At 33.5% G+C, this 70,619-nt stretch overlaps 9 protein-coding genes and 2 long non-coding RNA genes across 18 annotated transcripts in view; 6 read left to right on the forward strand and 5 right to left on the reverse strand.

The window, feature by feature from the left end:
* The window catches only part of LOC116113427 (pentatricopeptide repeat-containing protein At3g18110, chloroplastic), a 7,008-nt gene extending 6,991 nt beyond the window's left edge, over positions 1–17 (reverse strand). Inside the window, exon 1 of the mRNA XM_031399586.1 lies at positions 1–17. This exon is cut by the window's left edge and continues 3,617 nt beyond it. The gene's annotated coding sequence lies outside the window, so the exon portion shown is untranslated.
* An 881-nt stretch (positions 18–898) lies between these two features.
* Positions 899–5,974, forward strand: LOC116113391 (pentatricopeptide repeat-containing protein At5g42310, chloroplastic-like). Of its 6 annotated transcripts, none has more exons than XR_004125403.1 (6): positions 899–2,227; positions 3,036–3,188; positions 3,365–3,436; positions 3,595–3,697; positions 3,817–5,139; positions 5,840–5,974. XR_004125403.1 is itself a non-coding variant. In XM_031399544.1 (6 exons), coding segments are annotated over exons 1-5 (1,518 nt in total). In that variant the 5' UTR covers positions 899–1,039; the 3' UTR covers positions 3,819–3,828; positions 3,905–5,788. The 6 variants fall into 6 exon arrangements, 4 of the variants coding, with proteins under 4 accessions (XP_031255404.1, XP_031255403.1, XP_031255402.1 ...); XR_004125404.1 differs by lacking the exon at positions 5,840–5,974 and having other exon boundaries at positions 3,817–4,101; positions 4,222–5,788; XM_031399544.1 differs by lacking the exon at positions 5,840–5,974 and having other exon boundaries at positions 3,817–3,828; positions 3,905–5,788.
* Positions 5,975–12,536: 6,562 nt separating this feature from the next.
* LOC116113435 (18.1 kDa class I heat shock protein-like) lies at positions 12,537–14,133 on the reverse strand (the record flags this gene model as incomplete). The annotated part of the gene is made up of 2 exons (XM_031399593.1): positions 12,537–12,596; positions 13,642–14,133. Coding segments are annotated over 2 exons (552 nt in total), but the record flags the coding sequence as incomplete, so codon positions are not given.
* Positions 14,134–16,267: 2,134 nt separating this feature from the next.
* LOC116113460 (late embryogenesis abundant protein At5g17165) lies at positions 16,268–19,685 on the reverse strand. The gene is made up of 2 exons (XM_031399622.1): positions 19,476–19,685; positions 16,268–16,786 (listed from the first exon to the last, which is right to left on the reverse strand). The coding sequence occupies exons 1-2, from the start codon at positions 19,583–19,585 to the stop codon at positions 16,507–16,509; spliced, it is 390 nt and encodes a 129-aa protein (XP_031255482.1). The 5' UTR covers positions 19,586–19,685; the 3' UTR covers positions 16,268–16,506.
* A 7,333-nt stretch (positions 19,686–27,018) lies between these two features.
* Positions 27,019–28,119, forward strand: LOC116113436 (aspartic proteinase CDR1-like). Its single transcript, XM_031399594.1, has one exon. The coding sequence runs from the start codon at positions 27,019–27,021 to the stop codon at positions 28,117–28,119; it is 1,101 nt and encodes a 366-aa protein (XP_031255454.1).
* Positions 28,120–29,544: 1,425 nt separating this feature from the next.
* On the forward strand, positions 29,545–31,975 carry LOC116113426. The gene is made up of 6 exons (XM_031399585.1): positions 29,545–29,832; positions 30,015–30,227; positions 30,348–30,514; positions 30,788–30,869; positions 30,968–31,036; positions 31,640–31,975. Exons 1-6 carry the CDS (start codon positions 29,707–29,709, stop codon positions 31,808–31,810), a joined length of 828 nt encoding a protein of 275 aa, XP_031255445.1. The 5' UTR covers positions 29,545–29,706; the 3' UTR covers positions 31,811–31,975.
* A 3,525-nt stretch (positions 31,976–35,500) lies between these two features.
* LOC116113395 lies at positions 35,501–40,722 on the forward strand. The gene is made up of 3 exons (XM_031399546.1): positions 35,501–35,688; positions 37,351–37,553; positions 40,102–40,722. Exons 1-3 carry the CDS (start codon positions 35,593–35,595, stop codon positions 40,442–40,444), a joined length of 642 nt encoding a protein of 213 aa, XP_031255406.1. The 5' UTR covers positions 35,501–35,592; the 3' UTR covers positions 40,445–40,722.
* Positions 40,723–41,033: 311 nt separating this feature from the next.
* On the forward strand, positions 41,034–44,610 carry LOC116113417. Its single transcript, XM_031399577.1, has 2 exons — positions 41,034–41,255; positions 43,804–44,610. The coding sequence occupies exons 1-2, from the start codon at positions 41,143–41,145 to the stop codon at positions 44,144–44,146; spliced, it is 456 nt and encodes a 151-aa protein (XP_031255437.1). The 5' UTR covers positions 41,034–41,142; the 3' UTR covers positions 44,147–44,610.
* A 1,686-nt stretch (positions 44,611–46,296) lies between these two features.
* On the forward strand, positions 46,297–48,490 carry LOC116113419 (cell division cycle 20.2, cofactor of APC complex-like). 2 transcript variants are annotated; one of them, XM_031399580.1, is made up of 5 exons: positions 46,378–46,476; positions 46,559–46,834; positions 46,917–47,768; positions 47,868–48,113; positions 48,204–48,490. In XM_031399580.1, exons 1-4 carry the CDS (start codon positions 46,378–46,380, stop codon positions 48,006–48,008), a joined length of 1,368 nt encoding a protein of 455 aa, XP_031255440.1. In that variant the 3' UTR covers positions 48,009–48,113; positions 48,204–48,490. The 2 variants fall into 2 exon arrangements, with proteins under 2 accessions (XP_031255441.1, XP_031255440.1); XM_031399581.1 differs by lacking the exon at positions 48,204–48,490 and having other exon boundaries at positions 46,297–46,476; positions 47,868–48,008.
* Positions 48,491–50,249: 1,759 nt separating this feature from the next.
* Positions 50,250–52,540, reverse strand: LOC116113461. Its single transcript, XR_004125412.1, has 4 exons — positions 52,406–52,540; positions 51,771–51,937; positions 51,224–51,321; positions 50,250–51,131 (listed from the first exon to the last, which is right to left on the reverse strand). It is a non-coding gene; the product is annotated as an uncharacterized LOC116113461 (long non-coding RNA).
* Positions 52,541–52,630: 90 nt separating this feature from the next.
* On the reverse strand, positions 52,631–54,641 carry LOC116113394. Of its 2 annotated transcripts, none has more exons than XR_004125406.1 (4): positions 54,290–54,641; positions 53,815–54,103; positions 53,595–53,728; positions 52,631–52,670 (listed from the first exon to the last, which is right to left on the reverse strand). It is a non-coding gene; the product is annotated as an uncharacterized LOC116113394 (long non-coding RNA). The 2 variants fall into 2 exon arrangements; XR_004125405.1 differs by having other exon boundaries at positions 54,275–54,641.
* Positions 54,642–70,619: the final 15,978 nt, after the last annotated feature.

Below are 70,619 nucleotides of genomic sequence, written 5' to 3' on the forward strand. Positions count from 1 at the left end.
GAAGGTGAAGATGAAGATAGATAATTCTTTTTGTTTTGTTTTTTCTTTGGCGGGGCGCTCTCTTATGTGGATTTTATATGATAAAATTTGACTTCACAGTATGCAATTTCTGAATTGAGGGCAACAGATGTCCTTACACAAGTGGCAATCCATGAGTTGAAGTAGGGATTTGGATATTGATTCTTTACCCCCAAGTACCCTTACCGGGAATTACACAAGTTAATGGTAATCACCCATGAGTTTAAGCAGGGATTTGGATATTTATTCGTTACCCCAAAGTAACCTTACGGGGATTGACACAAGGTAATGTTAACCATTTCATTACTAATCTTGCCCAAACAAGTAGTTAAGATGTAAGATATCTTCATAGTTTGTTTCAATCACACTTGTTAAAGCTATTTAAATACATTAAACGATGTTATTCGAGGACGATAAGTAAGGTGTGTCGGTGTCGTCAACACTACTAAACTTATCACTAAAAGGTTTCTACGATGAGGGGGAAACATGTAATTAATCTCTTTTTTTTTAATCAAAAATAGGAGTTCGTTATTGGAATTTCCTTTGTCAATAATATGTTGTGGTATCTTCACGAAAAGAATGGGAGGTAAGTTAAGGCTTTTTAAAAGTCAGGGAAGGTTGGATGAATTCCCAAACCTTTGGGGTCTATAATATTTTGTCAAAATTTGGGAGCTTATGATAGTTTCCATTCTTACAAAATGCATACAATTTCAATTTGGATAATTTCTACGAGTCCTCATCTTTCATACATACTACAGCTCTCGACAATTGCCACACACCACAGTTTGTTCCCCAGAAAATGGGAGGAGAAGCAAAGAAAATTCGAAACCTCCTCGCATTTTTTCCGCTCCAGTCTCCCTGTCTTACAACAGGTTAATCACTCTTACCAGTTTCATACTTAAATTGAACGACTCAAACAAGCAAAAGATAGTTCAAAACAAAACTTTATGCTTCCAAGTTGTGTTTAACTGTAGCTTAAATCTTTAATTCTTATAGTTTATCATTCTGATGATGAAAACCCATGTTTAATCTCACAACAATGTCGTTTTTATCGCTTCATGGCACATCTCCGCTCTTCTTGTTTTGTCCCAAATATAATGTAACATTCAGGTTGTTAAATTTTTCTTATAATTCTTCAATGAAAAATTGTGTTAAAGAGGTTAGTGTTAGCGTATACAAGAACAAAAGTTTTAGTACAAAGTGCCCAAATGAGGAAATTTCGGGCGAGTCATATAATGAGTTGATTCAGAAATGCTGTAAAGTAGGGGAAATGGATAAGGCTATGGCTGCTCTTGCTGAAATGGAGGCTTTAGGTTTTCGTCCAAACTCTGCTTCGTATGCTGCATTGATTGAAGGCCTTGGTAGTGTTGGTAGGACTTTAGAAGCCGATGCAATTTTCCAAGAGATGATTTGTTTTGGGCTGAAGCCAAAAGTTTGGTTGTTTAATGTTTTGCTAAGAGGGTTTTTGAGGAAAGGCCTTTTAGGACTTGCGGTTAGGGTTTTGGTGGTGATGGATGAATTGGTTGTGTGGAGGAATCGAGAGACATTTGAGATTTTGTTGGATTATTATGTCAATGCTGGGCGGTTGGAAGACACATGGTCAATAATCAATGAGATGAAAAGAAAGGGGTTTCGCCTGAATTCGTTTGTGTATAGTAAGGTTATTGGTCTTTATAGGGACAATGGGATGTGGAAAAAAGCTATAGGTATTGTGGAGGAGATTAGGGAGATGGGGTTGTCACTAGATAGGCAGATTTATAATAGCATTATCGATACATTTGCGAAATATGGTGAGTTAGTTGAAGCATTAGAAGTGTTTGAGAAAATGCAACAAGAAGGTATAAGGCCTGATATAATGACATGGAATTCTTTGATACGGTGGCATTGTAAGGCTGGGGATATTAGTAAGGCTCTTGAGTTGTTTACGGAGATGCAAGAGCAAGGGTTTTATCCTGATCCAAAAATTTTCATGACCATCATTAGCGTTTTGGGAGAGCAGGGGAAGTGGGATGTGATAAAGAGGAATTTTGAGAATATGAAATACAAGGGGCACAAAAAAGTTGGAGCAATTTATGCAATTTTAGTTGACATTTATGGTCAGTATGGGAGATTTCATGATCCAGAAGAGTGCATTTCTGCTCTGAAGTCAGAAGGTCTTCAACCATCAGCCACCATGTTTTGCATCTTAGCAAATGCTTATGCTCAGCAGGTATGGTCTCGTTCTCTCTTAATTGTTTAAAGTCCTCATTTTTTTTATTAGTTTATAGAGTTTACATTTCTTTATTTTATATTTAGCTCCATTTATTTTTGTTTAAATATGGATGACATTATTTTCATATGTAATATGATTGAAGATAACCTTATATATCATGGGACTGACTACTTAGCCTATGCCACACAAATTATGCTTCATATCATGGTGCACTTTGAAGTGTATATATAGCATTGTTAGTATTAGACTATGTTTATGAATTGACTACCCTATACTTTAGCCAATGGCAGCTTAACAGATTTTGCAAGAAAATGTCTTTTTATGTATACTCTCTTGAATGATCAAAATAAGTATTGCTAATGGCAATTTCTGAAAGAGTAACTTGTGAATTTCATATTTTATTTGTCTGGGGAATACTGACCTAGAGATTGAAAAGCAGCCTGGATAAGAGTTCTGCAGAAAATCCATAGAAAAGTAGGCTAAAAAACTTTGAGAGCATTATCATAGAGGATAAACAAAAAGAGGCATTCTCAGACTTTGTTGACAACTAATAGCCTGTTGCTAATACAATTAACAAAACTTCGTGTTAAAATTGATTTGATAATATAATGTACATAATATCTGCTTCACTTTCAACTTCCCTTAGCAGATTTATCTGTTCCTGATAAAATAACCTAAAAACTCTTTAAATTTGATTTGATAATAAGACACAAGTAGTTTTTGCTTCACTTTCAAGTTCACTAGAGGATGTACTTTCAAGTACACTTATTGAATGCATTATTGAGACCATGTTTATTCAATACAGGGGTTTTGTGAACAGACGGTTAAGGTGCTTCAGCTTATGGAACCAGAAGGAATTGAACCAAATCTGATAATGCTAAATGTGTTGATTAATGCATTTGGGATTGCTGGGAGACATATGGAAGCACTATCTATCTATCAACATATAAAAGAAAGTGTAAGCCTTCTTATTCTTTTATCATGTAAGTGGTGATGCCCTTGATATTCTGGTACAGATACTATATAGCAATTAAGTTTGATTAATACTATTTGCTCTTGAATCTTCATGCAATTCATTTTGATTTATGCTCCTTAATACTGTTTCTGATTATGATGTACTTGGTGTAATTGAAGGGTATTAGTCCTGATCTGGTGACATATAGTACGCTTATGAAGGCATTTATACGGGCAAGGAAGTTTGATAAGGTGTTTACTGCCCCTCATTTGCTTCAAATTCGTCCTTCTCACATGACAGAAATATTGGAAATAAGCTGTTGCAATGTTAGGATCTTCATTTGTTGACTAACGTCTGATAAATTGATTAAAATAATTTTGATGGGAGATATCTTGTTTTTGATGGCCAGGTACCTGAAATATACAAAGAAATGGAATCTGCTGGATGCACCCCAGACAGAAAGGCTAGACAGATTTTGCAAACAGCTTTAATGGCCCTTCAACAGAGGCATTGTAAGTTTTAGATCAAGTGTATTTTAGGTTCATTTATTTCTAATTCGCTAATATTTGATATAAGAGTAACCTATATGGTACCTGATATTGATAATTCTCTATATGGTAAATCCTTTCAGGATTCCAGATTGGTATGCTGAAGCTGGATGAGCTCTATCCTCTTCTTGGTTAAGCTTATAATTGGATGCCTTAGATATGCTTTTCTAGCTGATGTTTTGTTTGTTTCCCAGACCACAATGGCTTCACCTGATGGATGCTATGTTTCACATCTGAAAATTGGGCCTACATTATTCTGACTGGGCTATAACTTATAAGACCAAACAAGGGTGCCCACATTTGGGTTTGGAATTTGATGAGATTTGATTTGGAATGAAAATGCTAGGTTGGGTTGCATCATGGAGCAGGTAATTTAAGAGGATTTTTCCTCAAGGATGGTCCTTTTCCTGGTCAAATACAGATATTGACTGTTAAATATTTTAGATGTCCATGATATTTTGAAGTTCTAATCATAGAGTCTGATGTAGGATTGCTGAAGTTATGGTCCTTGGAAAATCAATCCAGGAGTTGAGGCTTATAACTTAGCAAGTAAAGTATGTGTATTATAACAAAAGTTTTGATGAATATCGTCTCTGAATAAAATTTTGGCTTGGCTGGATGAATGATGGTTCTAAAAGAGTAAGAGATATGTATGAATTTGCAAAGAGACAGCCACATGTTTTCTTGGTCATTTGTTGCTGATATGCAGAAATAGATTGTAGAGTATTCTCAACCGTTCTACAATGGCGGATAAGACTTTATATTTCTAGTTACTTACGTCATAGATTCCAACTGGCAAAAGCACTGAGAGGAAGCATTTCAGAAGATAAGACAATTATAAAGTATAAGTGCTTCTAAGATCTGAACTTGAATTTTCGAGGAAGTTGAAGAATGTTTGATTTGAGATTTGAAATATTGAGCATGACTGAGTAATAATGCAGTAATTTTGGTACTTCCCTTGTAGTTGTACCATTTCTGGCTTCATACTGCATTGTAAATCAACTTTTTATGCTTTGTCAATGTCTGCTAAAAATCGGATGCTGGGTATTCTTATAGAGTGACTTGATGAAACAACTTAAAATCGGATGCTGGTTATTCTTATAGACAGTGCCACTGATTTGATAAACTGAAAGTTGGTTTTACCATGTGGCCACTCTTAGGAGAAGAGCAGAGTTCCTGGTTGAAATCTTCATGGCATTGGACAATGGATCTTAAGGACGCTACAAAAGGTGTGGGATAATCTTTTGTGCAGATATCTGTCAGTTTATGAGGCAGTAGATGTAATTACAGAAAATACATGCCGGAAGCTTTCAATTAAGTTCACCTATGACATGAAGTTTTCTATGGTAAATGAAGAAGTTTTTGAGAGACGTTCCTTGAAAGCATCTGGACTGAAATGGGTTTAGGTATGTTTAACCCTTCTTTAATTATCATTATTTTATTTTCTGTAACATGGGCTATATTATACACTTGACTAGAGCAGTAACATTCTCATTGCAGAAAATCCCACGTCTTTTCATCAAATTAAGAGTTATATGTATTTCTTTCTACTAAATCAATAGAGGAACTTTACAAACTGTTAATAGGTTGGTTCAGTCATTCCTCAAGATCATTATTGCCTCTTATCTCGATGCTTCTTCGACAATAAAAGGCTGAAGTACATCAGTGCTATTATGCTTTTAAAGAGAATACAGTGGTCTAAAGTCATGATTTTTTGTCAAGTTATATTATTTATGACCCTTCATCACAAAAACGAATATGACTATGATTGCTTGGCGATCCCTACTTTCTATCTCATATTTTATCGACTGCTTTTGCTTTATAGATTTATATCGGATATCATATAAAAAATGGTTGTGTTTTGCCAGAAAGGAATTAGGAATAAAGTGGAAGAAAAGAAAGCTGAGAAGATCGTAAAATAGGATGTTCTTTTTTAACTTCAGAAGCGCATTATTAGGCTCTCTTTGTTATGGAAACCATGCGAATAACCTATTGAAGACTACTTTGCTTTCCATGTCTGGTCCTCATTTAAGCTTTAGAGAAATGGAATAAATTCTTGTTGAACATCTCTTTCTTTATGCTGAGTTGATTCTTGGGTTTCTGCAGTGCAATGAGATGATGATTCTGATATCCTTTTCTAATGTTTAGTAAGATCACTTGAGGTTCCTGGTTCTGTTTTTGAACTTCTTGAACGCCTTGTATCGTTCTCGAATATTGCTTATCTTTCTTATTTTTGGGAAAAAAAAAAAAAAAATGTATGAATTCCATGTGAACAGATATATTATTGTCTATGAGCGATGTTAAAAGGTTGAAATTCTGTGGTTACTGATATGTCGCATGAGAATATGATAAGTGATGTATTTTTCCATAGGACGACAAAATTGGACACGACACGATTAGATGACACGAATCCACACGTTAAAGCGGGTTTGGGTTTAGTTTTATTGGTTAGGATCATTATCGGGTTAACCTGTTAGGTTGCGTTTATTTGGCTATTTACAAAATACTCTATTCTTATTATGAAAAAAATGCATGTTTGTTTCCCTATTTTCAAAATCATATCTTATAATATTCAACTATTTAAACCTCATAAGTTTGTTAATTTAACTAAACACTTCCAACAAAAAATTGTATAAATTAACAAAAACACCCCCATCTATCCACATTTGTCAAATTTCGGTAACCACTGTCGGAAGGTGACTGGAATCTGGCGTAATGGTGTACTACCGATTGGATCTGGTCGGTAGTACACCGATTTGACCTTTTCAGCCAGATCTTTGGCCACATATAGTCATCGTTGACCATCAAAGACAACCATATCTTTGATCGTCATTGACAACCTAATCCAGGCGTAGATCTGGCCGAAAAAGGCCATAGCAGTGCACCACTGGCCAGATCTGGCTAGTTGTGCGTAATGAAACAAGATTCCAGCCAAATTCCGATGATGATGTTCAGAATCTAGCAACTATAGGAGAGTGGGGGTGTTTTTTTGTCAATTTATAAACTTTTTAATATTGGAAGTGTTTAGCTAAATTAACAAACTTAAATATTTTTTTTGTTAATTTTCAAATCATATTTCATAATAATAACCCAACTCAACTTAACGATAATATTTTAAAAATACTACTCAAAATGATAAAACAAACACAAAGTTTTCCGTTTCATAATGGAGTGTGTTCAAGTTTAGTAACAAAATATTTAAAAAAGTGTAACATATATTATGTGATATTTTGATTATTTATTTCCTATTTTTAAAATTTTAACCTAATTGCTCTAAGATATTTGCTAATTTCTATCATCATCATCGACCGACAAAGAAAAAGGTTTCATTATCTCCAAGATTCTTAGTCATCAATAAATTTAGAATAGGTGAATTTCGATATACTTTTTTTGTATTTTGGGATTATATGATTATAGAATTTTTTATGTATTTCAATAAATTTGTGTTTATATATATAGTTTAGTTCTAATATAAAATTATTTATAAGAGATTAATGATATTATATTTCAATTTTAAATTAGAGAAAAAAAAAAAAAGTAGTGAAGGTTTTTAACAGATCGTGTTAGATAACACGTTAAAAGTAACGTTTGGGTTTGGTTTTTTACATTTGGACTCAATAAGCTAACGGATTGAGTTTAGTTTAATAAAATTTAACACAACACGAAACCGCTTAAACATGACCCATTGTCAGGCCTAATTTTCCGATAATTAATTTGAAACCTTTATATACGTCGCATTATGTCATGTATAATTAAGGTATTAGTCTAAAATTTTGGAATTGTGGTATGAGAACATTGGCATAAGAAGTTGTGTGGTTCATAAATTGAAATAGTTTAAGAGAAATTCTGTATCCAACTTTATGAAACTTTTTAAATTTTTAATCAAAATTTACGTTAAAAAAATTAATATATATATTTTTTTAAGTCTTAAATTTTTTAATAATGTTATTATATAATAATATTTTTTTTTCAAATGTTGAAAAAGTTTTAATCAACATTATATGTCATTTATTATTCTTGAATCCAAAGGATTCAGAACTATTATAAAAATCCTGACTTTAATTTATTTCAATTGGAAAAAAATAAAAAAAGGTGAAATAATTATAATAATAAATCAATAAATAAATGAATAGGAGATTAAGAAAAAGGGACAAAAAAAAAAAAAAGTGAAATGATGTTAGATGCTTGATAAGTATAGAAACATTTTCATTTTGTTGATAATTTGAGGATTTGTAATTTCTAGACGTCCCTTTGAAAATATTTTTTTTAAATAAAAAAAGGGGAAACACTTGAATTTCAAACATGTATTTAAGAATTAATTAATTGTTCACAAAAGGGTCTCACTAAAAAAACATTTTTAAAAAACATTTTCACTAAAACATGTTTAAAAACACTTTCAAAAAACATTTTAAAAACCAAAATTCCCATTGCACCTACCTCTATATATATATATCAAGAACATAATAGAAATAATAACCATTCTATTATGTTCTTGACTCAAACCTTATCCTTGAAGATAGCTCCCATTTCATAGATAGGACCACTATATACATATAGATATATCATGTTATTCGTATGTTAAATTCAATAACTATATCATATACATAATAATATACATATTACGTGTATTATATTGAAAGGGATTATATCTGACTCAAAACTCTAATATAAATATAATTTAATCCAAAACCTTATGATATATATCATGTTTGTAGTAGTAGATAGATGAGGTGTTACATTGCAAGAGACTTGTATGTGACACCCGAAATCTTAATGTGAATGTAATTTACTCTAAAACTTTTGGTATATATTCAAGAATTCTTACTACCGCCATCAATAAAATTTTATCCAATAAAATTATAAAGGAAATGATACTCCACAATGCTCCTTTTTTTCATATAATTTAATTTATCATACCCATTATTATAACATTAATATAAACGATATTGTTACTTATATTCATATCAAAATAAATTTAGGTCCACAAGAGAACAAAAAAAAACAAAAAAAAAGTGATTTCACTATATTTCTAATCAAGCATCGATGGGTTTCACAAAATATATATATATATATTAAATATATTTCACACACTATATATATCCTTTTGTCTTCAATTACACTTGGCAAGAGTTTGGGGAGATTGTTTTGGACATAGAGTGTGTATTGATTTTGACTCTATTTATTTTTCACAATTAATGAAATGGGATTTTATCTTCTTTGTCCATATCTTTATATTATCATTTGACATTATCCAACTTTGATAGAAAATCCAAATAATTTTCATGCATATAGTTTTAAGATAAAGTTTGGGAAAAAAACAAGGCAGATTTTATTTATGCTTCTTTAAGATTAGATCAAATCTTAAATAGATAAAAATAATAATAATAATTAACTTATATATAATAACAAATTTTTCATTGATTATCATCGGAGATAACTTGAATATTTTTTAGAAATAAGAGAATATATATTCTTTTTAAATGATGTGTATATTAAGGTGGCATTATTATATCATTTATCATATTATTCCGTCATAAGCATGCTTCTATTAACTATTGACATTATATAAAGATAAAAATTCTCGCGAATCCTATATTTTAGATTTATTACTACACACTCCATCGCATGTTTAAAATTACTGAAAAAATCTAGATTTTGTTTGTAATTAAAATTAAAAGTCCCGTTAAAATTAAGCTTAGAGAAATGGAATAAATTCTTGTTGAACATGTCTTTCTTTATGCTGAGTTGATTCTTGGGTTTCTGCAGTGCAATGAGATGATGATTCTGATATGCTTTTCTAATGTTTGGTAACATCACTTGAGGTTCCTGGTTCTGTTTTTGAACGCCTTGTGTCGTTCTCGAATATTGCTCATCTTTCTTATTTTTGGAAAAAAAAAAATGTATGAATTCCATGTGAACATATATATTATTGTCTATGAGCGATGTTAAAAGGTTGAGATTCTAAATAATGTGGTTACTGATATGTCGCTTGAGAAAATGAAAAGTGGTGTATTTTTCCATAGGACGACAAAATTGGACACGACATAATTACACAACACGAATCCACACGTTAAAAGCGGGTTTGGGTTTAGTTTTATTGGTTAGAATCATTATCAGGTTAACCTGTTAGGTTGCGTTTGTTTGGCTATTTTCAAAATACTTTATTCCTATTCTGAAAAGAATGCATGTTTGTTTCCCTATTCTAAAAATCATATCCTATAATATTCAATTATTTTAAACCCTCATAGTTTTGTTAATTAATTAACAACCCCAATAAAAAAGTTTTATAAATTGATAAAAACACCTTCACCCATCCACATTTTTCAAATTCCGGCAACCACTACTGGAAGGTAACCGGAATCTGGCGTAATGGCGAACTACCGACTAGATCTGGTCGATCGTATGGAAAAGGTCATAACGACGCATGACCGACCGGATCTAACCAACCATACGCAATGAAACAAGACATATTATTGTCTATGAGGGATGTTAAAAAGTTGAGATTCTAAATAATGTGGTTACTAATATGTCGCATGAGAATATTATAAGTGATGTATTTTTCCATAGGACGACAAAATTGGACATGATACGAATCCACACGTTAAAAGCAGGTTTGGGTTTAGTTTTATTGGTTAGGATCATTATCAGGTTAATCTGTTAGTTTTCCGTTTCATAATGGACTGTATTAAGTTTAGTAACAAAATATTTAAAAAAGTGTAACATATATTATGTGATATTTTGATTATTTATTTCCTATTTTTAAAATTTTAACCTAATTGCTCTAAGATATTTGCTAATTTCTATCATCATTGACCGACAAAGAAAAAGGTTTCATTGTCTCCAAGATTCTTAGTCATCAATAAATTTAAAATAGGTGAATTTTGATATACTTTTTTTGTATTTTGGGATTATATGATTATATATTTTTTTTATGTATTTCAATAAATTTGTGTTTATATACATAGTTTAGTTCTAATATAAAATTATTTATAAGAGTTTAATGATATTATATTTCAATTTTAAATTAGAAAAAAAAAAAGTAGTGAAGGTTTTAACAAATTAGGTTTGGGTAACACGTTAAAACTTAAAAGTAATATTTGGGTTTGGGTTTAGGTTTTTACATTTGGACCCAAAAAGGTAACGAATTACTTCAGTTTAAGAAAATTTAACACGACACAAAACCTTTTAAACATGACCCATTTTCAGGTCTAATTTTCCGATAATTAATTTGAAACATTTATATGCATCGCATTATGTCATGCATAATTAAGGTATTAGTCTAAAATTTTGGAATTGTGGTATGAGAACATTGGCATAAGAAGTTGTGTGGTTCATAAATTGAAATAGTTCAAGAGAAATACTGTATCCAACTTTATGAAACTTGGTAAATTTTGAATTTACGTTAAAAAAGATTTTAATATATGTATTTTTTAAGTCTTAAAATTTTTAATAAAGTTATCATATATAATAATATTTTTTTTCAAATGTTGAAAAATTTTTAATCAACATTATATGTCATTTATTATTCTTGAATCCAAAGGATTCAGAACTATTATAAAAATCCTGCCTTTAATTTATTTCAATGGAAAAAAAAGGTGAAATAATTATAATAATAAATCAATAAATAAATAGCAGATGAAGAAAAAGGGACAAAAAAAAAAAAAAGTGAAATGATGTTAGGTGCTTGATAAGTATAGAAAAAATTTCATTTTGTTGATAAATTGAGGATTTGTAATTTCTTGATGTCCCTTTGAAAATATTTTTTTAAAAAAAAAAAAAAAAGGGAAACACTTGAATTTCAAAAATGTATTTAAGAATTAATTAATTGTTCACAAAAGGGTCTCACTAAAAATCATTTTTAAAAAAACATTTTCACTAAAACATGTTTAAAAACACTTTCAAAAAACATTTTAAAAACCAAAATTCCCATTGCACCTATATATATATATATATATATATAGAGAGAGAGAGAGAGAGAGAGAGAGAGAGAGAGAGAGAGAGAGAGAGAACGTTTTAGAGTTCGTTTGGTTTGTTATTTTGGATAGGATTTTGGAAATAATATTAGATAGTTTAATAGGGTGCTTATTACAAGGTAAAATTTAAAAATTAACAAAAAAAAAACCCTATAGGTTTGCTAATTTAACTAAACACCCTAATATATAAATATTTTATAAAATGACAAAAAAAACCCCACCCACCCACAGTGCTAGATTCCGACCACCATCGCCGGAATCTAGTCGAAATCTGGCGTTACGACGCAACTGAAGAATCTGACCAGAAAAGGCCAAATCGCGAATTACTAGCCAGTTCTAGTCGTTTGTAGGCCATTGTGACAGATTCTTGCTACCACCGATGGTGGTTGTCGGAATCTGGTAACCATGGGTGGGTGGGGGTGTTTTTATTAATTTTTAAACTTTTTTCTGAAGGTATTTAATGAAATTAATAAACTTAAAAAATCTAAAAGTAATTAAAAAATATAATAGTATTTCTTAAATAATTAAACAAACAAATATTTTAAAAATGGGATTAGAAATAGGATATGAAATAATAAACGAAACACACCCTTAATGTTCTATCCTTGTCAATAGTTGTCTCCTCTCTACACTTTATGAAAGACAACTCTATTATGTTCTTGACTCAAACCTTACCCTAGAAGATAACTCCCCTTTCATAGATAGGACCACCAAATACATAACAGATATATCACGTTATTAGTATGTCGAATTTGATAATTATATCATGTACATAATATTATATTGAAAGGGATTAGATCTGACTCACAAAACCTTAGTATGAATATAATTTAATCCAAAACCTTTTGATATATATCATGTTCATAGTAGTAGATAGATGACATGTTACACTGCAAGAGATTTGATGTGACACCCAAAACCTTAATGTGAATGTAATTTACTCTCAAACTTTTGGTATATATTTAAGAGTTCTTACTATCACCATCAATAAAATTTTATCGAATAAAATTATAAAAGAAATGATACTCCATGATGCTCCTTTTTCTCATATAATTTAATTTATCATACCCAATATTATAACATTAATATAAACAATATTGTTACTTATGTTCATATCAAAATAAATTTAAGTCCACAAGAGACAAAAAAAAAAAAAAAAAAAAGGTGATTTCGCTATATTTCTGATCAAGCATTGACAGGTTTCACAAAATATAATTTTTTTTTTTTATATATTTCACACACTGTATATCCTTTTGTCTTCACTTACATTTGGCAAGAGTTTGGGAAGATTGTTTTGGACGTGGAGTGTGTATTGATTTTGACTCTATTTATTTTTCACAATTAATGAAATGGGATTTTATCTTCTTTGTCCATATCCTTATATTATCATTTGACATTATCCAACTTTGATAGAAAATCCAAATAATTTTCATCCATATAGTTTTAGATAAAGTTTGGGGAAAAAACAAGGCAGATTTTATTTATGCTTCTTTAAGATTAGATCAAATCTTAAATAGATAATAATAATAATAATAATAATAATAATAATAATTAACTTATATATAATAACAAATTTATCATATGACTATCATGGGAGATAACTTGAATATTTTTTTAGAAATAAGAGAATATATATTCTTTTTAAATGATGTGTATATTAAGGTAGCATTATTATCCTCCCTCCGTTTTTTTTTAATTGTCGTTTTAAGGGTTTTTAATTTTTTCAAAATAAAAGTCGTTCCTGTCTTGTTGTCTTTTCTCCACTTTTCATCACGTCTACATCTCCTTTGTCTCTCTTTCCATTTTGTCTTGTCATTTCTCTACTTTTCGCCATGCCTAGATCTCCTCTGTCTCTCTTTAATCTTTATCTTATCTTATCTCTTCCCCTCTTCTCCTCTCTTCTTTATTTTCCATCGCCACTTCTTCTTTCTCTACTCTGTCTCTGCTTCTATCTTTTCTCTCTTTTTCGAAACAAAGTTTAAAGACAGGATCGGAGCAAGGGTTCGAAGGCGTAAATGGTGGACTGGGCGAGAGAGAGGTCACCATAGGGGTAAGGTGTGAGGGTTTGAGGGAAGGAAGTTTAGGAACAGTAACAGTGAGAACTCCATTCTCCATGGAAGCCTTAATTTGATCCATCTTCACATTCTTCGGCAACCTGAACCTCCTCGAGAACTTGCCACTGCTACGTTCCACACGGTGCCATGTGTCGTTCTTGTCTTCCTTCTCTATGTTCCTCTCTCCACTTATTTGAAGCACCCTGTCGTCTTCAATCTCCACCTTCACTTCCTCTTTCTTGAGCCCTGGAAGATCAACCTTGAACTCGTGAGCTTCTGGGGTTTCCTTCCAGTCCACACAGGTGTTAACAAAAGCTGAAGTTTCTTGAGGGAGTTGAGAGGAGAGTGATGATACAGATGATGGAAAAGGAAAGGAAAATCAGGGGAAAAAGTTGGTGGGAGAGAGAAATTTTTTTTTATTAAAACCCATGCCCACACCTAAAACGACAATTAAAAAAAAAAACATAGGTAGTATCATTTATTATACTATTTCGTCATAAGTATGCTTCTAGTAAATATTGACATGAGTAAACGACATATTCCCACCCAAGGTTTAACGAAATCCCAAGTTGGTACCACAGGTTCCATTTATTCCAGATTCTCACCCTTAAAATAACACTGTTAACATTTTTTAGGATAGTGAGGGTGCAATTATCATAATACCCTTTAACCCGAAATTAATAAATGATATTTTAACCCCTAAATTACTAAAATTATAAAATTAACCATCTTATTTTGAAATTACATCAATTACACCTTCAGTGACTGTGCACCGTCTCGGTTTTCACCGGATCTGGGCTATTTTCGATGTCGACGAAACCCCTGGTCACCTCCATCACCTTCCCCATCATCCGTCGTCCAAAACCCCTATGTCCTAGCTTAGGTTCCCAACTTATTGGGCCCTCCGATCGTCGGAGCCTCAAGCTTAGGTTTTCGTCGTTCTTCGTCGGATTCTGGTGACGAATATCTAATTCGACGTCACCACTACAACTAGCGTCTCCTAATCTACAAAACTCTTATGTCCCAGCAACCGTTCAGCGGCCATTCGCCGGTGGACACTGACGAAAACCAGTCGCATGTGACGGCTGTCGTGGCTAGAGATCGACGGGCGATGAGGGGTTGTCAAGGGTATGGTTTTGTAGAGGGGAGGATGAAGGTTCGAATGGTGGTGACAAGGGTGATTTTGGGTGGAAGAATTGCCGGAAAAGAGCGAAAAACGACTGCGGTGATGTTGCTAATGTGCGTCGGATTTTTGTTAGGGGCGACGATATGCTAATGTGCGCTTCCTCTGTGAAATGACTGATTCACCCCTAAATCGTTATATCTAACCATTTCCCGTTACTTTAAGGGTGAAAATCTGGAATAAATGGAACCTGTGGTACCAACCTAGGATTTCGTCAAACCTTGGGTGGGAATATGTCGTTTACTCTATTGACATTATATAAAGATAAAAATTCTCGCGAATCCTATATTTTAGATTATTACTACACACCATGTTTAAAATTATTGAAAATCCTCTTGTTTTTAACTTTTTTTTTTTTTTGGTTATTGGGAGATTATCAATGTTTTCAAAAATTAATTTGTAAGAGATAAAGTTATATACCATCTAGAACAGCCTAAACTAATGGTGATTTGCCATTAAATTTAATAGAAAATAAAAAGACTTAAATACCCCTAAATCAAAATAAAGATAAATAAACAGGTAATTTTTTAAAAGTCTTTTACCAACTATTTTTTTATTTATTTTTTTTATGTAATTTACTTCTTAAATTATAAATCTTACAAAACATTACATATTTATCAAAAGACTCTAAACTTGTAAAATTACTCTTTCACCCTTATGCATAGTTAAATCTTTTTTTTTTTTTTTTCAATGTTTTGTAACTTTTTAGTAAGTTTATACCTAAATTAATATTTTCTTTCAAACTAAGCAAGGAATTTTTGTTTTTAGTTACATTTTCCAAATATTTGAAAAGCTTTAAAAGGTCACTAATAATAAATTAATAATAAGTTAATAACCCAACAAATAATAGCTGGCTGGTGGCCCAACAAAAAGGTTAGAAAAGGAAGAAATGCAAACAAATCTGACAAGGCAATCCTATCCTCCGTTCAATTCTAATTATATCCATCACGTCAATTTAATTATGATTTTGACAGCCACACCGCCAACAGTGCTCTATCATTGCTACTGATTTAAAAGTTTTCGAACCATCCATAAAAATCCATTCAAAATATTGTTTGCACAATGCTTCAAAGTATTTTCCTATTGATCCTTGTTTAAAGATATTTACTTAGCACAATATTATACCGTTACCGTCCAACTCCACAAAATTTTATAATAATTTATAATTAATCAATTCATAATAAATTTTATCTGTTTATTATGAAATTTAATCACATCAAAATTATAAAAAAAAATTTATAATATTATATTATGAATATGTCACCAAAGAAATTGGCTCAGTATAACATAAAAAGAATTAAAAAAAAAAAAAAAACACTAGAAATATTAACAACCCAAATATAATCAAAATAACAAAGTAGTTTACATATCTTGAAAACATAATCCACAAACATAGATTCATTCCCTAGATACATTACCAACTTCATCCAAATATTATAGTTTTACATATATTTTGAACATTAACCAGTATTATTCTACTGCAATTCTCTTATTATTACACAAACAACCTATTACTTATCTTAACAGAGGGCTCCTCTCCCCAGGCTCAGAAGTTAGTAGTCCTCAATGGTGGAGGGGCTTCTCCAAGTCCTCAAGACTCGTGGGGCGGAACCAGGCTTTCTCTTCCAGCACAGACTCGCCAGAACCATTTGCAGGCGAGGAATAGTACTCGCGTTCCCCGCCTGCACCAGGACGGTTCTCGACTGCAGGTCCAAATACCCCAGTTTGCGGATGCGGTGCCCAGTATTTATCAGATAGGGGCTGAATCACATCGTCTGGGACTATAGCCGGACGGACCTGATCGTCAATGTTCTTGTCATATGCCGAATTGTGTGCAGCCCTCCTGCATAAATTATAATGTTAAGAGAAGACTTCCATGCCCAGAAAAGAAAAGTTCCAAATGGAAACTTTATAGAAGTACATCTTTAGTAAAAGTATCTCAAAGCGATTACTATAAAAGCATCTAGCGCTTCTGAATAGAAACACTTTACTAGTCTTTTTTATTTTCACCCAATAAGTATTGTTTAAATAACCACTCCTACCATGTTCTTCCTCAAAAGTATCAATGCCAGTCACACAAAACACAACATAGAACACTTTCCATGTCATTAAATCATTTCTACCACCATGTTCTTTCCATGTCATTAAATCATTTCTACCACCCAAAAGATCACATCATACGAATGAAAAATTAAAACACAAAGTTAATTGAATAGTACTACCCTATAACATGTTCAGAATCGGTTAAGATCCGGTCCTGTTAAGGGTCAAGTTGAGGGCTGGTGACCCCCCTAAAAAGATTCTTACTTTAGTTTTCTGTTTTGATCAAGCTATATTTACGTTAGAATATCTCTAAAAAAATCTTTATATGATCTAAATTGTTTATTATAAAGAATTCGTCTATAAAACCAAAAGTTTAATAGACTATTTATTCTTTAAATATAAATTAAAAAGTAAGTTTGACTATCTACATCTAGAAAGTCAAATTTAACTCTCTATTTACAAGTTTCTATACGTTTTATTATTAATTCTCTCTTTTATTTATTAAGTCTATTAGATTTGAATACAAATTTTGTTCTTTATATTTAGAAATTAATAAAAATACTCTTTATTTATGTGAAATATTCTCTTTAAAATAAAGAACACTATTAGAGATATTTTTAATATTTCTAATTTTAACCCACTCGCTTAACTTACTTAGTTTATATTAATTTCAGGGTCCATCCCTAATTAAGATTGATCTGATAACATAACTAGATCAAAGTATCTTATTTGAAACTTAGACATAATATAATGATAATATGCTACTAAATACAATCTTCATCTTATCATATAAATGCCCCACCATATAAACAACACTAAGGAAATATCATATTCCCTTTTAAGTAAACATAAATAAAAGCATTGGAGTAGGTGCAGGAGCATGGGGCAAAGCCACCGCCCACTAAAATGGGGGTGGTAGCTATGGCACGTGATGAGTGAATGACTCAACCAGATAAGTACTCATAATCCAACTTGTTAAATCTATTATTTTAATAAATGGATGCACATTTCCCACACTTCTTCACATTTCTTCTTAATCTTATCACGAAAGAGACTCCACTCACTTACTCTCTCAACATTTATTTATCACCAATTGACCATATGATTTATCCAAGAGAAGGTGGCATCTTGTGCACACCTAACTAGCCCCTTAAAATTCAGTCTACTTTAAAATATCTTTTCTACAAAGAGAAAGTTTCAAATACAAAATATCCTATTGTGTCGGTATGGGAAATAGAATAACGAAATGATTTTGGTGGGTTTGCTGGACAGAATAGACCCAGACCAAGACCATCTAAGAGAGGAGATTTATCATATGTATAATATAAAGTACAAATCAAGAGCCAATCTACATAAACTTGTAAAATATTTCTAGTATAAATTGATGTAGACTTAGATCTAAAATTTAAAAATCTAATATAAATTGATAGCGTTTTATTTATGTTATTTTAGTTGGTTGTTAGACACACAAATCAGAATGGTCAATTCAAATATAGAATACAAGAAACCCTCATAATAGAAACCCTGAAAAGTGAGTCAATTCAAATATACAGTCATAAATTTCACAACCCATTACATTTTCCTTGAAAATAAAAATAGAATTATTATTAATATTTGAATAACTTTTTTCACAAATTTTCTAAAGTTTTTTATCTTTTTTATATTTAAAATAAATAAAAAATTGCATTAAAAACTCATAAATCAAGCCCATCGTTTTGACTAAAATTCAAAATTTAATTTCTTTACCTAAAATGAGACAGAGACCTAATACCACGTAAAGAATATCGTTTGGAAAGAAGACGAAACTTCAATACAAAGATTAAGGAAACCATATTCCGAAAATACCCTTATGTGGACAAGTGTCGTTATATCACTGGTCCACCTTTAATCTGTCCTTATCTAGAATAAAGCACTAAGCACAAAGGGTCAAAATCTGCCGTGTCGTAAATTATCCATTAAAGTAGAATTTCAACTACATTTTCTGCGGGAACAACATTAAATATTCAGATATTTTTCAGAAAATCAATTTTTCTACAAATAAAAAAGGAAATATTTGAGAGTACTATCTAAATAATTAATTAAAATAGTTAATTTTAGTTCATGATCTCTGATTAAGTGAGTCTGAGTTTAGAAAATAGTAGAGATCTCTAGAATATTTCTAAATAATTTAATAAAAAATTTCCAGATTTAAAAAAAAAAAAAAAAAAAAACTAGTTAATAACTTAATATGGCAACAAGCGAATAAAATTCCTTGAATAATCACATAAATATTAACTAATTAATTAATTAATTAAGCTGAACTAAACTAATCTTCACCAAATTTTGCTTCAAGAAGAGAAATAAAACAAAACGCAGGCAAGAATCGTCCATTAATCCTAAATCGCGAAGCAAAACGCGGATAAAAACAAGCAAAACAGCAACTAAGTAAAGCACAAATTGAACAACACAAACGAAATGATGATGACGCAGAAGAAGAAGAAGAAACGAACCTGGAGGCGCGAGTTACGGCAGAGTGAGCTGGATCGCGCGTGAAGAAGTGGTTGACGACGCGCTTCCCCAAGTTGGCGATCTCTCGAGTGCTCTTCGAATTGGCGGCCATACAATAAACACAGCAAAGAGAAATTTTCAGAAGAGATTGAGGATTTGATAGCTCTAGCTTTTGGCTTCAGCTTCAGCTTTGCTCTGAGTAAGGAAAATCTTGTACCAGTCATCTTTTTTATATACACAACTTTCAGATTTTTTTATTTTTTTATTTTAAAGGAAAAATTAATAATTGGTGTGACGTTTTTGTTTCTGTGCCTACCGGTTGACAAATTACAAATTCGTTCCTGAAGTTTTACGTCATTTCCCTTTAGTCTTGTAAATTTTTTTTTTAACGTTTTGTTTCCTATTAGTAGCATACCTTATGGACCAAAACCAGAGGTGTGTAAACCGAACCGAACAGTCTGGTTCGTGTTTCAAAATACTAAAACGTAAAATCAAACCTAATGAACTGAATAAAAATGTAAATGGATTGGTATGGGTTTACTTTTCAACTCGAAAACCCGAACTGTACCGAACCGTATTATTACAAATACTATAAATCCAAATCAACCAAATCCAAATGGATTGGTAATAGCATTTTGAATAAATTTATCACGAATTGAGCTATTATATGTTTTTATTATGTAATTGTTGATGTCAATAAATTATATTGCCAAGATTCTTAATATATTCTTAATCAAAATTCAATGAATTTTGAAGTTGAACAATTGATTGTATTGAAAAATAAAATTCTTAAATGATATGTGATACAAGTTTGACAAAGAAAAAAATAATTATATATATGACTTAAACTGATTAATCTTAATCGAACTAATGGAATTAAATTGATTTGGTTTGTGTTTTTAATAAATAAGGATTAATTTGGGGTTTTTTTTTGTAAGAACCCAAAAACGTTTGGTTGATTTGGATTTGGCAAAGAATAACACTATACTTACAACTTTTTCATACTATTTTGATATAATAACTCGTGATTAATCAGTTCGTAGTGGGTCTCGTTTGTTAAAATACAAACTAACTAATTGCGAGTTGTTAATTCAAGATTATGTGAAAAAGTTGTATAAAAAAGTTGTAACTTTAGTTTTATTGTTTGGCAAAACCCGACCGAACCAGATTAACACATTGCAAATAGGGATCAAAACGTTACTTTAAAATTTTTATAAGACTTTGGGATGCAATTGTTATTTTCGCCTGCAATTCCTTTTTCTTTCTTCCTTTCTTGTTTTCTCCGCATTCGTACCTATCCGTACCGTACGCCGTGTCATACTAGATCATTTTTACGCTCTCCGTTTACTCACGCCGTTAGTTAACTGGATCTGTCCTAGACTGCACGGATATCAAGATGGATCTTGGGAAAGATTTGGATGGTGGACTTAACGGCCGTCCAAAATCGCGTATTATGCGTGTTTACTGTTGATTAATAAGATAATGTATTTTTTTCAACGTGGAATTAATATGTAAATATTGAAGTTTATATAATAATAGGACTTGACATTGAAGTCATTATTAAAACAAGTTAATACGTGTCCATCCATATATTGCATGTGTAGTTTACAGTCCTCAATTAGTACTCTTGATTTCTTTATAAGTAAGGGTGTTTAAAACCTATTAACTGAACCGATTAATCGATTTTGTAAATCGAAATCGAACAGGTTAAAGGGAAAACCAGTTTTTCGATTAACCAAAAAATTGTTAACCGGTTTTAATTTAATATTTTTATAATAAACATGATTTTTTTATTTTTTATTTTAATTTAATATTTTTATAATAAATTGGTTTTAGTTAACCGTTTCTCATATTCTCCCAAATTGATAACTGAACTAAAAATTAGGTTTTTTAATTTCTTTGAACTGAAATCAAATCGATTCTTCGGATAACTGAAAATTTGGTTCAGTTATCGGTTCAGTTCACTTTTTGTATTTTTTTTTAACACCCTATTTATAGGGATGAATTTATGGGTTTGAATCAAGATACATGTATTATAAATCACATTATTTGAGGTAAGTAAGAGGTAAAAATTCAATACCAAAAAACAAACCTACACAATATGATAATAATTAGCTAAAATGTTAAAAGATGGTATTACTACTTTAAAAGATTATTAAATACTTTATAAGAAAGAGGATTTTCAAAAGTTTTATATGGTTTAGAAAATCTCTAAATTTATCATCTTTGAACAATCAATACTTCCTAAGTAGTAAACATTTGTATGAGTACTACATAAATAACATAATATGTATATCAATGAGTATATACTAAGTAGATATGCATTATAAAAGTTACTAATAATAATATTGGGGAATGTCAAAGATTAAAATAAAAATTTTATTTAATTGGCATATAAATAATATAATAGGCTGTGTTTATGTAAAACTTTTCATGTACCATTTAGTCTAACTTTATTCTCAAATCTAATTAGACAAAAATAGCAATTCTTTTTTTACATTTGAATTATTAACATATCAATAAATATTAAAAAAATTTACTTTATATTTAAAAATTGAAAAAAAAAACTATATTATTTAGAAATTAATTTCTAAAAATATAAATAATATGTCAAATTATATTTATTTTAAAAACTAATTTAAATTTAGTAAAATAAAAACATGTACAAATAATTTAATTGATTAGATCTCATGAAATAATATAATTTCACATAGAATGAATGGAATCTTGCCCACATGGTCATTTTTGTATAGGGATTACGGAGGTAAATAATTAAATTTTGTTAAGTTTAAATATAGTAATACTAAATATTAAATAATAATAAACGTTAACTAACGAGTGCACGGTCTCCGTCAAAGATGCGGTTTCCCAAAGGGATATTCCGGCGTTAGTCAATGGGTTACGTGGTAGTTGACGGTGTTAGTTTTTAGTTGTTTGTTCTTTGTTGGATTGAGTACGTCGTTGGCATTGAAAATGCATTACTCGGCGTGCAATGTCTACTTTTTAGAAAAAGACAATTTTCTCCTTTGACAAAAGAAGGAATAATTATTATTATGTACATTATTGCAATAATATGAGGACGGTTGTATTTAAAAGAAAAAATTAAAAAAATAAGTGTGACTTATGGTATTATGCGTCGAATAAAATTATTTTATATTTAATTAATTATTTATTTAGTACAAGTCAATTTCAAAATCAATATATAAAATAATTCTAGATTGAAAGAGTGTGACCGAATTTTCTAACTCGAGCTCATAATAGTATTTTATAACCGTTCTTTTAAATAAATCTAAAGAAAGTAAAGAATACTTAGCTAACATTGAAATAATTATTTTTAATTTATTGGCTTTTATAGATTATACATTATTAAATAATGTCAAAAAATTAAACTATAATATTTTGACTCGACCCTATAATTTTATTAGAAAGTCTGTTGAATTAAAGAATAATTTTCTTGTTAGAAGGTCATGTTATTAATTCTTCACAACTATAAATATATACTATTAGATCCAAATTGTAAAATATCATTTAGTCTCATTTGTATAGACATAATTCAGACATATAAAGACGTCTTGACTAGATAATTACTCCCAAATTAAATTTATTTTATTTATTTCATGCATCCTGTAATCAAATCTTCTATTTATTGTAGAAATAAGAAATGTTCAGTTTTTTTTTAATGCAATTATTTTGAAAAATAAAAAGTTGTTTTGCTAAACGATATTAATAATATTTCTTATCCTTTAGTTAACTTAAATAAAAGGGAGATTTATTAATATTTCTCAAACTTTAAAGGGTATAATAAAGTTCTTCCTAACTCAAGGGAGGAAACTGGAACGTCTATTATAAATTATAATCCACAAAAAAAAAAAAAAAAAAAAAAAAAAAAAAAAAAAAAAAAAAAAAAAAAAACCAATTCATAAGCACTTTTTCTATATTGAAAGTGTTTTAAATGGTGCTTGCCAAACAAATTTTATATAAACCCAATGACCAATAATGTTAATACTTAGTAGGTAGGTCATAGGTGAATATTGGACCGAATAAATTTGTTGTAGAAAACATGAATATATTTTAATCCTCATATCATTGTTAATTATTAAGAAAAAAGAAAAAAAAAATAAGAACCTATTGAGAGAGAGTTGAATTTATATTTAGAAATCTATAAAAATAAAGTCAAAAATATATAATACTAATTAATATAAATTAAAGGTCTAAATAAAACTCTAAAACAACCCCTAAAACAACCCCTAATATAATTTGAAAAAGCAAAAAAACTACCTATTTCTAATTAAAAAAATAATTATGTGAATATTGGATTAACAAACTATATTTAAAAATATAGTTAAATCTATCATATTTACTCAAATTTTATAAAAAAATAGTTTTTTTTTTTTTTTGTTTTTAAAAAAAAAAACTTCATGATCCATGGTAATTTCTTTTAATGGGCTTACGTCATAGATTTGTTTTTACTATTGTTATTCATTTATTTATTATAATCTTAATGTAAAAGGTACATGCATTCCCCAATGAAATTGGAATGGAGGTAGGTCTTACTTTAATTAAAATAAGTTTAGTAATATTCGTCATTATAGGTTGACTTGCACCTTAAAAAAAATTACCACTAGAGATTAAAATTGTTATCTTTAATTAATAAAGCAAACCATTATCAATAAAGAGAGAGTTATGTTACATGCATCTTCTTTAACTAATAATAATAATAATATTTTAAATTAATAATATCAGTATTTTAAATCATAATTATTGGGAGTATGTATCTCCACCAACATAGGTTGGAACAGATAGACAACAGTCGAAATCAAACACATAAGATGATAAGAACAAGACAAAGAATTATACCGTGATTTAGGTGTTAATTAATCATACACCCACATTAAGGTTAGTCCTTTTTTTTTTTTCATTATTAAAGAAAATTATGCTATCATTCAAAGATTATACAGTTCACTTTCAGAAAATCTTGACTCAATTACATTTGATTTCTCTCACACATTTTTCTTTCTTACGAAGAAGAAAACTCTACTCTCCACTCTCTAAAACCTCATCCATTTACCCACCCATGGGTAGCTCAGCAGTATGGGTGAACCAAGGGGGTTGCAAATGGGTAGAACCCACAATCCTAGGTTCAATTCCTGGCTGGATGCAAAAGTAGTACATTTGCTCATGATTTACTTAGGAGCTATGACAGTTGGTTGATGTGGGATAGCTTCCCTTGAAGATTAGTTAATATGCACGTAAAACCTCATCCATTTAATTAGATCTAAAATATGTTGAAATTCCAACAACCCTTAAAGCTATATCTTAAGGTTTAATACCAAACCTCTACTATTGAGCAACAAGTTCCACCTAAACTTTGAGGTTGGTTTGTTTGTGAAATACACCAACTCTTCTAATACCAACTTTTCTTAACGAAATTTATATGAGTTGGTTTTCACAACATTTGCCTAACTTTTGTTTTGTTTGTCCCAATCTTTTTAACATAATCTCTTGAAATTTTCTTAATAAAAATGCATCGTTACTCTTCGTAAAAATAGAATAAAACGACTCTTTCATTGAATAATAAATCAAATGACACACTCCAAATGCAAAACTTAAACATATTTAGAAAGAAAATATACAAACGCTTATACTTTTTCTATTGTTACTTTGAGATAAAAGGACGATGTTTATATGATTACCAATGAACTCATATAGAATCAAAACCTACAAGAGGCTTGTGATGCACTAAAAAACTATAAAGAATTTGATTTTCTTTATAACAAAAAGAGGGATATTGGAAAATGTTTATTTATTAAAATGTTTTTTGATGTTCGGTTAAACCATCTAAAATTTAAATACTATCACTCTTTGTCCGTGTAACATACCACAATTTTAAAAATATAATTTCATGCAACATATTAAAGAATATAAGTAACCAAAAACAATGGAGAAATTTTCTGAACTCTTTTCCTTTTCTTCTTCTTCTTCTTCTTCTTATTTACGAGGCAAAAAATTGTATATTTTTGTCATTCCCTCATATCCCTAATTGGGCCTTTAGTCTAAAATTTAGGTCATGGGTCGGGCTATTGGTTGCACTTGTTTGGACTATATTTTGATCCGTTTAGATAAATTGTGGGCTAGTTTAAACTGGCCCAATATCACAGAGATAGGCCTATATCGAACTCTTCAAATTCCAAAAAAAAAAAAAAAAAAAAAGCAAGAAATTATTGGTGCATACCTAAAATCCAAAACGGATGATGCAATTTGTTAAGCTAAATAATGCTAATGAATTTTTATTTTTCATTTTGGAAATTCTAATTAAATAGCCTCACATCCGACATGGTAAGAAATCTTAAGTAAAAATTAGTTAAATGTCTTTTGATCTCTTAAGTTGTGAAGATGTGTTTCACGTGAAAGACGCTTGTGTGAAGCTCAAATGTAAATGTACATGGATATGTGAGGGCTAAGATTGTCGTGACATAAGATTTTACACTTTAAAAAAAAAAAAAAAATCTATTAAATTTATAAATATTAAAGACAAAAACCCCAATTGCTAGCACGTTAACATTTTCATTGTCTACCAACCATTAATTGGAACCATTGAATCTTCTTGTGACTAATCTTAGTCAACTACCAAAGGACAACTCCAATAGTTGTTGCTTCATTGCCCAAATCCCTTTAAATTTTTAACCATTTTCTATTATATTAGGTTATCTACTATCATAAATTGAGGGAGCACACTCAATATGGCGATAAACATTACTAAAATCATGCCTAAATTTCCTATTGCTTATATTAACTTCTAACATTTTCATTTATAGTATATAGGTAAGCTACTGCCTTAAATGGAGGAGAGCACACATTAATTAATTTGTTGAATAAACTAAAAAATATTTTTCATTTTACTATTATTATGTTTTCTCATAAACTTATAACAAAGTATCTTCACCGTATCAATATGTTGATTCTATCTCTCGAACGAATTAAAAATGAGTACGTCAAAACAACTTTATTCATATCAGTCAACCTTTTATATATATATATATATATATATATATAACTAATATATGTATAATTATCTTTTTTCTGATAATTTACCTGATACTCGTGATCATTATCATTGATTATTGACTATTTGTGGGATACTATTTTTGGGATATATACATATATACATATTAAGGAAATTAATTAATTAATTAATATAATTTACTAAAAACTTATATTATTACTAATAATTAATTCTATATTTTCTCTCTCCTTCATGCAAAATACTTGTAACTCTTTCATAGAATTACCCCTCCTCTCTCTCTCTTTTCTTCTTGAACTTGAATGGCGAAAATACTTCATTTTCATCCACAAATTCTCCCCATGATCTTCTTCCTCTTCATCTGCCTTTCAATTTCGTCTACAGAAGCCATCAATGGCGGTTTCAGCATCGATTTGATCCATCGAGACTCCCCCAACTCTCCCTTGTACAACCCCAATGAAACCCCTTTCAATCGTTTCAACAACTCCTTCAAACGAGCTCTCTCTCGTCTCAATTCCTTAAAAATGGCTTCACCACTCCCTTCCAACGCCCCGCAAACAAGCATATCGCCAGATAATGGTGAGTATCTGATGAAATTTTCCATCGGAACTCCCCCGGTAGACGTCTATGGTATTCTTGACACCGGCAGTGACCTTCTCTGGGCTCAATGTCTTCCCTGTCAACGATGTTACAAACAGAAAAATCCTATTTTTAATCCCTCTTTTTCGTCTTCGTACAATTTTCTATCATGTGAATCGATTCAATGCCATTTATTAGAAACAGTCTCTTGCTCGTCTGAGCAAGCATGTAACTACACTTATGGCTATGGAAGTAACGCATTAACCGAAGGCGTTCTCGCCACAGAAACAATTGCTCTCGGCTCAAATATCTTCAACAACATTGTTTTCGGATGCGGACACAACAACACTGGAGGATTCAATGAAAATGAAATGGGATTAGTTGGATTAGGAGGAAGAAACTTATCACTCGTTTCCCAAATCAGTTCTCAGCTCGGAACAAACATTAAATTTTCTTATTGCTTGATCCCGTTTCATGCAAACCCTAATTTCACAAGCAAGATCAATTTCGGTAGCATAAGCGAAGTTTCAGGATCCGGTGTCGTTTCAACTCCTCTAGTTCCCAAAGATGACAAGACTTATTACTTTGTAACTCTAGAAGGAATCAGCATTGGAAAAAATTTCATCCCTTATAATAATTCATCGTCGCAAACGGTTTCGAAAGGAAACGTGTTTATCGATTCCGGCGTGCCACCGACGCTTTTGCCTGAGGATTTTTACAACAGATTAGAACAAGAAGTGAGAAAGGCAATCAAATTGACACCGTTTCAAAATCCGCAGTTGGGTTCACAACTTTGTTATAAAAGAGCCACCATGGAGGATATTGCACCGACTTCAGCTGCTCATTTTGATGGTGGAGCCGCCGTGCCATTGGTTTGGACTAGCATTTTTATTTCTCCCATGGAAGGTGTGTTTTGTTTTGCCATGCAGCCAATCAGTGACGATGTTGGGATATTTGGGAACTTTGCTCAGTCGAATATTTTGATTGGTTTCGATTTGCATAAAGGGATTGTTTCTTTTAAGCCGACTGATTGTACTAAACAATAGCGATGAACGATGATGGTCAAGTAATAAAATAATTCATACCGCCATCCAATGAATTTGTACCGCCTTAGTTTTTTCTCTCATCTATCTTTAGAATAACTATTTGATGTATATGTATTAACTTGTAATATGATGTCAATAATACCATCGTGGTACCATAAACTTTCTGTATTAACTAATTCACTCATTTTTTTGTCGTGTGCCACGGCAACTTGTAAGGAAGATATTGTATGCAAATTTTGTAATTTTAAATTTTTTGAGAGTTTGTGTTCAACTCTTAGCCTTTGGATGTATCATACATTAAGCTCATATAAATTGAAGACTCAATAAGTCTCCCTTCAGATGAGACGTTTAACAAATCTCCCTTTGGAAACTGGATGATGATTTCGCCCGTCCGTAACCCAAAAGGTCCATACTCTTGTATAAAGTAGACGTATTCTCCTTTTACAACAAAACAAAATGTCCCTTTAATCACTCAATGTGATATTCTTAAGATTCAACTATTAAAAACAACCACTTAACCTATAAATATAAGCCAATCTTAACAGTCCAACTATATAATCTAGGTTTTCATGTGTAATATGAATTAGAGAGACAACCAAAATGAGTCTAGTTCCAAAAAGGATTCGAACTTTTTTTTTAATGACCGGGGGTGTTTGGATCAGTCTGTGCATACCTCAATTAATTCCTCGAAACCCTAACTACCAGCCGGGTAAGAGCTCCAATGACCAACCCTATTAATAAGGACTCGAACTCGGTAGACCATATTAGATCATCCTCTTTCTTTTTTATTATCGTGGGAAAAATGATTCGAACTTGAAACCCGAGTTTAATACCATATTCAAGATTCACTTGATTCAAAAGTTTAAGTATTAGATGCCAATCTAACATTAATATCAAGTCTTACACATAAGGGTTTATTACGTGCCATCCCTAAAGTTTAGTACAATAACGGTTTTGTGCATTTTTCCCCAATTTTGGAAAACTAACATTGTTATCCCTAAATAATGTTTTCGTTGTTTAACTATCATAATTTAAGAATTAAAAAGGATATTTTGAATAAATTGTTGATAGTTTTAACCAAATGATTATAAATTTTGGTTGAATGGTTGGTATTTTTGAATAACGGTTGAAAGGTTTAACCAGATACTATTGTTATTCTTAAATGTTAAAAATAGTTAATCAATTTGATCAAAATTGCTTACCTTTAATTTAAAATGTCTTTTCTATTCTTTACACTGTTATATCATGAAATTTACTTTACACTGTTATATCATGAAATTTAGAGGAAGAATAAGTTTTTTACCGATGTGCACCGTTGATGATTAATTAACTCCTAGACACAGTGGGATTAATTACCTGCCCACCTGCTGAAGTAAAGTTTATAAATGCAGAAAAGTTCCACGTGTACAATTTGTGACCAGGACAGAGAGTACGAGGGCTTGAGACTTCCTCTGTAGCTCCACTTTCAGGAGCCACTAGAATGTTATCTTCCCATAGCCACTAAAACAGTAAACTAATTCCACCCTCTCACTGTCTTTAACTCTTCCTCTCTTTTTCTCTCTCCTTCTCAACTTTCTGGTGTCAACCATGTCCTCAGCTGTAGTTGCAGGAGCCTCCTCCTCTTGCTCCGCCACCTTTTCCAGGAACCACTCCATTAAAATCTCTCCAAACCTTTCTCCAAAACCCTTCTCACTCTCTTCTTCTCCTTCCCAGGTATCTCTTCTCAGTTGTAATCTATCGCGTTTGATATAATATTCAAAAACTGTTTGTAACTGGAAACTGATATATAGTAATCTGTCGCGTTTGATATAATATTCAAAAACTGTTTGTAACTGGAAACTGATATATAACTTGTTTTTTGAATAAAATAAGGAATTTTGTTTGATTGTGTGTAGAAAACCGCATTCCAAGGTGTGTCTCTTCAGGAAGCCAAAAGGGGAGTCTCAGATCTTTTCATAGCAGCAAGAAAGAGCAGTTTGAGCAATGAAAGTAGAGGCCTTGAGATTGCAGCGAGAACTGCCGGGGCTTCAAAGACTATTGAGGTCGAAGTTGACAAGCCACTAGGCCTCACTTTGGGCCAAAAGTCTGGAGGTGGTGTGGTCATCACTGTGAGTTCCATGTCATTCTATCTCAATTTGCAGCCAAATTTGACACAATTTGTTGGAAAACCATGTGTTTGCTGGAATGATTTTGTGATCAATTGTGGTTTGATTTTGATTTTGATTTAGGCTGTAGAGGGAGGAGGGAATGCAGCGAAAGCAGGGCTAAAGTCTGGGGATCAGGTTCTTTACACAAGCAGCTTCTTTGGGGATGAACTTTGGCCAGCTGATAAACTCGGATTTACCAAAACTGCCATCCAGGCAAAGCCTGACTCTATCTACTTTGTTGTTAGCAGGTTAATTTCATTTCTTTCCTGCTCTTTGATTCTCATAAAATTCACTAAAATTATGTTTTAGGGTTTAGAAATTGGAAGGTTATGATCCTGGTGCTTGAGCTTTTATGAATTGAGCAGCTACTAACAAGCTCCATATGAATTTGTTTGAAATGGTTGTGGTAGAATTGTTGGTATAAAGTTCTGTGCAAAAGTTGTTTTGTTCTATTTACCTTTGAAATAATTTGTTTTGTTCTGTTCTTGGCCTCACGGCTAGTTCATCTCTATGTGTTGCAGAGGTGCAGAAGTAGATGTCAAACGTCTACCGAAGCGTCCGGCTCCTCCCCGCTTTGGAAGAAAGTTATCAGAGGCTCAAAAGGCAAGAATCTTCTTGAACTTTTTGAGTTTATATAGTCAAGGTGAAATCACTTTGCATACATACTCTGGCGAGTACTAATAGCATATAGCCTATTGCAGGCTAGAGCTACTCACATTTGCCTTGACTGCGGATACATATACACCATGCAAAAATCCTTCGATGAGCAGGCAAGCCTCTTTACTTTGTCGAAATTCCGTTCACTGAATAATCCAATGAATCATGCACGAAATTTGAAACCAGCCACAACAGTATGAACAAAAAAGAGAAAGAAAATGAAGAAACATAAGAAAGAAGAGAGAAATTTTCTGTTCACCATAGCATTTCTCAGTGCCAAGGTTGAGTTGCAAAGGCCATTCCATGGTTTAAATTTGCGCTGTTACAATATCTATAGGATCGCTGTATCATTAAGAAGCAAGAATTACATAAGACAATAGCAATTTCCACTCTTTTGAGGATCATATTCAATAATCGCCTCAATACAGGAACCGTTATTCTGGTTCCACTAGCACTCAATATCATCTTGGTATTGTTTAACATTCAATGCAAAAATGACAATGGAATATAAATTGTTTCAACATTGTTTTAGTAACCATATAATGCGAAATTAGTATTATATGGGGGCGTTACTGGGTCAATACCATAGAGCTGTCCTCAAATCCATTCTATGCTTTTCCTTTTTTTTTATCTGCTGGAGTTGAATCAAATATGTTGTAAATTATGCAGCAACAATGAATTGTCATTGAAAGCTTTTGTTTCTTTACAATATGCAGCCGGATACATATGTGTGTCCACAATGCAGAGCGCCGAAGAAGAGGTTTGCGAGGTACGATGTGAACACCGGTAAGGCAATTGGTGGGGGATTGCCTCCAATTGGTGTACTTATTGGTCTGGTTGCTGGTTTAGCTGGTGTTGGAGCATTGCTTGTTTATGGTCTTCAATGACCACACTGTTTCAAAAGGTATTGTTCTTCTCATTTGCTCTTGATGTCATATTTATGAAGATGTAAATTCAAGAATTATTTTGAACAAATTCCAAGAATGGAATCTGATGATTATATGATTAAAAAGAAATGTTTTAAGGGTTATGATTATAGAATTTTATTGGCATTCAGTATTTTAGAAAGTATTCAAACCTTCTGAGAGAGAGTTTAATTGTTAAAATCTTTAATTCTTCCTTTTTTTTTTCTATTAATTTTATTTAGAAATATATCTTATAAATCGAGCTTAAATTTGGACATAATCAAATATTATCGAGAAGTTAAATGTTTATTTTATTTATTCCTTGTGAGATCGTTTATTTCGAAAGAAAGTATCGTTACTAGCAAGTTTTTAATACTTTTAAAGACGAGTTTATGGTGTTATGTTTAAAGTATATGATAAAAAATTAGATAACTACTTATTGACTCGGCCCGCAATGGAACACTTTGATACCTCTTCAGGGAACTCGAACATAAGATCTTCTGGATATAATTAACTCTAATAATTAAAGGGTTTGTCATTTGATCTAAAGGGAAGAGATATATGTGATCTCATCGACGAGATTATTCCAAGTTAGTTTAAGATAAGAGAATTATATAGNATTTTATTTATCCTGAGATTGTTTATTTTGAAAGAAAGTATAGTTACTAGCAAGTTTTTAATACTTTTAAAGACGAGTTTATGGTGTTATGTTTAAAGTATATGATAAAAAATTAGATAACTACTTATTGACTCGGCCCGCAATGGAACACTTTGATACCTCTTCAGGGAACTCGAACATAAGATCTTCTGGATATAATTAACTCTAATAATTAAAGGGTTTGTCATTTGATCTAAAGGGAAGAGATATATGTGATCTCATCGACGAGATTATTCCAAGTTAGTTTAAGATAAGAGAATTATATAGGAAAATAAATGTGATTGATTGGAAAGCCTACCAACTTTTACTTTTTTTTTTTTTTTTTCTAGTTAAGAAACTAATAAAAATTTATTTAAAAAAATAAAATTGTACCAAATGAAACCTGATCCAGAAGAGTAAACCTAAGCAAAGTATTATCTAGATTCTAGTGAAAGAGATAATAAATTTAATTTTTAAAAATACAAAATTTAAATTTAACCAAGACCAAAGTCAAACACTTCTGGATTATTTTAAAATTAATCACACCGCCAGGTGATTTTCATTTAAATATTAAAATAGAATATCGAAAATTGCACGCAACTCCATCCACATTTATATTAAAATATTGATTACCAAATTGGGGCATTTTAGGCATGTTGTGTTGCATACCATTTTTCATATTTTATTTTGGAAACAATATTATTTATATTCAATATTTACTTCTTTTTCTTTTTCTATTAAGGAGAAGATGGAAAATTCATTCCAAGTCTCTAACTTTTTGTAAATTAATATTTAATTACCACATAACACAATTATGAAAATAGCAACATCCTCGTTAATTTTAAAATAAGGTTAATTTCATCAATCTTTGAGAAAATTGATTAACATCAAAGCGTCTTTCATGATATATTTTTTTGTTTTTGATAATCGAGTGTTCAAACTAGCTTGTACGTACTTTAATTAGTCATTCGAAGTCCTGAAGTTAACGATCAAATAAATCCTATATGACTACCTTTATTAGTAGTCATAGGAATTCGAACTCAGGACCTCTTAAATATTTGAATACTATTAAATTATTAAAAAAATATATGAGATTATAAAAACTTCATTGCAAAAAATTAAAAATAAAATCTCTAATATAAAATATTTAATAATTTAATAAAACCATTGGAGCATTATATATCTACTGATCTCTCGTATGAATATATAAAATACCTTGAAACAATAATAATGAGATGTGATTATGGAAAAAGTCTCTTTTGACGAAATTGCCCTTATCGGCAAATTGAGGAATTTATAGGAATGTTAGCTCCGTTTGGTTCATTATTCTGATAGTTTTTAGAATAATTTTTTGAAAAAGGTTAAATTGGGCAGGTATTACGATGTAAGATTTGGAAATTGATAAAAATATTCTCTGTGTTTGTTTATTTACTAAACACCCCTATAATAAAATATTTAAAGTTAACAAAAATACCCCTAACCTATCCGTTAAATATGGACAACCGACCACCACCGTCGGAGGGTGGCCAGAGTATTTTTATAATTTCTAAAAAAATATTTAAGATATTTAATTAAATTAACAAATTTAAAAAGTTAAAAAAAAATTTAAAAAATATAGAATAATATTTTGGCCCGAAGCAGTTGTGTTGGGTATCATTTTCAAATTCTACTTTTACTTTTACTTTTTTTTTTTTTTTTTTTTACTATTTTTAGACAAAAGCCAAGAGAAATAGAGAATATTAATAAAGCATGACAAAAGCTCGGTCCTAAATCATCCTAATCAGGGGTATGTTGTCCTAATAAATTATTGGTACGTGAAATATAAGATTTTCTCTTATAAATCCCCCAAGGTTTGAAGAACTATCATGAGATCCTAAGGTTTTAAAAATGTACATAATTTCCAATTATAGGTTAAATAATAAAAAATAAAATAATATAAGGGTAATATAATATTTTTCCTTAGAAATACTTTAAAAAATTATATTATTTATTGATTATAGTGATGCTTATATTTTGAATACAAAAATATTGAGGTACTTTTTGGGAATTCTTTTAAATTTAAATTGATTTGCATTTGTACATAATTTTTTTTTTTTTAAACTTAAATTATTTTACAAGTTCGTGATCATTTACTTGCAACTATTTGATGGTTTAGAAGTGGAAGATTTGATAGAAAGAGAAAACTATTTTTAACAACTGTCTAAAAAATATTATATATCATAGTTAAGAGATTATGAATTTGTATTAACAAATTAGTTTGAAAATTTAATTTCTAATAACTTTATCCTTTCTTAATATTATTATAAATGTATTGGAAGATATTTACAAAATCAATTTAATTTATTGTATTTGATAACAATTTTCAAGAGATACTTACGTTTATATGTGTAATATACAAGTTGCCATAGTTTTAGAAAGCCAACACTTGACTATGGCAAACCGTCACACTTAACTAAGGGTAAATAAGTAAATTGACAACATGTAAACGCAACACAATAAAAGATCTTCATCTTCTTGCTCGAGGGAGAACGAAACAAACCTATGAGTTTCAATAAAATTCATCAAACGTTAATGGACGCTATTATAATTAACCCTTTCTTCTTCTGTCATGCTTGACTAAGGGTAAATAAGTAAATCAACATAAAACACACTATACGAATAAGAATCTTCTAACTTAAAGGTAGATCGAAACAAACCATTGAGTCTCGATAACAATTTGTCGAACCTTAAGGGAGGTCACTGTAATTAACCTCTCTTCTTCCATCATATTTAAGTAAGGGTAAATAAGTAAATTAACAACATGTAAAGCATAAACACTACCCAATCAGAATCTTCTCGCCCGTGGGAGAACGAAACAAACCTTTGAGTCTTGATAGAGTTCGTCGAAACTCAAAGGAGGTACTTGTAATTAACCCTTTCTTCTTCGAATATTAAACTTTATCCAAACACCAATCCGATGTGAAATTCCGATACTGCCCTCATGACTGGGACATCATATAATTCCCGTTTGCAACACCTACACTGAACAGCAACTTTACGTTTCATCTTCGGACAAAAGCAGTAAAGCACCTAGATTTTAGCAAGAAAGAGAAGCCAAAGCTTCAAGCTTTCATTCATAGAGAGAGAAATGGAGAGAAAAGTTCTTATTGTGTGCAGTTTTGTTGGCTTCTTGGGGCTTTTATCAGCTGCTACTGGTTTTGGTGCAGAAGCTACAAGGATTAAGGTGAGAAAAAGTAGAAATAAAAAAAATGTTCTTTTTTCATTTTGGTAGTTTAGATCTTGTTTTTGTCATCTGGGTATGTTTCAAATTGTTGTTTCTTTTGTCTTTTTCGTTTCATCTTCTTATTTTGAGGACTTAATCACTAACCCATGTTTGGTTGCTGTGAAAACTGAGGGAAAGAGAGAGAAAATTATTTTGTTTTTGTTGGTTAGTTGATTATTCTGTTTGGACAGAAAGAATAAGGTAGAAAATGGAAAATAAATAAACATTTTCGGGTGAAATTTTAATTTTGAGGGACCTCTGAGAAAAGAAAAAACTTTAATTAATATGGTGAGTGATTGATATTGAATTAGGTAGTGTTTGTTTATTATTTTCTTTCCACAAGCCAAAAAACAAAAGAAAATATGAGTTTTAAATTCCATAATTTTTAACTTGTCCTGTTAAGACTCAGAAAAATGAAAATGAGAACATAATTGTTCTCACTATTATTATTTGTATGACTATAAAAAAGGTAATTTTTGCATTTGAAATGAGATATAAATTCCCAGCTGGTCTCTAATATTTGGAGTATGTTGGTAGGAGTGATTTATGAAAGTTCTAAATATTGAAGTTTTCTATGAAATTCCGAATTATGTGCAGCGTGCGCTAGTGGAGATTTGGTTTTTCATTGTATTTTGAACATAACTTATAGAAAATAAAGTTAATCTTAAGCTACATTGGGATTATAGGACTGGTAAGTTATAAAATCCAGCAAGTTTTGATTGCTTTCCAATTAACATACTTAAGTATCCCTATGCATACCCAAGTTCTTTACTCTCTCTTTTGTTACATCTCTTTATCGCTTGGTTGCTTTATTGAAGAAATCCTTGATATTATGCTCTCATCCACCTTTTCAACCATCAGTATTCTTATCTCCATCTTCTTCATTTGTAGGATGTCATCAAATATTTCTTAAATTTTCTTAATTATTTATGATTCTTTTTTATATACTTTATTTATTTATTTTTTCTGTTATTGATTTGAAGTACTATCTATCGATCGTTTAAACTTTTGTGTTAGTTATCTTTATTATTATATACTATTCAACTCAGCCAAAAAGAAAATTTTTGACTTTGTCAGGTCTTCTTTTTTTTCTTTCACTGCTACAATATAAAATGTAGAGTCATATCTGAGAGACCACTCTCATTTTTTGTTTTTTGTTTTTTTCCTCCATTGCATTCTTTTAAGGGGCAACGGTGGTTGATTTTAGTTGGGGCTTATCAAAAACGAATGACCCTGTCAGTTCTTAATTTATCTAATCCAAACTGTTGTTTAATATTGAAGTTTTAGACAAAGGCTCAGGTCTTTTATTTCATCTCTGGACTATTTATTCTCTACCTCAGTTTTTGGATTGGCGATAGGGCACTATATTTGGTCTTATCGAAGAAGAAATGGGAATGGAATTCTTCTTAGTACTTGATTCTATCTAAGCAGGATCAGAGTTTCAGTCTTGTTTTTGTCATCTTTGAATCATTTATGTTGTTGCTGATCTTTATATTTTATCAACATGAAACCTCTTCATTTTTTATTTTTTATCTTTTATTTTTTTGACATAATGAAACCAAGCCTTGAATTGTACTGTAATTGTAGCTTAGTTATGTGGTTTGGCTATTCTTCATTTTGCAGGGTTCTGACGTTGATACCACCGATCCTAGTCAGTGTTCATACCCCAGGAGTCCAGCCCTTGGCCTTGGTTTAACTGCAGCAGTGTCTCTTATGATAGCTCAAATTACTATAAATGTTGCTACTGGGTGTATTTGTTGCAGACGAGGCCCTCATCCTTCACAATCTAATTGGACAATTGCTTTGGTCTGTTTCGTTGTTTCGTGGTAAATCTCAGCCACAACTTGTTGATGGAACTTATAATCTGTCACTTGTTTCTAATTATATCTTTGGTTGACAATTGAAATTGATCCTAAGATTCCACTCTCTTTTCTTACTCTTTTATTGCTCAAATCTGCTCTTTCCATTAGATACTTTTTAGCCCTTTACCACTGTAACTGTGGCCCTGCTGGCAACTCTTCTTTACATTTATTTTTTGGCCCATTTGGTATGAATGAATGTTTTTGGTGCACTCTATCCGAAAATCTGTTTGGTTGTGCATGCAAAAACGATTTCCATGACATTCGTTTTCTAATGAAAATTAGAGTTTGAACAGTAACTATAAAACAAGAGTTACCTTTTGTTATATATGTTGATTTTTCAAGATTTTTTACTATCATTGAGCCGACTAACTTATTGTTCATTTAATTTTCCTTCCACCTTATGCTTTGCATGACTTCTTATTGACCTTTTTGGGAATGAGACTATCGTTGCCTGTCTTCTATCAACATTGGATTATCATGTTAGCAGTGTGCATTTCTGTTCTTTTCAGTGCCATTTGCTTCCTCACGAGTTTGAATCATGACTTTGTTGACTGGTACTAGTTTCAATACATATTCTTGTTGCACCAATTTGATTTTTTTCAAATCAATTTCTTTGAGATTAGATTTTTCTTTGCATTGCTGCTGATTATATTATGAGCAAGCTTTTGCAGTTTCAAGAATTTTGCCAGAAATTCGTGGTTCCAAAATCTTTTTAGGTCAATTTAGCTTCTTAGACAATATCAAAATCCTTCCAGAGAATCATATTTTTTCATTGATACCAACATTTCAAAGTGCGAAATAGTTGAAACCATTTATCCTTATTTGTGTGGTTGAGCAACTTTGAGTGAATGTTTTAGTTTTGTTTTATGTCTTTATTATTTTGAATTGATTTTCTTATAAAATCAAACAATACTATATCAATATCAAACATCTAAGAATTATGAAAGGAGGAAAATTCTCGTTGATAAAGAAGGGAAAGTTTGAGAGAGACAAAGAAAAAGGAAGAAATATGTATGGACAAGGGGATGAGTGTAAAGATAGGGTAATCTAGGAGAGGGGTAGAAATAGACGGAGAATGGAGGCCTTTTGAACAATATTAGAATTTATTTGTGTCAAGGCTAGCCCCATTTATGCATCATAAAAGCTCATGGAACCTTCCTAATTGAACTTTGGCCATTATGATAACAGATTATCACTGTATGGTTGGCACGTAATTCTCCTTCTGGAACCAAACACACATATCCCTTTACGTAAGGAGAGATATGGAAGTCTTCCAGGTCCTAATATGTTCTTGGTGGTTTGTGCAATATGATTGAGATGAAGGGTAAATTAGAGAAAAAATAAGTTGCATTCAACCTAATAACATTGTGCAGTACTGGTAGAAAGGAAGTACAGTGTGCAAATTCAATTTGTTATGAGAGATATCCCTCTTCCTCTCTACTTGAAATAGATATGCACAGTTACCACTTCTTTGTGTTTACAACTTCTCTACCTTGAGCAACTCATCTTATCAAAGTACTTATGCCTTAGTTTCTCTAGTAGTTCCAAATTTCCTCCTCTACAGTACTCCGGTTCGAACGTTTCATGACAACATGCAATTAACGTGTGCACATTGGACCCAGAAACCAGTTTCCCCCAATAATCAAGTATGACTGTTGAACTTTAATCAAGTTGCATGCATGAACCAAATTATATGCAATACCAAACTTTTCATGCAAATATATTGTAAATTTATCCCAAACTGTAAAATCTGATACCTCATATCCAGTGCAAATATTTAACCACTTTGATCAATGTAATTGTTGGCAGTTATGAGTTGCGGTTGCAAATTGTTTAGCTGAAGCTGTTACATGTATAATTCATGCATCTCTATGTATATTTGTCCTCTTACTTTCCAATAATTCTATGTCATTTTCTACCTTAAAGCACTTCCTTGTGTGTTTCCTCCTTACTGGTGAATAACCTTTTGAATCCGCAAGAAATTAGATTCCCAATTTATTTCTTTTTCCTAACAGTTAGAACATTAACTTAGATAAAAAATTTCATACCTGATATAATAGTCATGGCTTATACATAGCATTTGCCCTTGAAATACTACTACTTACCATGATTTCTGTGGTTACAAGATCACAGTCTTAGGGGCATTTAACTTCAGAGATTATTTGTTACGTATATTATATATCCGGTAATAACATATCCCCAGATCTGATAACCAAGGTGAAAGGTTCTGAGATAATGGTTCTTAGAAAATGATGTTGCTTCCATATCGGGAAACTATCATATTGTTTTATTGTGTTGGTTCTGTGCCCTCTTATTCCATGTTCTAAAATTGTCGAAGTTTACACAAGTTTTAAGACCTAGACTTGAATTCAAGAGAGTACTTATGCCTATATCCTGTGTATTTTATTTTTTTTACAAGGTATGTGATGCTGTTTTACTTTAACTGTTAAATATATGCATCTCATACCAATGGATGGACAGCTAATGTGATTTCATTCTTGTACTCCTGCAGGTTTACATTTGTTATAGCATTCCTTTTGTTGCTAACGGGTGCAGCTCTCAATGATCAACATGGTGAAGAGAGTATGTACTTTGGCAGTTACTACTGTTATGTTGTGAAACCTGGAGTGTTTGCCGGTGGTGCTGTCCTGTCCCTTGCAAGTGTTGCCCTTGGAATACTCTATTATCTCACCTTAAACTCTGTGAAGAATAATAATTCTAATCTATGGGGCAACTCTTCCGGTCCTCATGAAGGTGGCATAGCTATGGGACAACCCCAGTTCCCGCCACCGGCCTCTCAAGATCCCGTATTTGTACATGAAGACACATACATGAGACGGCAACAAATCACCTGACCCGCTAGTTCTCATTCAAACTCTTGGTAGGTTGTGGTCCTAATGTCAATTTCAAAACGTTACTTGTCGAAGCACTATGGTAAACCGGGGTTTTACTCCAAGTAGCCTTATCTTCTGGCATTGATAAAATTATCTTTTTGCTTATATTTCAACCATGTAGAGTTTCTAGAAAGTATGTGTTAATATCTAGGAGCTGCATATAGTACTAAATTTGCATATAATCATGGATCGTTGCTCGGTGCTTAAACTGCATACCCTCGATTTTGATGCTATTGACGATGCAGAATCCTGTGCTGTAAGGCAGTCAAGTTCAGTATCTTTTGTAGTAAGAATCTGGCGATAGGGCACTATATTTGGTCTTATCGAAGAAGAAATGGGAATGGAATTCTTCTTAGTACTTGATTCTATCTAAGCAGGATCAGAGTTTCAGTCTTGTTTTTGTCATCTTTGAATCATTTATGTTGTTGCTGATCTTTATATTTTATCAACATGAAACCTCTTCATTTTTTATTTTTTATCTTTTATTTTTTTGACATAATGAAACCAAGCCTTGAATTGTACTGTAATTGTAGCTTAGTTATGTGGTTTGGCTATTCTTCATTTTGCAGGGTTCTGACGTTGATACCACCGATCCTAGTCAGTGTTCATACCCCAGGAGTCCAGCCCTTGGCCTTGGTTTAACTGCAGCAGTGTCTCTTATGATAGCTCAAATTACTATAAATGTTGCTACTGGGTGTATTTGTTGCAGACGAGGCCCTCATCCTTCACAATCTAATTGGACAATTGCTTTGGTCTGTTTCGTTGTTTCGTGGTAAATCTCAGCCACAACTTGTTGATGGAACTTATAATCTGTCACTTGTTTCTAATTATATCTTTGGTTGACAATTGAAATTGATCCTAAGATTCCACTCTCTTTTCTTACTCTTTTATTGCTCAAATCTGCTCTTTCCATTAGATACTTTTTAGCCCTTTACCACTGTAACTGTGGCCCTGCTGGCAACTCTTCTTTACATTTATTTTTTGGCCCATTTGGTATGAATGAATGTTTTTGGTGCACTCTATCCGAAAATCTGTTTGGTTGTGCATGCAAAAACGATTTCCATGACATTCGTTTTCTAATGAAAATTAGAGTTTGAACAGTAACTATAAAACAAGAGTTACCTTTTGTTATATATGTTGATTTTTCAAGATTTTTTACTATCATTGAGCCGACTAACTTATTGTTCATTTAATTTTCCTTCCACCTTATGCTTTGCATGACTTCTTATTGACCTTTTTGGGAATGAGACTATCGTTGCCTGTCTTCTATCAACATTGGATTATCATGTTAGCAGTGTGCATTTCTGTTCTTTTCAGTGCCATTTGCTTCCTCACGAGTTTGAATCATGACTTTGTTGACTGGTACTAGTTTCAATACATATTCTTGTTGCACCAATTTGATTTTTTTCAAATCAATTTCTTTGAGATTAGATTTTTCTTTGCATTGCTGCTGATTATATTATGAGCAAGCTTTTGCAGTTTCAAGAATTTTGCCAGAAATTCGTGGTTCCAAAATCTTTTTAGGTCAATTTAGCTTCTTAGACAATATCAAAATCCTTCCAGAGAATCATATTTTTTCATTGATACCAACATTTCAAAGTGCGAAATAGTTGAAACCATTTATCCTTATTTGTGTGGTTGAGCAACTTTGAGTGAATGTTTTAGTTTTGTTTTATGTCTTTATTATTTTGAATTGATTTTCTTATAAAATCAAACAATACTATATCAATATCAAACATCTAAGAATTATGAAAGGAGGAAAATTCTCGTTGATAAAGAAGGGAAAGTTTGAGAGAGACAAAGAAAAAGGAAGAAATATGTATGGACAAGGGGATGAGTGTAAAGATAGGGTAATCTAGGAGAGGGGTAGAAATAGACGGAGAATGGAGGCCTTTTGAACAATATTAGAATTTATTTGTGTCAAGGCTAGCCCCATTTATGCATCATAAAAGCTCATGGAACCTTCCTAATTGAACTTTGGCCATTATGATAACAGATTATCACTGTATGGTTGGCACGTAATTCTCCTTCTGGAACCAAACACACATATCCCTTTACGTAAGGAGAGATATGGAAGTCTTCCAGGTCCTAATATGTTCTTGGTGGTTTGTGCAATATGATTGAGATGAAGGGTAAATTAGAGAAAAAATAAGTTGCATTCAACCTAATAACATTGTGCAGTACTGGTAGAAAGGAAGTACAGTGTGCAAATTCAATTTGTTATGAGAGATATCCCTCTTCCTCTCTACTTGAAATAGATATGCACAGTTACCACTTCTTTGTGTTTACAACTTCTCTACCTTGAGCAACTCATCTTATCAAAGTACTTATGCCTTAGTTTCTCTAGTAGTTCCAAATTTCCTCCTCTACAGTACTCCGGTTCGAACGTTTCATGACAACATGCAATTAACGTGTGCACATTGGACCCAGAAACCAGTTTCCCCCAATAATCAAGTATGACTGTTGAACTTTAATCAAGTTGCATGCATGAACCAAATTATATGCAATACCAAACTTTTCATGCAAATATATTGTAAATTTATCCCAAACTGTAAAATCTGATACCTCATATCCAGTGCAAATATTTAACCACTTTGATCAATGTAATTGTTGGCAGTTATGAGTTGCGGTTGCAAATTGTTTAGTTGAAGCTGTTACATGTATAATTCATGCATCTCTATGTATATTTGTCCTCTTACTTTCCAATAATTCTATGTCATTTTCTACCTTAAAGCACTTCCTTGTGTGTTTCCTCCTTACTGGGGAATAACCTTTTGAATCCGCAAGAAATTAGATTCCCAATTTATTTCTTTTTCCTAACAGTTAGAACATTAACTTAGATAAAAAATTTCATGCCTGATATAATAGTCATGGCTTATACATAGCATTTGCCCTTGAAATACTACTACTTACCATGATTTCTGTGGTTACAAGATCACAGTCTTAGGGGCATTTAACTTCAGAGATTATTTGTTACGTATATTATATATCCGGTAATAACATATCCCCAGATCTGATAACCAAGGTGAAAGGTTCTGAGATAATGGTTCTTAGAAAATGATGTTGCTTCCATATCGGGAAACTATCATATTGTTTTATTGTGTTGGTTCTGTGCCCTCTTATTCCATGTTCTAAAATTGTCGAAGTTTACACAAGTTTTAAGACCTAGACTTGAATTCAAGAGAGTACTTATGCCTATATCCTGTGTATTTTATTTTTTTTACAAGGTATGTGATGCTGTTTTACTTTAACTGTTAAATATATGCATCTCATACCAATGGATGGACAGCCAATGTGACTTCATTCTTGTACTCCTGCAGGTTTACATTTGTTATAGCATTCCTTTTGTTGCTAACGGGTGCAGCTCTCAATGATCAACATGGTGAAGAGAGTATGTACTTTGGCAGTTACTACTGTTATGTTGTGAAACCTGGAGTGTTTGCCGGTGGTGCTGTCCTGTCCCTTGCAAGTGTTGCCCTTGGAATACTCTATTATCTCACCTTAAACTCTGTGAAGAATAATAATTCTAATCTATGGGGCAACTCTTCTGGTCCTCATGAAGGTGGCATAGCTATGGGACAACCCCAGTTCCCGCCACCGGCCTCTCAAGATCCGGTATTTGTACATGAAGACACATACATGAGACGGCAACAAATCACCTGACCCGCTAGTTCTCATTCAAACTCTTGGTAGGTTGTGGTCCTAATGTCAATTTCAAAACGTTACTTGTCGAAGCACTATGGTAAACCGGGGTTTTACTCCAAGTAGCCTTATCTTCTGGCATTGATAAAATTATCTTTTTGCTTATATTTCAACCATGTAGAGTTTCTAGACCGTATATGTTAATATCTAGGAGCTGCATATAGTACTAAATTTGCATATAATCATGGATCGTTGCTCGGTGCTTAAACTGCATACACTCGATTTTGATGCTATTGACGATGCAGAATCCTGTGCTGTAAGGCAGTCAAGTTCAGTATCTTTTGTAGTAAGAATCAGGAAATTAGAGTCTCAAGTTCTTGATGTTATTTGGATAATGGATGCATATTGCTTTCTTAAATGAAAGTTTGTTGAATCAGAAGACCCTTTTGTATAAATGATTAAGATTTGTATATTTGCCTTGACCATTTGCATCTTCCTTCCTTTGTATTGTGTATGGCCTTATTTTTCTTGCACCCTCTTTTATGGTACATTATGTTCGGAAAAGTCTGGAATTCATCATCGGACGTATCATGTCATTCATGTGTCAAGCAAATGAATGAATGTCATTACATCGATATTTTATTATTGAGTAATACTACAGTCATCGAAAGTAGTGCACTGAATTTTATGCATCGAATGATGTAGTGCAATCTTGACCGTCGATTAATATGAAGTTATAATTAATCGATAGTCAGGATTATGTCACGTTATTCGGTGTATTACTTTCAGTGGTTGTATTATTTTTCTTTATTATTTATATGATGTTGGTAATCTACCTGGTGATTGAGAAGGTCAAAGTTCTCATATTGGTGACATTAACTTCAATCAATGAATTGAGAATTGAATTAAATAGTGTGACGGTGAGGAATTTGTTTCAAACTTTTGGGGTATAATTTAATTTAAAGCCAACTAACATTTTGAATTATTTTTTTTTTAATCATAAATCAGTATTTATATCTTTATTTCCATAAGGTTTTTCTTCTGGAATATGCCTTCTACAAGAGGATTGTCAAATTAACACAAATTTTAAGTAAAAAATCCAAGTAAAGAATAACAAAAATATAATAGTTCAAAACCATCTAAAAAATATTTTATTGATTTTGATTAATTAGTTTCAAATTTTATATCTAAGATAATTTATTTAAAATAACAGGGTTTATATTTCGGACCCCCATAATAAGATCATTCACTGTTAATTTACACCCAATATTTTAAACAAGGTTTACAAAAATCCAAAGAAATCAGTTTAATTATCAAAATTCCCTAATAAAAGTATTAAAAGCCCTTAGATAAGAAATATTTAATACTTTATTAAACAATGATTATTGATAAAATTAAATAATGTCTTAAGGGGTTTATATAATTAACTGAAGATAAAAAATTTAACCTAATTATGGTTAATAAACCTTAGAAAAGGAATTATTTAATCCCATAATGTATGATTAAGTTTTAAATACACCCCTAATAATTATAAAATTATCGCTAAGAGCTCCGGCCAAGGGGAGGTTAGCGATAATAAGATAAATCTTAGGAGAGGTTAGAGACAATTCAATATGAGATCATACTTAATTCTCAAACTATGCGGGGCATTTTTGTAATAATATTAAAGTTAAGGGAGCTTCAGCAACCTAGGATAAAAACTTATGCCCTGACCTGGCGGCGAGGGTTTGCTTTTATATGGGCAGGCCGTCACATCGAATTTACAATCTTGTCATCGCCAGACCTCTTCATTGTAGGGATATTTTCGTCAAACCGAAGTTACAACGGCTCTTTAGAAGAAAAAGGTAGCCGTTACACCTTTCAAAAAACCCTAAACATCCCTTTAAAAAAGAAAACAATAAAACAAATCTAAACAATCTGATGAACACCGAAGAAATTCAAGAAAAATCAGTATATAAACTCCACAAATCCCTCTAAGAAAACCCCATTAAAGCTCTCTCTCTTCTCATCTCTTCTCTTGCAATCAACAACAAGCTCTCATCAACGCTCTCTCTAACGATCCTTTTGTGAATTTACATTCATATTTCATCTGTTTCAGGGATTTCTTTACTTTATTTTTTGCAGGGTTTAATAATTTTTTTTGTTGTTTTCTTTCATTTGATTATCTGTTTCCAGGATTTCTTTACTTTATTTTTTGCAGGGTTTAGTATTTTTGTTGTTGTTTTGTTTGTGTTTTCTTTGTTGTCAAAGTTATGGATGCAGGTTCAATGAATTCGTCTTCCAACTTGAAGGGACAACCCAGATACCCACTTCAAGAACATTTTCTTCAGAGAAAAAACTCCAAAGAAAATGTAAAAATCCTCAAAATTTTCAAATCTTTTCAGCAACCATTTTCTTCTTTCAATCTTTATAATCTTTTTTTGTTTCTTCCAGTTGGACAGATTCATCCCCAACCGATCGGCAATGGACTTTGATTACGCCCATTTCATGCTGACAGAAGGCAAGAAAGGTAAGGAGAATCCGGCCGTCAGTTCGCCTTCCCGGGAGGCATACAGGAAGCAACTTGCAGAGACATTCAACATGAACAGAACTAGAATTCTCGCCTTCAAGAACAAGCCGCCAACGCCTGTTGAACTCATTCCTCAGGAGCATTCCACCACTTCTGTTCAACAGACTAAATTGGCCAAACCCCGCAGGCATATCCCTCAGGTGAAATGAATTGTCTAGAGCTTCTCCATTTGAATTGCCAATTTTTGAATTTATTTTGACCTTGATTGATTTGAATATACAGACTTCTGAGAGGACATTGGATGCTCCGGATCTTGTGGATGATTACTACCTCAACTTATTGGATTGGGGAAGTAGCAATGTTCTTGCAATAGCTCTTGGAAGCACAGTGTATTTGTGGGATGCTTCAGATGGTTCAACCTCAGAACTTGTCACAGTTGATGAGGAAAATGGCCCTGTCACAAGTGTCAATTGGGCGCCGGATGGGCGCCACATTGCAGTTGGGTTGAACAATTCTGAAGTACAATTGTGGGATTCTGCTTCCAACAGACAGCTAAGAACTCTGAGGGGCGGCCACAGATCGAGAGTGGGATCATTGGCTTGGAACAATCATATTCTGACCACTGGAGGAATGGATGGTCAGATTATTAACAATGATGTGAGAATTAGAGATCACATTGTGGAGACTTATAGAGGTCACACTCAAGAGGTTTGTGGCCTGAAATGGTCAGCTTCAGGCCAGCAATTAGCCAGTGGAGGCAATGATAATCTTCTCCACATATGGGACAGGTCCACGGCCTCTTCAAATTCTCCCACACAGTGGCTGCACAGGCTGGAGGAGCACACTTCTGCAGTCAAGGCCCTTGCCTGGTGCCCTTTCCAGGGCAATTTGTTGGCCACTGGAGGCGGTGGTGGAGACCGGTGCATCAAGTTCTGGAACACTCACACAGGTGCATGTTTGAACTCGGTGGATACCGGCTCTCAAGTTTGTGCTTTGTTGTGGAACAAGAATGAAAGAGAGCTGCTTAGCTCTCATGGGTTCACTCAGAATCAGCTCACTTTGTGGAAGTATCCTTCAATGGTGAAAATGGCTGAGCTTACAGGCCATTCTTCCAGGGTCCTTTTCATGGCACAGGTAATAATCCGAATAAGTAATTAAAGCCCGAAAAAGTATGTTACTTTCCATTGTCGGTTCATATACTAACAATATGCTGAATGTTTTAAACTTTGTCAGAGCCCAGATGGTTGCACAGTGGCATCAGCAGCTGCTGATGAAACACTCAGATTTTGGAATGTTTTTGGGGCTCCAGAAGTTGCCAAGCCTGCTCCAAAGCCAATCCGGGAGCCATTCGCTCAGTTGAACCGCATCCGGTGATTCGAGCAAGAGAAACATTACAACGGATTTCCAGGACAAAACATTGCCTGAAGACTTTGTATATGCAACTGATATTGAGTCATATATACTTGCTTGTGTCCGAAGGTAATGAAGTGTTTCTTCTATGTATAATTCTCCTCATTGTAGTTCCTTTATGTTACATATCAACTGATAAGTCTTTGCATTTTCTTGCAGACGAATGGTTCAACTACTTGTTGGTGTGTGGCGATCTCAATCAATCTATTATCATGGTTCCCTTTCAGTCCAATGAAATCCCAAGTTAAATAAATTTGCTGCATTTCTAATTCTTGGGGAATTGGGATATTGTACTAGCGCAAAGTTGCTGGGTGGTGCATAAATGAAGTACTTGCAAATATTTATACTTTAGTGAATGTGAATACCTGTTTTTTTCCTTCCGTGGACGTAGTCATTTGATACGAGTCGGATGATGAACCACGTTAAATTTCTGTGTCTTTGTGTGATTGCAATTCTTCTAATACTTTTTATATTTCGACAAATATCAAACCAATAACCTATAATTAAAGGGGTGCACAGACAAATCAAAATGAAACCAGGTCAGTTTCAATTTCACAACTGGAAGTTTGTAAGGTTTCCCTTTGAGATATCTAGTGACTTTGCTGCAGGAAAATTTTACTGGAAAAATGATGTAAGAGTAAATTTTAAAGGGATGGATAATATGCCCCCTCAGGTTTAGGTCCACTAGTCCAAGTCCTGCAGTTTAAAGATTTAGATATACCCATTGAAACAAACATTAAGAAAACATAGACAGTTAGGGGTAGATTCTAAGTTTTTTTTTTATCAAAATGAGGGGTATGTTGGTCTATAAACAATAAAAATCCTCACAAATTAACCATGTTAACGGTTTATTAAAAATCCTATTAGGGGGCGTTTGGTTCGGGGTTAAGTGGGATTATTGGAGTAATGTCATCTTATATTACTTGATTACCATGTTTGGTTGTCAAGTAATCTAAGATACCAGTAATCTTCAAATACCAATAGTAACCACTATTGGTAATATAAGAGGTAATCTGATTACCTCCATTTTCTTAGGTTTTCTGCGATTACCAGGGTTATCTTTTTTTGTTACAATTTTATCCCTTATTAATAAAAATTTTGGACAATAATACCCTTACTTTAAAACAAATTTACATTAATATCCTATTTCAATTTTACCCTTATTTAATTAAAATTTTGGACAATAATGCCCTTATATTTAAAATAATTTACAGACCACCACTGCCACCAAGCCACCACCACCACAGCCACCCAGCCACCACCGCCGATAGTGGGCCAACCACCACGGACCACCGCCGGAGTCCCTAAAAAATAAGGATATTCTTTGGGAGGCTCTGAGAGGCTTCGATATGGCTGTTTCCTGCCATATTGATGGCCGGAAATGGCCAGATTTGATCTGGCCGGATATGGCCGTTTTCGGCCATCAATATGGCCAAAAATGGCCATAGCGGAGCCTCTTGGTCATGGTGACGTACTCACGAGGACTTTCGGGGACATCCAGCGGTGGTTCGCGGTGGCGACAGGCGGCGGCAGAAGCCAGGGGTGATTTCGTAATAAATTAAAGTTTTATATAAGCAGGGGTATTTTAACTAAATCTGAAATATTGGGGGTTAAAAGAAATTATTTAAAAATTAATAATAAAAATAATATTATATTAATATTTGTAAAGGGGACAATTTAATAATTTAAATAACATACCCACCAATTTATTCCCCATAACCAATCATATTAATATAACATACCCACCAACTAACCAAACACATTTTCTTAAAGATTCCCAGTAATCTTTCAAGGTAATCTATCTTTCCAATAATCCAACATTCCTAGTAATCTAACATTTATGAACCAAACGCCCCCTTAATATAAAATACAGAATCTATAATAGTTGACTGTAACCTGGATGTCCATGAAACACCGAGTGACCAAATCAGGAGCTTTTTATATAGTAGGCTTCAGAATGTTAGAACAAATAGATTCACTTTGACAGTTAAATCTACCCAACTAAAGGAAGAGAGAAAATAAATCCTTTTTGTTTCCTTAGATTTTCCTAATTTTGAGTTGTTTGGACAGGGAGAAAGTGAGAGAAAAATTTGTGAAAATGGAAAATCAAAATAAAATTAGATCAGTTTCACAATTGAACTGCAAAAGCGCTTGAATGAAAAGGTTCGTTTTGACAAGCGACAGACAACAAATGTAAACAAAAAAAAAAAAAATCTTCCATTACAAGGTTATTTTATATGAAGTACAAAAGAAGGAGAAAAACCAAGCCTCCGAATTTGTAACAAGCATCAAGTTAGAATGTAAAGGTTTGCTTTGACAGATAAGAATCGTCAATGCTATTGATCTGTCAAAAAGCATTCATCCATATCTGCAACTCTTGACTCGGCCTATATTGTACTTCATGCTTAGCAAATGCATCCCCAAAAGTCCCGGTTTGCTTTCTTACATCTGAAGGATCTATATGATAGAAAACTAGTATCACAATCTGACCCTACATTCTCTTGCATATGAGGAGGCACCACGTAGGAGAAGCATAACCTTTAGAGAAAATTATTGAAATCTTTGATCCTTCATTTGCCTTCAATAGTGATGGTGAAATCTCATCTCCTATCCTAACTTCATCATCGATAAAAGCTATAATCTTTTACGGACACAAAGCTGTATTGAGGTGGCTTGTAAAACTAGACACTACAAAATCAATGTATATTCTAAACTGCCAATCTCTAATATAATTTAGGGTTAATTCAAAACATTAACCTGAATCTTTCTCTTTCCCAGTCCTCCTTTCTCCCACTGGAAGATAAAACCTCCTTGCCGTAAAATGACTCCAACCGACGCTGCAAATTTAATAAACTTTGGCATCTAGAACACATGGATGTTCATGGGCTTCAAAATGTTATCCAGCCTCAATATCTCAAAAAGTAAATGTATCATCAAAAATAACTATTGCTAACTATAGCTTTAGATTAATCAACTGAATTGCTGGGCTCCAGCTTCACACTTTGAGTGGGTTTGCTTCATCCAGTCAAGGCAGCCCTCCCCAGTCCCAGAGGGGTGGGCAAGCTGCCATGCAAGCAGTTTTTGTTGCTGCAAAGTGATGAATGAATTAGCATTTCAAACTTCATAACAATTTTTTTTTTTTTTTTTTTCGGCTCTCAGATGCATAAAGACTGCCTTACCCACTCCCTAACAAGTGGCCCTCTGGATTTAAGCTGCAAAACATTCATAATATCTTTCCCATTAACCGAAGGTTTCACATCCCACACTTTCTCAAGACCTGCACTCCGACAAATAAATTGAACATAAGACAAGACATGTTGAAACTTTGTTTCATGTTTACTATCAAGCATCATGCTTGCATGCTTGTATTCATCCCAAAGTTATATCTACAGAATGATGAAACATTATTTTGTTTCATTTCTAAAGATGAAGGGTCATCCATTGGTTTCAATCTTTCAACAGATATTTTCAAACTTCAGTTTAACCATATTCTAAAACCAATTTAAAACATTTTTTTTTTTCAAACCAGCTATCCAAGCAGCCAGCCGGCTACTCACATAGTGGCCATTTAAGTATCAGTGAATTGTATTTCTTGAACTTTTGGGTTACAGATACAACATAAAATAATATGCATTTAGCAATCTATATTCTGGAGGATCAAACAAGAACTACAAGTAAGAATTAACAGTGAACTGTAAGGACTACAGAAAGGAGCATTTGCCATACCTAGTTTCGTAATCGAATTCTAAACCACCTCAAATAGATCTCTTCTTTTGTCCAGTTGAAAGTTCTTGTTTAGAATATCATCAGTATGGTCAGCGTCAGTGGGATGTAACAAGGAAGAGCCAATAAGGCAACTTGCCAAAAATCTTTGATTTCTCTGAGAAGAAATCCTGCATAAGAATAGGAAGTCGGCCACAAGGAATCTATGTAACTCAAGGTATACCGTGCAAGATGATGTGATTGGAATAACAGAAATACAATGATTATGCAAATATCAAGTCAAGGGATGCTGTATGGGAAAAAAAAGTTACCGGTGTCTTTGCAATTGTGGATGCTTTGTCTACATTCTTCATTTTGTTCCTCAATAATACATATCTTTTTGCTTTCTATTAGAAAAATATATGTGTGTGTGTGTGTGTGTGTGTGCGTGTGCGTGTGTGTGTGGATGCTTTGTCTACATTTTTCATTTTGTTCCTCAATAATACATATCTTTTTGCTTTCTATTATATATATATAAATTTTTCAGAAATTTAAGCAGAATTACAGAAGGCTTTCCCCAGAAGAATTGTTACTGGCAACTAAAAGCAAGACCTTCTCAAAAATCACTAACATTAGATAAAACAGCAGAAACTTCATACCAGTCAAAACTCTGAGTTTCGAAGGAACAAAGTCATCAACCAATTCTCTACCCCAATCAACTTCAACAAGTTTGATCTCCTCAGTGGATATGAGAAATGGAATCAAGGATAAGAATTTCTCCAATGACTTGTGAATGTTCATTACCTAGAAAGGAAAGAAAAACCTAAGTTAAGACACAACAAGAAAGTATATTTAAGCATACAGTTTCAGCATCACTGCCTTTTCGCTAGAGAGACTCCCTGAAAATGTAGTTGACAACAGTATCTGCATGGACAGAGGTTTAGCCTTCAAGCAGCAGATAAAAGAGACTTTTTGAATTCATGCTGAGATATAAAAGCACAGAAAGCAATATTAAAACTATATGCCCACCATTCATTACATGAACTGTCATCTGCTTTCTTATTCACTCTAATGGCACACTTTAGGTTAAGGCAGCTCAAGCCAGGGATTATTCAAGGCATTCAAGATTGTACTTTGTTTTCTATTCATATTAACTGGAAATGAGTCTTGGGCTGATGTTGTAAGAGTTGCCAGAAGGAATATATCTCAATTTTATGTTCACAGTGCATAATAAAATATAAACTGATTTTTTTGCAAACTTTGCAGATAGCATTTTGTCCCCCTTTCAGAGAAGTCTCTTGTTGTTTTAGCACCTGGTTTCTCTAAAATTAATACATTGTTTCAGTTTCCAATAAAAAGAAAGGTACCCAGTAAAAACTAGATGCTTGCAAGAGAAGACATCACTTTGTGAATCACAGCATCAGTAAGGACTTAGAACCACTAAAAAATAATGCAAAATCCAATAAATAAATTTCTTATCTCTTGTTTAAAATTTTCCGTATATTACCTTATATCAAAAAGGTTTATCTTACACTTTTATTGGAAAGGCACACCAAAGTTTAGCCACCAATGAGGACATAAACTTAATACGCCAAGAATTCTCATAAATACTATATTAACAATAGGTTTACACTGATGCTACATCAATGCCTCGCAAAAAATTCCAGAATTTAAACAAGCAATAAAACATCAATATTTTTGTATGTATCACATCAAGATTTTAAAAACAATTCTTTATAAATTCTCAACGAAGTTTTCGGTTTTGATTATACTTTTTCATTCAAGTAAACATTAATCTACTTATTTTGAGTTGGAATAGCACAAGTGAAAGAAAAACAAATGGTGTACCTTGGAATAACCCCTCAGCCTGAAGGTGGCTTTTTACCCGTGGACGATACATACTCAGCCACCTTATTAGCAAATTCACTTCCCAACATGTTGTCTAGCGCAATATCAATGTCATAACATTCTATCCCCAGAAGCTGTAAAGCACAACAAATCAAAGTCACTAAATTCAAATTACTTTTCAATAAAAAGAAAATTAAACAATGTATAACAAGTTCTCAACCTTGTATCGCGGACCCAGCCAACGGCTACACAAAGCTCAGTTTTAAGATTGAAGTGGTGAAGAGTGTTGAGAAGGCTATCAAATATCTTATTCTTGGCGTCCGTTAACTCAATCTTCTCCTTCAATTGAACTACCACTCCAGGTTCCGTCATTGTAGTTTTGCAAACGCTGCAAAAACCCTAAGTTTCTGGTTCTGATTTGGTTTCGAAATGTGAGGGTTTTGTCAGTGTCCAAAGTAGTTGGAGAGAATACAAGTAGTGGCATAGCGCTGCTAGCAACTCTCATGGTCCTGTTGAAATAAAAGTAAAATAAAAATGTCAAATTTGGGATTTTTAGGCAAAAATTTTAATTGAAGAGAATTTTTTTCTCATTTTTTCAAACAATAATCACGCACTGTAAAACAAAATAAAATTTTTCATGTAAGCGAAAGAAATCAACATGATGGAAATGAAAAACGTACTATTTTGAGAGTTACCAGGCGCCGGCGAGGGTGAACAGGCGATGCGAACTCGGTCTGCTTGCGGCAGCGTGGTGACGGCGTTTACAATTAGTCACATTTATCTCTTTCTTCATTCTCCCATGCTTCTCTCTCCCTTACCTCCATTTTCTCTCTGCTTACAGGACATAAAAGAACCACAGCACTTCTAGCTTAAATCTCTCGATTAATACTGATTATCTGTATTAAACTTTACATAAACCATTATTTTGAGCTCCATTTTGACCTGGTTACGCCAGAGTTCACCATCTCCATTAAATCTATATACAAATCATTTCAGTGATTTCACCCATAAAACAAGCTCTCCAAATAACCTAAAACAGGAATCTCCAATTAGTGAATCGTAGACTAATTATAATCTACTGTGACAACAATGTTTTGGCAGGGCATTTTATTAAAAGTTCAAATTTAATTAAAAGGGTGGGTAGTTTTAAATTGTTAAGTAAATAACTATTAAGGATAATTAAACATGATCAATGGCTAATTAGGATTAATGAAGTATTGTGTAATCTTTTGAAAATTATAATATGTCCTCTAAAAGCCAAAATTCTTGCAAACAAACCCAAACACCTTCTTCTTCTTCCTCCAACCATTAATGCACCTCCCCTAGTTGTTGTTACTTCTAAGCTTCATCTACATCTTCTTCTTCCTCATTCCTCTACATCTTCTTCTTCCTCCGCTACTAACATCTTCTCCGCCAAAGATCCGTCTCCTCCTCCTCTTGATATTTCATCCAGGTATGTGCATCTCCTCTTTGCATTTTAAATTTCGATTTACAAAGATTTAATGATGGATTGGGTTTGGGTTATGATTTTGATTTAATTGTTTAGGCTGTTGGGTTGTGTTTTATGTAATGCAAGTTAAAAAGAGTGAAATTTGTTGAATATTTTCTTTCATTGTGGGTAGTTGGGGGTGGTAGCACCGATTGTAGGTGGAGATGACAGAAAATGTGTTCTGAATTTGATGGATCGCTTAAGCGATTTGGTATGTCTGGTTTAATGCAGCAGATTGTAGATCGCTTAAGCGATCATGTATATGGTAGAAGATCGCTTAAGCGATCTACTATAAGTCTGGTATATGGCAGCAAATCACTTAAGCGATGAGGTATATGACATAAGATCTCTTAAGCAATTAGACTTATTTATACTAGATCACTTAAGCGATATACTTGATCGCTTAAGCGATCCAGTATGCGATATACCAGATCGCTTAAGCAATACACCACATCGCATATGCACATCGCTTAAGCGACTCTAGAGATGCTTTTTAAAATCTATCAACCCTTAATATATCGGTTAATAATTTTTGTCTTCTTGCATTATAGGTACTTGACTATTATTAGACATGGTACAAGTGGTTTTAGATGTTGAATATTTTGGAGAGTATGTGGAGGAAGAAAGTTGTTGGAAGTGGATTAGGAAGAGCAAATAAGTTAAAGCAATTATTGTGAGTACAGAAGTTAGTTTTGATGAGCTGATTGATGAAATCATTAGAAAAGGTGGGTTTAGTTGCTCACGTAGTGATATAGTTGTGAAGTATGTTTTAGGCAGAGCTCTTGCAAATTTTAAGGCACCCCCTATTGTATTAATGTCTGATGAAGATGTGAAGTTACTTATGCTTGATGTGGGCGATAACGGTTCGAGGCCGATTTTAACGGTTTCAGCTATGGATAAAGCTTTGGAAGTTGGTTCAAGAATAAGTGATGATTTGGGTGGGGAGAATGCTGGTTTTAATTTTAACTAAAAGGGCATTGATTTCTTTGTTGAATAATCAAGATTAGGCGGTGATTTGAGTGGTGAAGATGATACTGTAGAAGAGGTTGGTCATGTGGGACAGAATGAAAATGTGGATGAGGAGGACCTCATACATGTTCCTGCAGATGTAGAGATTCCTATAAATACAGATTATGCAGAAAGTGTAGTTTGTGAGGAAGAGAACACTATGGTCGTTTATATAGGTTCAGAGGTGACAATTACGGGTAGTAGTGAATCACCTCACGTTTTTACTGATGGATTAGACTTGTGTGTAGGTTATTTATTTGACAGCAAGGAGGAAATGGTAAGAAAGCTAAAACTTGTTGCCGTGAGAGGTAATTTTGAGTTCATCACCAAAAAGTCTAATTCATCGATAGTGATAGTTGCATGTCATGACCGAAAGTGCAAGTAGCGGGTTTATTGTAGAAGGTTGACAGAGTCCGAAAAATTTATTGTTAGCACATATACTTGTGAGCACACATGTGGGTTGGGACATATTTCAAGTGAGCATCGACAAACCTTTGCTGATGTTATTGGACAATTTGTCAAAAGTCAGTTTGTTAAAGGGAAAAGTCTATCTCCTAAGGACATTCAGAGAATTGTGCGCACAGAGTTGGGAAGCGATGTTAGTTATTGGAAATGCTGGAAAGGGAGACAACATGCACAAGATTTTTTGAGGGGCACACCAGAGCACGAGTACATAGTATTAGAAGCTTATTGTTATATGCTTGAGTTAACAAACTAAGGTAGCAAGACGGCTTTGAAGTGTGACAAGAATATGGGGTTTAAATATTTTTTGGTTGCTTACGGTGCTACTATAAGGGGTTTTGTAAACATGAGAAAGGCGTTGGCTGTTGATTGTTGCTTTTTTATAGGAAAGTATGGAGGTACATTGTTGGTGGCCACTCACAGGACAACAAGAATCACACATATCCCATTGCATGGTGTGTGGTTGATTTTGAGAACAAGAAGTCGTGGACTTGGGTTTTTTCAGCAATCACTTACGATAGTGCTTGACAGTGACGAGTTATGCATAATATCCAATAGGCACAACTCTATAAAGAAGGGGATTGCCACTATTTACCCTCAAGTACATCACTGTATAAGGCACCTTGGCTAGAACATAAAACAAAAGCTTAAGTGTGCTAGCCTCTTTCAGACATATTACATGGTAGCAAAAGCTTATTGAGTTGATGAGTTTGAGGAGCACTTTCGACAAATCCGAATCAAGGATGATAGAATTGCTAAGTATCTTGAGCATGATGCTAGTTTTGAGCGATAAAGTAGAGCTTACTTCCCTGGAAGAAGGTTCGATGTCATGATCACAAACATAGCTGAGTCCTTAAATTCGAAGTTGTTAATAGAAAGTGAGTTTCCAATTGTTGCTCTTTTTGATGCAATCAAGAGGACATTGTCACAGTGGTTCCATGAGAGTTGTACGGAGTCAGATAATTTTACCACAACTCTTTTCTGTCAGTTGAAAAATTATTGCGAGAACATATGGAACTATCAAATGCATTGTTTGTCTATCCTCTCAATGCTCAAGAGTTCACCATGCGCGACTATGGTCTGGATGCCCTGGTTAACCTTGTTAGTAAAACTTGCAGTTATAAAGTGCTTCACATTCAACGTTTACCTTGTCCTCATGCACTAGTAGCACTAAAACACCAACGAAAGCCAGATTTTGGTTCAAGAATTTACATAGAACTTTGCTCCCCTCTCTATATGGCAAACCATTACATGTTGGCTTATTCGAAAATGATATATCCAGTTCTTGCAAAAGAGCAGTGAGTGGTGCTGCCAGAGTTGGTTGACATTATCATTTATCACCATTCAAGAAGACATAAAAGGGGAGAAAAAGAGTTAAACGTATTCCATTAGCCTGTGAAGTTCCCCGGACGATGAATAAGTGCTCAATTTGCAAGCAACCTGACCATAAGAGAAGCAGTTGCTAGAATCGATCACATGCAGATCCAGAAAATTAGGTTCGAATCGATCAGAAGTAAGAAAGCAAGCAACATGCCATAAGATCTGTAGATAAGATCAAATCGCTTAAGCAACACAAGATCGCTTAAGCAATCAGCTATTATCTGCAGATCATTTAAATGATCTTAGGTTGCTTAAGTGATCTGATGTTCAGATCTTCTGATAAAAGCAGATCGCTTAAGAGATCCTTGGTCGCTTAAGTGATCTGCTCTTATCTGTAGCCTTGAGCAGCAAATCGCTTAAGCGACCTAAGATCGCTTAAACATCTGGTTAACACCAGATCACTTAAGCAATCCTTAGTAGCTTAAGCGAATTGCTACTCAGATCAGATTTGGTGAACACCAGATCGCTTAAGCGATCTTCTCTTATATGCAGATCTAACCAACAAATTGCTTAAGTGACCGAAGATTGTTTAAACAATTTGATGAAGTTATTATATTTCTCTTTTGTGGTGCATTAAATTGATTTTATGTCCATGTATTTTCAGCTATGTTATCAAGAAGAAGGATGAAATAGAGAGAGCTGCCAAGGCCAATCATTAAAGACTTGTTATTTTCAATTTTTTATGTTTTAAATTTAATTGTTGCCTTGAATAAATCATCATTTATATCATATTAAATCAAATTAATTATTTTCATTTTCATCCATTTTAAAAAGGGTTTAAGTAAATAAAATTTCTCATATTACCTCTTACGACACTGATTGCGGCCCAAAGAAGTAAGATAGGCAAAATAAGTATTATCAACATAATTGTCGTGTCAAGTCAATTAATCAATCAATTTACTGAATTAGTCACGAGTGTGACACGTTAGTAGAAATGTACCTCATTTCACAAATATGGATGGTTATGATTGAATATAGAGCTGGCCCACAATATGGAATATAATTTCTCACTCAAACGTGCACAATATTAAAAGATCGAGGGGATAAGAAGCAAAATGGCCTTGGTCGCTTAAGCGATCATAAAAGCAAAGAATTGCTTAAGTGGTCTCAATTCTGCCTTAGACTTATCGATCAAGGGTAAAAGTGAAGAATCACTTAAGCGAGACGTTAAATCACTTAAGCAATCGTACACTTGGGGTGACTTGATTTTGCCTTGCACTTGATCGCTTAAGTGACCAAGGATAAAAGTGAAAAATCGCTTAAGTGATCTTGATTCTACCTTGTAAGTGATCGCTTAAGTGACTAAGGCTAAATATAGTAGATTGCTTAAGCAATACCTAAAATCGCTTAAGCAATCTAGTATATTCGGATGATCTTTATTTTGCCATTGACAAGATCTTTTAGTGACCGCTTAAGCAAACAAGCCAAAATATACATGACCGCTTAAGCAAAATCATACATTGCTTAAGCGGTCAAGGTTAACTTACTTTGGTACTTTAAAAACATTAAAATTTGTATTATATAGAATTATTCTATACTTTAATATTTTTTTTCCATGTTTATCTACACACATAAAAAAAATTAGTTTAATTAAAATATAATTTAAAAAAAATCGATTAAGTGATATAAATAATCAAATCAATTGACACAAGACAGATCATGGTCCACTGAACTAGTCATACAGTCAAAATTCAAGCTTATTTCAATCTATTCGCCCTACATCGTACAAGATTTGACTGCATTATGGTCAGTAAAAAGAGCACAATAATCATTCTCAAATACACCATCCATATTTGTGAAATGAGGTACGTTTCTACTAACATGTCACATTAGTACGCTATGACATTCATCTATATATCATACGATTGTAAATAATCTTCTTACATGACCTCAATATGTGTTGATGGAATTAGGTTGCAAATAATCGTTCTTAATTGGCCTTAATATGTGTTAATAACCGATGTCGCTTAACATTAACGTTAATAATCATGTGATGTTGTGGACGTCCGAAGTTCACATTGATGTCACTTAATATGGGATTGACAACCTATTCCAAAAAAAAAAAAAAAACAAGGGATCGCTTAAGCGATTGGTTTATCACTTAAGCAATCTAGTGTTTATAAGTCTTCGTCGCTTAAGTGATAAAATAAATTGCTTAAGTGATCTTGTGAAGGGCATAATAAAGATCATCCGAATATACTGGATCGCTTAAGCGATCCAGTATATTTAGCCTTAGTCGCTTAAGCAATCACGTACAAGCTAGAATCAATATCACTTGAAGCGATTCTTCACTTTTACCCTTGGTCGCTTAAACGATCAAGTCCAAGGCAATATCAAGTCACTCCAGGTGCACGATCGCTTAAGCGATTTAAGGTATTACTTAAGTGATTCTTCACTTTTACCCTCAGTAGCTTAAGCGATCAAGTTCAAGGTAGAATCAAGTCATCCCATGTGCATGATCGCTTAAATGATTCTTCACTTTTACCCTTGGTCGCTTAAGCGATTTATGATCGCTTAAGAGATCAAGTGCAAGACAGAATCAAGATCATCCCAAATGCACGATCGCTTAGGCGATTTATTCATCTCTTAAGCAATTCTTCACTTTTACCCTTTGTCGCTTAAGCAATGTTGGATTGCTTAAGTTATCAAATGCAAGATCATCCCAGATGCACGATCGCTTAAGCGATTCTTCACTTTTAGCCATGGTCGTTTAAACGATTTAGGATCGCTTAAGCGATCAAGTCCAAGGCAGAATCAAGATCATCATAGGTAGACAATCGCTTAAGTGATTTATGTATCGCTTAAGCGATTCTTCACTTTTAGCCTTGGTTGCTCAAGACCAATGCAAAATCAAGATCATCCCAGGTGCATGATCGCTTAAGCAATTTATGTATCGTTTAAGCGATTCTTCACTTTTAAGTCTTAGTCGCTTAAGCAATCAAGTCCAAGGTAGAATCAAGATCATACCTGGTGCGCGATCGCTTAAGCGATTTAAGGTCTCGCTTAAACGATCCTTTATAAATACCCTTGATCGCTTAAACGATATATGTAGTCGCTTAAACGATCATGGGCAACACATTATTTCTAGCCTGTCTCCTGAATTCTGACAAACTAAAATCACCAACACATACTAATTCTATCGTTTCTCCTGAATTTGACAACCTAATTGTATTTACACATTAATGTCATTTGATAAGAATACTAAATAAACTCAAAGTTAAAAGAGGGAAAGAAATACTAAATTGCTTTTGTACAAATCTGAAATGTGTTAATTACATTAAATTACAACATTATAAATAACAAATAAATGTCTTATATACACCCAAAATAAAAGTAGCACCGGAAGCCTCAATCCTCCCTCTTCATCATTCGCTTCAGCCACTTCCCCATCTTTAAAAATTATCCAGCACACCTTCAGCATTAGCAGCAGCCTCTTCATCTTCTTCTACAGTACCCCTTCTAACACTGTCCAGTGTTGGCCTTGTCCACAAAGTATACATAACACCACAACCCAAGTATCAATAGCTTGACGCCTAACAACACCAACTAATCCAATTCAAGACAATCCAATTATTTAAGACAACCTAATAAGAAATGTATTTCACTTAAACTAAAAAACTCTAAGTCCAACTTCCTTACCTTTTGATGACAGCATCAACATTGACTTGGATTGGGTTCTGGTCAATCAAAAGGGATCTATATGCCCATGGAAGCACTCAATAGCCAAGCACTTCAGAAAGTTGCTCGTTGTTTCGTCATTCAACCTGTCTATTGGGTTGTTGGTCATGTCGAACTCAATAAATTTTAGTGCATATGCCCCGCAATCAGCACTACGATAGGAGGAAGACATTAGCATTAGAATCAACTTATAGAACAATTGTATTATGTAAGTTTTATACAAAATTTACCTCGAGTCATTTATCGAGACGGGAAGGCACTTAAGTAGCTACTTTCCCGTCAGTAGTTCATCACCCAAGTGTTGAAATATCTCGCTGTCGCACAACAGTTGGAACAATATCCACAACAACTGCAACTCTGTCTTCAATTGTCTCTCTCGACAAATACTTGGGTTGCAATCAAGGATATGTAGCAAGCCCTCCTTTAGTAGCTAAACGATGGTCATCCAATGCATATCCTTGATGTTCACGATGTAGTATACTATTTTAATGTTTTCCCAACTGTTACCATATTTGGGTCTTTCCTCCCATACATACTACATCATCCTCTCATCAAACCAAAAATCATCGAGGACATCGTTGAAGTCATCTGTGGCTAATCTTTTCTGCTTGCCTCCCCTTCTTGCATCTCCACCATTTGCCTTTTTCATTAAGGTGTCACATGTAGTTACTAGGCTTTGGCTAAAGGCGACATCAGTGATGGCACAGTGTGTAGACAAAATATCATCATTACTACTCTATCATAGCCTCATAATTGCCAATACCTCATCAACGTGCTACATTAAATATAAAAAAACATAATAAGTATACAATACCTCATGGAAAACATAAGCAAAAATAAGGGAAAATAACTCATCGAGTCGTCGAGCCACTTGCCTATTGTCAATATCTTTTCAAACCACTTTCGGGGATAATCCCCAGTCTTACACTTCACATGCCCATCACTTCCAGAGTCATTATAATAGGCATAGAAGAGTTTTTTCTTTTCCTCATTTATTGGCCTATACAAATTGACCTTTAACTCTTCTGTTTTCACTTGCCCACTTCCTCCGCCTTCCTTCTCACCCTCCTCCATTTTCACTTCTGTACTTCTTTTGCATCCTGCCTCACCCTCCTCCATTTTCACTTCCCTACTTCCTCTGCCTTCCTCTTTACCCTCCTCTATTTTTGTTTTTCCACTTTCACAAACTTCCTCATTTTTTTCTTTGTTTTCCTCTTCTTTCCATATGTTACTATCGTGTAAGGAGATTTGACGTGCTTACCCTTTTGACTCTCTCTTTTATGCTCAGGTTGCACTTTAACCACTTTTAATGCCCCACCAACTTCCTCCTCTACCCTACCAACTTTCTCTGCAATCCTATCAATTTTCTCCTCCATCCTTTTCATCTACTCTTCCATCTTTTTAAACCTCTCATAAACGATTATTGTAAAACTATCAAACATACCATTTATAAGGTCAACCACCTCATTCTCCTTACCTCGACGCCTTGGCAAAGCGGTACTTGTTGTACCGGTTTGCTAGTTGGGTGGAGGCGTAAGAACCTCTTCATCCTCCTCCCTCCCGCCGATTGGAGCTTCATCATCCTTGGCCTCAACAATATTCTCAAGCAGTGGCCTTACAGTTGTATGCACATGTGTGACCTCTTCTATGTCATGCATTAGGCGGTCTATTCCTTTATCTACTACATCATTCAGTGCTCTGAACAATGTAACATATTCTTTCCGCTTCAACCCTAGTAGGGGTAGGGAAGGGACGAACGACTCCCTACAATAAGAAAAAAAATCAACCAAATTTAAGCCACATTTAAAAGCATGTGCATATTCAAAAGATTAATCCTTTAATCTTACCCGAGAAACTTGAATTTTTAGTTCTATTTTGTCGTAATATCAAGGGTTACACTTCTCGATGTGCCACTGTAACATCCTGGGAAATTGCGATCGCTCATTTGAAGTCTTCTTCCACTCCTCGCCTTAAGCCAAGATAGGAATGACCTCATACATCCAAGCCTACATTGTAAAAAAAACAGTCCATATCATAATTAAAACACTATAATAAAAAAATAACAAACGCATTAAATTTACCTACATTGCCCATGGGGAGTCAAACATATTGTACATGCTCAGTCTATCCTTCTCAACAGCTTGGTGATGTTTTATCGTATGTCTTTTCCATGTAGGAGTCAGGTTAGCTGAAATGATAATCGTCCCCACGGATAAGCATTAAAGAGTCCATGTTACTTGCAAACTTCACCCAATCCATATTAACGACTTTTTTGTTATCAAACCCATTAGGATGAATGCACAAACCATACTAGCATATCTTGAACTTCTCTGAAGAGGTATACTCATCTTCTCCTAACCTCTCCTCTAAATTGCGTACCGTAAACGCCTCCCCCCCCCCCCCCCCCCCCCCAAAAAAAAAAAAAAAAAAAAAACTTTCTAGCCAAGTTATTGGCTACCCTACTCTTCGTTTTCTCTCTTGCTCTTCCGCATCTGGAAATTCCCCACATCTTAAGCGTCATTAGGGCATATTCCATCATCGCAAAACGTAATGGCTTCCCATCCACCACGAACCACATTTTTTTTTTTTTTTACTTTAACTAAGTGCAACAACATATAATGCACTCCCTATCCCCAAAACGTCTTTTTTCCAATTTTCTCCGATGTCCGCAAAATGACCAAAACACTACTTTGATCAGTCCATACCCTTCCTTTGTTCCTCTAAAATCTCTATTATTCTCATAAAAACTTGCCAACTCAATTGTCACCCTTACGGGGAAGTACGGTACCTTATCGCTTACAACCTCTAACCCTAGTCTTTATAATTTACCGCTTCAGAAATCTACACAATCGATATAAACTAATATCAGCAAAAAAGAAATCAAAACAACCAATAGGCTGCCAATTTGGGGCATACGGGCTTTGAGGGCATCGAGGAGTGGGTGTTTTTTGGCTTTGAGAGGACCAGGAAGCCAATGCAAGCCTTACAGATAGGGGTGGAGAAAAAAACTTAGAAACCGAACTGAAACCAATCCGAAAATTCATTTTTTGGGATTTGGTTTGGTTTTAGGTTGGTTTAATGGAAAAACCGAATATTCGATTCGGTTTCAATTTATCCCAAAAAAAAATCCAGTTATTCGAAACCGGATTGTTAAACCCTTTTTTTTTTTTAAGATTGAATTAGGATTTTTAGATTCTAAATCCCTAACTCTCAATCTCTCACGACTCTGATTCTCTGGACTCTCTTGCTCTTTCTCTTAACTCTCTTTCACACTTCGCCGCCGTCTTCGACTGTCCATCCTTCACCTTCGTCGCAAATCAGACTTCCAGTCACTGTCGTTGCTCGGCCTCTAGCTTTCTCATGTCATCGTCTCTTTGCTAGTTTGTTTTGTGTTTTCTGAGTTTAATCACTTCCATATACTATGGATTCTGTTGATTTTACTCTTCTTTATGGTTTTAATCACTTCTTTCTCCTTTGATTTGTTTTATTTCTTTCTCACGTCACTGTCTCTTTCCATGGATTTTGTTCTTGGTTGAAATCTAAGCATAAATGAGTGAGTGAGAGAAAGAGAGAGAAGCTGAAGATGATGAGATTTGGTTTTTTTATTGTTCTGTAATTACTACATCTCTCTTCCTACGCGTACATCTTGGTGCCAAGTTTCTCTGACAAAAAAAAAAAAGGTAACCATTTCCTCCAATTTCACCCTTAATAGCTTCTTCGCTTTCCCAACATCCCGGTTCCATTCTTTCATTCAACTCATTTCATTCAATTCTTCACAATTCCACATTGATTTGTTTGTTTGTTTTTAGAATCATTTTTGAAGCAACACAAAGAAATTTTTCTGTTAAGACATGTCGTATCTCTATTGTGATATATAACTAACCAGGAGGAAGGACAACCTAAAAAGCAAAACAAAAACAAAAGATTGAAGTTGTGAAGGAGGATTAAAAAGCGAGAAGGAGAATAATGTCAAACTCGATGGGAATAACCCAAATGTGAAAACCGGTTCATAACCGGACTGATTTTTGGTTAACCAATAAACTGGTTAAAGTAGAAAACCAATCCGGTTTTGGTTTGGTTTTCCACTTGAACCGAAATTCAGTTCAATTCAAAAATTCGACAAACTGATTCGATTAATTGGTTTTTGCCACCTCTACCTACAGAGGCTATTGTGGCAGGTTCCATGACTGAAGATGGCTAAGGATGGCAGGAGGTGGCAGAATAGGGGGGCTGAAGGGCTGCCTTGCATATTACAGGGCTGAAGGGCTGCCTTGCATATTACAGGGCTGGCCACGCACAGTTGTGTGCGCATAGCTACACGCTTATTCTATCACCTCTTGCCATCCCCAGCCCTCCAACCTCCCACAAACAACCTCCCTATGGCCTCCCTTGCCTTCGCCCATCCTCTGGAACCCAAAAAAAGTGACTCCCTCGATGCTTGCCAATTACTCGACAAAACGTCACAACCACCGTAACAATAAAACCAACTACATATCCCCAAATTCGCACAAACCAATCAAATTTTTCATCAAATTCAAAACCGAAGCCTTTGAGAATTTAAAGGAGGAAATTCCATCTTACTAAGTCAAATGCTTTCATGAGATCCACTTTCACTGCACATCTTTTAGGGGTGGAAGAATGCCAATGATAGGTGTGAAGCAATTCTTGGCACAAAAGAATATTATCCCCTATCTTTCTACATCTGACGAAGGCTGTTTGGGCTGGATTGATCAAGTCGGGTAGAACATCTTTGATTTTATTTGCAATAATCTTGGCTATGCATTTGCAGATAGTGTTGCAGCAAGAAATATGACGAAAGTTTTTACATGAGGAAAGAGAATCACACTTAGGAGAATCACATTCTACCAAACGTTCACCTTCAAATAATCACTATATGTTTCCTCTTCATCTTCTTCATTACACGACACATCTCTCTAATTTCATTCAAGATCACTCAGTACTACCACCACTCACCAACGAACAGCCGCCTCTCCTCACTGTCTCTCCATTTCTTCATTTTCATTAATTAATTTTTAATTTTAGCAATCAGCCATCAGCCTTCTTCAAGCTCGAATGATAGGACGAGAAAGGCTAGCAGATCTTTTCTTCGGAGGGGGTCTCTATATCCATTTCCAGATCCATAAAAAGATTCTCCAGTTGCATATAGACTTCCATTGTCAGGAGCATACCTCCGGATTTTGGGGCCTCAGATATGCTCAATCATAGTTGTGAGGTTCATAGATTATTTTATTTGTACTACATCTGTTATTTAAAATAAGCTTCTGTAATGAATGTGCTTAGTTTTGTAACTGAGTTACATTTGCATTTGGCCGGTCTAGGTGGAGACATTTTTGGATTATGATAATTCATCTCATGGAGTTGTATTTACTAGTGATCGGCCGTATCAGCAGGTAAACAGATTTAGCAAATTTTTTTAACAATTCTATTGCAGATCTATAGGACAAATTCTAGATAAACCAATTACTACAATGCGCTGACCATTAAATAATGTAAGAGGAGAAAAAATATGAACCTTATTATCTTTTGGTATATTGTCTTTAATCAATTCTAAAATTTTAGAAAAGCTTCCTTAAAAAGATGTTGGCTTGTAATAGATTTATATATGTTCATGCATATTGTCACCAAGTAATTCCTTGGAATAGTCAAGGGTGTCAAAACCTTTCATTTTAGGTATGACATGCAATAATAAATTAGACCCGGGTTATGGTAATAATTAATAAATTTCTTTTATTAATTTTTTAACTGTTGTTTCATAAATCACTGAATTGAATAGTGGATAATATAGAAAAAAAAATTAGGTAGAAAAATAGATATCTCTGAAATTTTTTTGACGATCTAAATTAAACAACAGTATATAGAGCTAACACATGATTTACAATTGACATTGTAACAAATATATGAAATACTTATTACTACTAACATCAATACTAGAAATTTATACTATTTGTCAGTAAAAATTTATGTTAGGGTAAGCAAATTATATTATACTTAACAGAATGTATATATAAAAAAATAAAAAAAATCTGAGAGGGAAGTATGATTAGATAAAGGATACTAAAATCTTTTCAAAACAATATGTTAGATTCTCTCCTGTTTTTATTTCTGCGTAAAATAAAAATTGAAAAGCATATATAATTAGACAAAGGGTTACATAGTTTTTATTGATAAAGTAATCAGTTAAATAATTAATCTCATTTATTAATTCCCTATGTCCTCCATAAAAGCAAAATTCTTGCAACAAACCCAAACACCTCTTCTTCTTCCTCCAACCATTAATGCCCTCCCCTAGTTGTTGTTACTTCTAAGCTTCATCTACATCTTCTTCTTCCTCATCCTCTACATCTCTTCTTCCTCCGCTACTAACATCTTCTCCGCCAAAGATCCGTCTCCTCCTCCTCTTGATATTTCATCCAGGTATTGTCATCTCCTCTTTGCATTTTAAATTTCGATTTACAAGATTTAAGTGATGGATTGGGTTTGGGTTATGATTTTGATTTAATTGTTTAGGCTTTTGGTTGTGTTTTATGTAATGCAAGTTAAAAAGAGTGAAATTTGTTGAATATTTTTCTTTCATTGTGGTAGTTGGGGTGGTAGCACCGATTGTAGTGGAGATGACAGAAAATGTGTTCTGAATTTGATGGATCGCTAAGCGATTTGGTATGTCTGTTTTAATGCAGCAGATTGTAGATCGCTTAAGCGATCATGTATATGGTAGAAGATCGCTTAAGCGTCTACTATAAGTCTGGTATATGGCACAAATCACTTAAGCGAGTATATGACAAAGATCTCTTAAGCAATTAGACTTATTTATACTAGATCACTTAAGCGACATACTTGATCGCTTAAGCGATCCAGTATGCGATATACCAGATCGCTTAAGCAATACACCACATCGCATTGCACATCGCTTAAGCGCACTCTAGATGCTTTTTAAAATCTATCAACCCTTAATATATCGGTTATAATTTTGTCTTCTTGCATTATAGGTACTTGACTATTATTAGACATGGTACAAGTGGTTTTAGATGTTGAATATTTTGGAGAGTATGTGAGGAAGAAATTTTGTTGGAAGTGGATTAGGAAGAGCAAATAAGTTAAAGCAATTATTGTGAGTACAGAAGTTGTTTTGATGAGCTGATTGATGAAATCATTAGAAAGGTGGGTTAAGTTGCTCACGTAGTGATATAGTTGTGAAGTATGTTTTAGGCAGAGCTCTTGCAAATTTTAAGGCACCCCCTATTGTATTAATGCTGATGAAGATGTGAAGTTACTTATGCTTGATGTGGGCGATAACGGTTCGGCCGATTTTAACGGTTTCAGCTATGGATAAAGCTTGGAAGTTGTTTCAAGAATAAGTGATGATTTGTGGTGGAGAATGCTGGTTTTAATTTAACTAAAAGGGCATTGATTTCTTTGTGTGAATAATCAAGATTAGGCGGTGATTTGAGTGGTGAAGATGATACGTAGAAGAGTTGTCATGTGGGACAGAATGAAATGTGGATGAGGAGGACCTCATACATGTTCCTGCAGAGTAGAGATTCCTATAAATACAGATTATGCAGAAAGTGTAGTTTGTGAGGAAGAGACACTATGGTCGTTTTATAGGTTCAGAGGTACAATTACGGGTATTAGTGAATCACCTCACTTTTTACTGATGGATTAGACTTGTGTGTAGTTTTTATTTGACAGCAAGGAGAAATGGTAAGAAAGCTAAAACTGTTGCCGTGAGAGGTAATTTTGAGTTCATCACCAAAAGTCTAATTCATCGATAGTGATAGTTGCTGTCATGACCGAAAGTGAAGTAGCGGGTTTATTGTAAAAGGTTGACAGAGTCCGAAAAATTTATTGTTAGCACATATACTGTGAGCACACATGTGGGTTGGGACATATTTCAAGTGAGCATCGACAAACCTTTGCTGATGTTATGGACAATTTGTCAAAGTCAGTTTGTTAAAGGGAAAAGTCTATCTCCTAGGACATTCGAAATTGTGCGCACAGAGTTGGGAAGCGATGTTAGTTATTGGAAATGCTGGAAAGGAGACAACATGCACAAGATTTTTGAGGGGCACACCAGAGCACAGTACATATATTAGAACTTATTGTTATATGCTTGAGTTAACAAACTAAGGTAGCAAGACGGCTTTGAAGTGTGACAAGAATATGGGGTTTAAATATTTTTTGGTTGCTTACGGTGCTACTATAAGGGGTTTTGTAACATAGAAAGGCGTTGGCTGTTGATTGTTGCTTTTTTATAGGAAAGTATGGAGGTACATTGTTGGTGGCCACTCACAGGACAACAAATCACACATATCCCATTGCATGGTGTGTGGTTGATTTTGAGAACAAGAGTCGTGGACTTGGTTTTTTCAGCAATCACTTACGTAGGTGCTTGACAGTGACGAGTTATGCATAATATCCAATAGGCACAACTCTATAAGAAGGGGATTGCCACTATTTACCCTAAACATCACTGTATAAGGCACCTTGGCTAGAACATAAAACAAAAGCTTAAGTGTGCTAGCCTCTTTCAGACATATTACATGGTAGCAAAAGCTTTTGAGTTGATGAGTTTGAGGAGCACTTTCGACAAATCCGAATCAAGGATGATAGAATTGCTAAGTATCTTGAGCATGATGCTAGTTTTGAGCGATAAGTAGAGCTTACTTCCCTGGAAGGTTCGATGTCATGATCACAAACATAGCTGAGTCCTTAAATTCGAAGTTGTTAATAGAAAGAGTTTCCAATTGTTGCTCTTTTTTGTGCAATCAAGAGGACATTGTCACAGTGGTTCCATGAAGTTTTACGAGTCAGATAATTTTACCACACTCTTTTCTGTCAGTTGAAAATTATTGCGAGAACATATGGAACTATCAATGCATTGTTTGTCTATCCTCTCAATGCTCAAGAGTTCACCTGCGCGACTATGGTCTGGATGCCCTGGTTACCTTGTTAGTAAAACTTGCAGTTATAAAGTGCTTCACATTCAA

The sequence above is a fragment of the Pistacia vera genome, unplaced genomic scaffold, assembly GCF_008641045.1.
Source record: "Pistacia vera cultivar Batoury unplaced genomic scaffold, PisVer_v2 Contig679, whole genome shotgun sequence".
In the NCBI taxonomy this organism is placed as follows: domain Eukaryota; kingdom Viridiplantae; phylum Streptophyta; class Magnoliopsida; order Sapindales; family Anacardiaceae; genus Pistacia; species Pistacia vera.

Excerpts from the sequence above, each read along its gene's own strand:
- LOC116113436 (XM_031399594.1), top strand. The coding sequence starts at position 27,019 with ATGGCTTCACCACTCCCTTCCAACGCCCCGCAAACAAGCATATCGCCA.
- LOC116113417 (XM_031399577.1), top strand. The coding sequence starts at position 41,143 with ATGATAGCTCAAATTACTATAAATGTTGCTACTGGGTGTATTTGTTGC. Across the intron at positions 41,256-43,803 it reads GTCTGTTTCGTTGTTTCGTG|GTTTACATTTGTTATAGCAT; the intron begins GTAAATCTCAGC and ends GTACTCCTGCAG.
- LOC116113391 (XM_031399541.1), top strand. The coding sequence starts at position 1,040 with ATGTTTAATCTCACAACAATGTCGTTTTTATCGCTTCATGGCACATCT. Across the intron at positions 2,228-3,035 it reads CAAATGCTTATGCTCAGCAG|GGGTTTTGTGAACAGACGGT; the intron begins GTATGGTCTCGT and ends TATTCAATACAG. Across the intron at positions 3,437-3,594 it reads GGGCAAGGAAGTTTGATAAG|GTACCTGAAATATACAAAGA; the intron begins GTGTTTACTGCC and ends TTTGATGGCCAG.
- LOC116113419 (XM_031399581.1), top strand. The coding sequence starts at position 46,378 with ATGGATGCAGGTTCAATGAATTCGTCTTCCAACTTGAAGGGACAACCC. Across the intron at positions 46,477-46,558 it reads GAAAAAACTCCAAAGAAAAT|TTGGACAGATTCATCCCCAA; the intron begins GTAAAAATCCTC and ends TGTTTCTTCCAG. Across the intron at positions 46,835-46,916 it reads CCCGCAGGCATATCCCTCAG|ACTTCTGAGAGGACATTGGA; the intron begins GTGAAATGAATT and ends TTGAATATACAG.
- LOC116113426 (XM_031399585.1), top strand. The coding sequence starts at position 29,707 with ATGTCCTCAGCTGTAGTTGCAGGAGCCTCCTCCTCTTGCTCCGCCACC. Across the intron at positions 29,833-30,014 it reads TCTCTTCTTCTCCTTCCCAG|AAAACCGCATTCCAAGGTGT; the intron begins GTATCTCTTCTC and ends GATTGTGTGTAG. Across the intron at positions 30,228-30,347 it reads GAGGTGGTGTGGTCATCACT|GCTGTAGAGGGAGGAGGGAA; the intron begins GTGAGTTCCATG and ends ATTTTGATTTAG.
- LOC116113460 (XM_031399622.1), bottom strand. The coding sequence starts at position 19,585 with ATGGCCGCCAATTCGAAGAGCACTCGAGAGATCGCCAACTTGGGGAAG. Across the intron at positions 16,787-19,475 it reads GCCGTAACTCGCGCCTCCAG|GAGGGCTGCACACAATTCGG; the intron begins GTTCGTTTCTTC and ends TAATTTATGCAG.
- LOC116113395 (XM_031399546.1), top strand. The coding sequence starts at position 35,593 with ATGGAGAGAAAAGTTCTTATTGTGTGCAGTTTTGTTGGCTTCTTGGGG. Across the intron at positions 35,689-37,350 it reads CAGAAGCTACAAGGATTAAG|GGTTCTGACGTTGATACCAC; the intron begins GTGAGAAAAAGT and ends TTCATTTTGCAG. Across the intron at positions 37,554-40,101 it reads GTCTGTTTCGTTGTTTCGTG|GTTTACATTTGTTATAGCAT; the intron begins GTAAATCTCAGC and ends GTACTCCTGCAG.